At 51.8% G+C, this 56,520-nt stretch overlaps 6 protein-coding genes across 6 annotated transcripts; 3 read left to right on the top strand and 3 right to left on the bottom strand.

Annotated features, from left to right (window-relative positions):
* Nucleotides 1-1,132: 1,132 nt before the first annotated feature.
* On the bottom strand, nucleotides 1,133-6,315 carry eif4a3 (eukaryotic translation initiation factor 4A3). Its single transcript, XM_068750533.1, has 12 exons — nucleotides 6,061-6,315; nucleotides 4,598-4,670; nucleotides 4,459-4,525; nucleotides 4,305-4,367; nucleotides 4,099-4,231; nucleotides 3,651-3,731; nucleotides 3,435-3,576; nucleotides 3,228-3,366; nucleotides 2,316-2,431; nucleotides 2,092-2,199; nucleotides 1,408-1,535; nucleotides 1,133-1,266 (listed from the first exon to the last, which is right to left on the bottom strand). The coding sequence occupies exons 1-12, from the start codon at nucleotides 6,212-6,214 to the stop codon at nucleotides 1,250-1,252; spliced, it is 1,221 nt and encodes a 406-aa protein (XP_068606634.1). The 5' UTR covers nucleotides 6,215-6,315; the 3' UTR covers nucleotides 1,133-1,249.
* Nucleotides 6,316-10,265: 3,950 nt separating this feature from the next.
* On the bottom strand, nucleotides 10,266-20,239 carry alg13 (ALG13 UDP-N-acetylglucosaminyltransferase subunit). Its single transcript, XM_068751256.1, has 25 exons — nucleotides 20,120-20,239; nucleotides 18,788-18,871; nucleotides 18,645-18,695; nucleotides 18,533-18,579; nucleotides 17,870-17,942; nucleotides 17,619-17,700; nucleotides 17,391-17,529; nucleotides 17,195-17,276; nucleotides 17,002-17,119; nucleotides 16,026-16,090; nucleotides 15,835-15,935; nucleotides 15,668-15,753; nucleotides 15,040-15,292; nucleotides 14,792-14,899; nucleotides 14,599-14,722; nucleotides 14,199-14,367; nucleotides 14,090-14,125; nucleotides 13,968-14,023; nucleotides 13,818-13,877; nucleotides 13,627-13,744; nucleotides 13,428-13,547; nucleotides 12,068-12,108; nucleotides 11,511-11,622; nucleotides 11,306-11,401; nucleotides 10,266-10,932 (listed from the first exon to the last, which is right to left on the bottom strand). Exons 1-25 carry the CDS (start codon nucleotides 20,237-20,239, stop codon nucleotides 10,580-10,582), a joined length of 2,694 nt encoding a protein of 897 aa, XP_068607357.1. The 3' UTR covers nucleotides 10,266-10,579.
* Nucleotides 20,240-20,757: 518 nt separating this feature from the next.
* On the top strand, nucleotides 20,758-30,116 carry aars2 (alanyl-tRNA synthetase 2, mitochondrial (putative)). The gene is made up of 22 exons (XM_068751456.1): nucleotides 20,758-21,015; nucleotides 21,295-21,483; nucleotides 21,541-21,686; nucleotides 21,752-21,943; nucleotides 22,740-22,884; nucleotides 22,989-23,146; nucleotides 23,229-23,337; nucleotides 23,400-23,438; nucleotides 23,512-23,626; nucleotides 24,910-25,037; nucleotides 25,110-25,245; nucleotides 26,643-26,812; nucleotides 26,891-27,004; nucleotides 27,071-27,211; nucleotides 27,371-27,508; nucleotides 27,582-27,685; nucleotides 27,758-27,866; nucleotides 27,941-28,066; nucleotides 28,151-28,261; nucleotides 29,322-29,405; nucleotides 29,478-29,591; nucleotides 29,665-30,116. The coding sequence occupies exons 1-22, from the start codon at nucleotides 20,758-20,760 to the stop codon at nucleotides 29,830-29,832; spliced, it is 2,994 nt and encodes a 997-aa protein (XP_068607557.1). The 3' UTR covers nucleotides 29,833-30,116.
* A 2,569-nt stretch (nucleotides 30,117-32,685) lies between these two features.
* On the bottom strand, nucleotides 32,686-34,224 carry LOC137907144 (calpain-2 catalytic subunit-like). The gene is made up of 5 exons (XM_068751455.1): nucleotides 34,157-34,224; nucleotides 33,870-33,963; nucleotides 33,486-33,555; nucleotides 33,277-33,395; nucleotides 32,686-32,823 (listed from the first exon to the last, which is right to left on the bottom strand). Exons 1-5 carry the CDS (start codon nucleotides 34,222-34,224, stop codon nucleotides 32,686-32,688), a joined length of 489 nt encoding a protein of 162 aa, XP_068607556.1.
* Nucleotides 34,225-34,657: 433 nt separating this feature from the next.
* Nucleotides 34,658-45,892, top strand: LOC137906736 (calpain-2 catalytic subunit-like). The gene is made up of 21 exons (XM_068751025.1): nucleotides 34,658-34,947; nucleotides 35,965-36,034; nucleotides 37,069-37,187; nucleotides 38,007-38,140; nucleotides 39,031-39,199; nucleotides 39,269-39,352; nucleotides 39,426-39,511; nucleotides 39,583-39,648; nucleotides 39,724-39,884; nucleotides 40,276-40,445; nucleotides 40,529-40,540; nucleotides 41,028-41,239; nucleotides 41,485-41,521; nucleotides 41,751-41,816; nucleotides 41,888-41,945; nucleotides 42,809-42,873; nucleotides 43,168-43,236; nucleotides 43,318-43,396; nucleotides 43,995-44,111; nucleotides 45,418-45,476; nucleotides 45,555-45,892. Exons 1-21 carry the CDS (start codon nucleotides 34,711-34,713, stop codon nucleotides 45,576-45,578), a joined length of 2,094 nt encoding a protein of 697 aa, XP_068607126.1. The 5' UTR covers nucleotides 34,658-34,710; the 3' UTR covers nucleotides 45,579-45,892.
* A 1,447-nt stretch (nucleotides 45,893-47,339) lies between these two features.
* On the top strand, nucleotides 47,340-56,243 carry LOC137906429 (calpain-1 catalytic subunit-like). Its single transcript, XM_068750691.1, has 21 exons — nucleotides 47,340-47,579; nucleotides 47,660-47,729; nucleotides 48,830-48,948; nucleotides 50,444-50,577; nucleotides 50,817-50,985; nucleotides 51,055-51,138; nucleotides 51,208-51,293; nucleotides 51,371-51,445; nucleotides 51,780-51,940; nucleotides 52,012-52,181; nucleotides 52,282-52,293; nucleotides 52,371-52,582; nucleotides 52,662-52,701; nucleotides 52,791-52,856; nucleotides 53,901-53,958; nucleotides 54,143-54,207; nucleotides 54,289-54,357; nucleotides 54,896-54,974; nucleotides 55,263-55,376; nucleotides 55,454-55,512; nucleotides 56,117-56,243. Exons 1-21 carry the CDS (start codon nucleotides 47,340-47,342, stop codon nucleotides 56,141-56,143), a joined length of 2,109 nt encoding a protein of 702 aa, XP_068606792.1. The 3' UTR covers nucleotides 56,144-56,243.
* Nucleotides 56,244-56,520: the final 277 nt, after the last annotated feature.

Raw genomic sequence — 56,520 nt, 5'->3', positions numbered from 1 at the left:
AAACCGCTCCCCGTATTACAACAACCTGATTGCCTTTGAGCACAGCTCCTATCATTTAGTTATAATCTGGGACGCGTTAGCGCGTAAACGTGAACGTTCAGTAAACGTTCAGTAAACGTTCTGCTTGTGATTGTGTGACTATGATGTCATTTAGTTATAATCTGGGACGCGTTAGCGCGTAAACGTTCAGTAAACGTTCTGCTTGTGATTGTGTGACTATGATGTCATCGTTATTCAGAACGATGGAACAAAACACCTGAACGACCACGCAGTCTTTTCTGGGCTTCGAGTCGCGCTATTGACTGGTTGCTATGGCGACCGTTGGCTCCGACCCTTTCCTGAAAGCCTCTGTGCTTCCTGCGGCTTCACTGTCACCAAATGGGAAACTCGCGTCAGAAATGACATCATGCGTGACATCATGCGTGACATCACGCGTGACGTCACGCCCCCGCCCCACTGTAACCCGAGCAGCCGCTGAAGACGGCCCCTCTCACCGCTGCTTATCACCAGAGGTACGTCTTATGGGTTCTGGCTTGAGGCAGATGGACTCGGCGGTTCTGCTCAGGAAATGGGGTCCGGTTGGGATGGAACGCGAGCAGCACCGTGACCATAGCGACGAGTATCAGAAGAAACGCTTTATTCCGCCGCCTCCGAAGCGATCGCTGGCGTCCGTCCGTCCAGCTGTTAGCGGCGCAACTCAAAACGTTCTGGACGGATCGGGATCAAACGTTCAGGAAATGGTTACCAGGAATGTCCACAAGGGGTCCTGGACTCTGGATCACTTTGACATCTTCGTTAAAACTGTATTCAATGGAGCTTCAAAATGTGTTCAGTATCTCGGTTGATTATTGATTGATGTTTATGGAATTTGAGTCATGTAGGGGGCGGGGTCTATCTCACCACCAAATTTCATCTGGATCAGATCCAGAATAAGGTCAGGGAAAAAAGAAACCCAGATCACCATGTGGACGGTGCAGATCCAGTTCAGAGGGGAGCGAGCAGCTTGGTGGAGGTCTGTGCTCTCTGGGTGATAGGGATCCACGCTTGTAGTCTTTAAAATGTTCGGTTTTAAAGACTACAAATTAGTTACCGTTTAAAAAAGATTGACAAAATTGAAAGGTTGGCCAACAACTGTGGAACCAAAACAACTTTATTTACAAAATCAAATCTGGATATTTTCAGGAACTAAGACACTAAATCTATTTGTAAAAAAGGGGCGGGGCTCAGGTGTGACACCATCCAGGCGGCATCAGATCAGATCAGCCACTGCAGAGAAAACAGGACGTTGTCAGCACTCGACGGAAGGACAGCTGCTCTGCTAGCTTCACACGCAAACTAACGATCAATCATTGATCACATTGATCATTTAGAGCATCAGAACACATCAAGACCGGCTGGGAACGTTACCGTTCATGGGCATCTCGTCGATCTGGGTCGAGTAGTACTGCTCGATGTCCCGCAGGATCCTGATGTCATCATTCTTCACAAAGTTGATGGCCACACCCTTACGACCATAACGACCGGAACGACCAATCCTGAAGGAGATCAGGTCATTGCATCAGTTTAATGAAGACCGATCAGATTAACAGTCAATAGAGGGGCTCGTCCTTTTCCCAGCGGTATCCCACAATGCAACGCCGCCGGCCATATTCGTAGGAGGCTTCTAGAAACGTACGCAATCGCTAATCATAAACCGCATCACACCGGGAACCGGTAGGCTTCAGCCTGGGCGGGGTCTACTTTGTGTGGAGGGATACGTACCTGTGGATGTACAGCTCCCTGTTGTTGGGACTAGTTTGTGTGGAGGGATACGTACCTGTGGATGTACAGCTCCCTGTTGTTGGGACTAGTTTGTGTGGAGGGATACGTACCTGTGGATGTACAGCTCCCTGTTGTTGGGACTAGTTTGTGTGGAGGGATACGTACCTGTGGATGTACAGCTCCCTGTTGTTGGGACTAGTTTGTGTGGAGGGATACGTACCTGTGGATGTACAGCTCCCTGTTGTTGGGACTAGTTTGTGTGGAGGGATACGTACCTGTGGATGTACAGCTCCCTGTTGTTGGGACTAGTTTGCGTGGAGGGATACGTACCTGTGGATGTACAGCTCCCTGTTGTTGGGCAGGTCGTAGTTTATAATCAGAGACACTTGAGGAACGTCGAGGCCTCGAGCCCAAACATCGGTGGAGATCAATACACGACTGAGAACACAGCAAACAGAGCGTGAGCAGGTCAAGCACACGGGCAGCGACCCCACGGGCAGCGACCCCACGACCTCCCGGAGCCGCTGGGTCCGGTTCACCTGGCCCCGGTTTACCTGGCCCCGGATCTGAACTCCTTCATGATGGACTCCCTCTCTTTCTGGGGCATGTCTCCGTGCATGGAGGACACGGTGAAGTTAGCCTCCCTCATCTTCTCCGTCAGCCAGTCCACCTGAGCAGAGAGGGTTATTGATTAGTGATCGGTTAGTGGAGTGAGCCGTCATTGATTAGTGATCGGTTAGTGGAGTGAGCCGTCATTGATTAGTGATCGGTTAGTGGAGTGAGCCGTCACTGATTAGTGATCGGTTAGTGGAGTGAGCCGTCATTGATTAGTGATCGGTTAGTGGATTGAGCCGTCATTGATTAGTGATCGGTTAGTGGAGTGAGCCGTCATTGATTAGTGATCGGTTAGTGGATTGAGCCGTCATTGATTAGTGATCGGTTAGTGGAGTGAGCCGTCATTGATTAGTGATCGGTTAGTGGAGTGAGCCGTCACTGATTAGTGATCGGTTAGTGGAGTGAGCCGTCATTGATTAGTGATCGGTTAGTGGAGTGAGCCGTCATTGATTAGTGATCGGTTAGTGGAGTGAGCCGTCATTGATTAGTGATCGGTTAGTGAAGTGAGCCGTCACTGATTAGTGATCGGTTAGTGGAGTGAGCCGTCACTGATTAGTGATCGGTTAGTGGAGTGAGCCGTCACTGATTAGTGATCGGTTAGTGGAGTGAGCCGTCATTGATTAGTGATCGGTTAGTGGAGTGAGCCGTCATTGATTAGTGATCGGTTAGTGGAGTGAGCCGTCACTGATTAGTGATCGGTTAGTGGAGTGAGCCGTCATTGATTAGTGATCGGTTAGTGGATTGAGCCGTCATTGATTAGTGATCGGTTAGTGGAGTGAGCCGTCACTGATTAGTGATCGGTTAGTGGAGTGAGCCGTCACTGATTAGTGATCGGTTAGTGATCGTCTGACCTTCCTCTTGGTGTTGCAGAAGATGACGGCCTGAGTGATGGTCAGCGTGTCGTAGAGGTCGCACAGAGTGTCAAACTTCCACTCCTCCCTCTCTACCGCCACGAAGAACTGTTTGATCCCCTCCAGGGTCAGCTCGTCACTGAGGGGGGGGAACAAACGTGAGCATGGATCCGGGAGTTCTGGCCTGAAAGCCGACCCGGGACTCACCGTTTGACCAGGATGCGGATCGGGTCCGTCATGAACTTGTTGGTCATCTCCAGGATTTCGTGTGGCAGCGTGGCGCTGATCAGGACCACCTGTGTGGCTGGAGGCAGGTAACGGTACACGTCGTAGATCTGCTCCTTAAAGCCTTACAGAAAGGTAAGCACCGTTAGGCCCCGCCCCATGTGACATCACTGCTGCGTTCAGGCGGTGCCCTCTCACCTTTGTTCAGCATCTCGTCTGCTTCATCCAGAACCAGCATCTTGATGGACCGTGTTCTCAGACTCCGGCGACGGATCATATCTGCAGGAGGAAGACGAACGTCAGCTTCCTACTGGCTGCCTCAGACAATGGACGACCAATCAGCAGCCAGACGCCTGAATATCTGAGATAGAGGAGGAGGAGCTCGAAGGAGACCCGTTTGGACCGCTTGTATCCGGGACCTTGTCCAGAGGCGAGAGGAGGAAGACGCTCGTCCCCGAGGCCGGGCTCCTCCTCTTTTTTATCCAATAACTGATGAATGGACAGAATCATGGTTTTGTGTTCGGGGAACAAGGACCAATCAGCTGCTCCCGATTCCACTGGATGACTCTTCTCAGACATGACATGATCCAGGCCGTGCTAGACCTGGACGGGGAGGGGGGGGGGGGGGGGGGGGTGTCCCACTCACCAAACACTCGCCCGGGTGTCCCTGCCACCACATGCTGCCCGTAGTCCAGCTTCCTGATGTCCTCCCCGACATTAGTCCCCCCGATGCAGGAGTGGCACTGGACATTCATGTAGTCTCCCAGAGCCAGCAGCACCTTAACATAGAACAGCTGGTGAGAACCTCCCACATCAATGATTGGCTGGCTGGCTGGCTGTGGGCGGAGCTACCTTCTGAATCTGTCCAGCCAGCTCTCTGGTGGGGGCGAGGATCAGCGCCTGAGTCTCCCTCACCTGCAGGTAGGGAACACAACCGGATGTTGAATGCCTGCCTAGGTTTGGAACACCTGGTGTGACGTGGGCGTGGCCTAGGCGTGGTCCTCACCTGGATGTCGAGACACTGCAGAACCGACACACAGAAGGTGGCGGTCTTTCCTGTTCCAGACTGAGACCTGAACACACAAGCAGCCGTTAAAGCACGCGATGCGGCCGAGGACGGGGACGGGGACGAGGACGCCGCTTACTGGGCAATGACGTCTCTGCCTTTGATGATCTGTTTGATAGCTCGCTGCTGGATCGCTGATGGCTTCTCAAAACCTGAAAGAACACGAGCACAGCTGGTCACGTGACCAACGCTACCGCTAGCCTCCCGGTTGGTAAGAACGCCGTGTTCCATCTCGCGTCATGCTACGTTCAGGGACGATGAACCACTGTCCACCGCGCAGGCAGGGTGTTGATCTTGTGTTTCCCCAGCGAGTAGCGATTCTTCATTCGCAAATATCGATAAATTCAAATCCCCTGAGTTCCGTGTAGCCCGGGCTTAAAGAGATACTGCGTTCTGATTGGCCGCTCACTGGGCCGAGGGCGTGAACCGCATGAGCTGTTGAGTTCACATCCCCGTTGACATCACAACCATTCGGTGGTGAGTGGAGAAGGCCCGGCTGCTGACGGGAGCGGCACGCTAGCTACGCTAATCATTCTAGCCGTTAATGGTGCTAGCTGCGACGCTAGCAGCAGCAATGGGCGTGTTCCTGTTTGTGTGTGTAAATCCTGACTGTAGAGTCAGAGCGCCGCGTCATGACTGCACGCTAGCTACGCTAATCATTCTAGCCGTTAATGGTGCTAGCTGCGACGCTAGCAGCAGCAATGAGCGTGTTCCTGTTTGTGTGTGTAAATCCTGACTGTAGAGTCAGAGCGCCGCATCATGACTGCACGCTAGCTAGTTAAGGCTTGGGTGGACGTGTGACCTGCTTATCGGTCAGGTTTGGGTCACGGCTGGATCAAATCCTACACTGGAGATTGTTGGTTCTGATTGGTGCTTTCAGTTCAATTAATTAAATCCCAGTCTCTGGAACACTCACAAGACGTCACCAAAACCGCTTTGTCCCCGTAAAATCGTTCAGAAACGATGTAAGCGTATCGCGACCTCCATATGGGCCGGCCTTTCACGCTATATTACGTTTCTACGCCATCATGGTGAGTTTGGGTCCATCCAGTCAATCCTGCGTAGTTTACGTAGGTCTGTAATCACCTCCTGAAACGGGTCTGTGACGAAATATCTCTTATTGTGACGTCACAGTAACAATAACTATATTCATCATCACGTGCCAGGCCTCCATTCGTTCATCTTCTACGTTTCTGCTTGTGATGGGCGAGAGGCAGGGTAAGGAGGACATACGAACTCCGCACAGATGGGATTCGAACCCGCTCCCTTCTTGCTGCGAGGCGACAGCCCTAACCCTAACAGGAGCGAGTACAGCTCTTCGCTTGGTTAGCTTAGCTTCTAGCTTCACGATGATTAGCATCCGCAGGAAACGCGCTCATCTTTATACGTCATCTAAATATAAAGATCACTGTCAAATTACACAATAAACGTTCAGTAAAATCCATTTGACCACATTATTCTATCTTAGTCTGAGCCCGTATATAAATTCTGAATATTGAGCTTTAGCTCTCTCCCTTCAGGCCGTGCAGATCCTCGGCCTACCGTAGGCGTAGATGCCGCGGAGCAGGTCCTCCCGGAGACCCATCGTGTCGAAGGTTGGGGTGACGTCCACTTCCTCGCTGGTCTCAAACTCCACCTTAGTCATGTCCTCTTCTCTCAGGAGCCTCTTCCTTCCTTGCGTTCCGGCAGCAGCCATCTTTCTCCGCGGTCTTAATTCGACTACAACTCACCAAGTATCCGATAAAAAGTCCGTCTTCGTCGGCTCCGCTCAGCTAACGGCTAACGCGGAAAAAGAAAGACACGTGTCGCGCAAATGACGTACATTGCCGGCGCCGGGGTACGCATGTGACGTCATGTCTTTCTGCACACCCCCCCCCCCCTTCTATTTAATTTAACATTTTCAAATATAATATGAATAAACTAATAGAAAAAGGAAGAAAGAAAGAAACGAAAACACATACACATAAATTAACTATCTAATATTAACCCAGTATTAGAAAATAGTAAAGTGTTCTAAAGTAAAAATAAAGAACTAGTTATTTCATACGAGCGATACTGTGAGATTCTCGGTGGGGCTGGACTCTGCGTGGGATTAATTATAGCCTCATTTCTCACTTCCTCCTCTCTGTCTCAACACACTTCTGACCATTCATATAAATGGATCCAACTTGTAAAACATGTATTAATAGATGGCTTTAGCTAGATAAGAATATAACCGTAAACCTGAGCTAACCTCTGGTGGGCTCACTCAGTGCTCCCTTTATTGCTTCTCCATGTTAAAGTTCTCTCAAACCGGGTAAAGTTCACAAAAGTTGAAAATATATGGAGAGCAGTCGAGTAGATTTTATGACAATCTGTAATCTAATGTGTGTATAACGACCTGTTATGGGTTCGGATTAGATATGTTTTAGTGAGTTTCTAGATAGACATTTTAAATACTGTTGATACATTCAAAACCAAAACACAGCTCAGGGCCGATCGTCTTGAGAACCGACACGGAACCAACCGAGTCACTAGAACACGCATGGGCAAACTAAGGCCCGCGGGCCATGAACCCGCCTTCTGAGTGATTATACCTCCAGTTAATCAGTCGATACGCAAGGTCGTCCATCTGAACCAGGATCAGGTGTTTTTATTTATCTCAGATTAAGGACAACCAGGATCAGGTGTTTCTATTTATCCCAGATTAAGGACAGGGTTAGGGTTCATATCATAAGTCCCACCACCATGTCCGTAGTAGCAGTAGCATGTATTACAGTACAAGTACAGTCACACAGTAGCATGTATTACAGTACAAGTACAGTCACACAGTACAAGTACAGTCACACAGTAGCGTGTATTACAGTACAAGTACAGTCAAACAGTAGCATGTATTACAGTACAAGTACAGTCAAACAGTAGCATGTATTACAGTACAAGTACAGTCACACAGTAGCATGTATTACAGTACAAGTACAGTCAAACAGTAGCATGTATTACAGTACAAGTACAGTCACACAGTAGCATGTATTACAGTACAAGTACAGTCACACAGTACAAGTACAGTCACACAGTAGCATGTATTACAGTACAAGTACAGTCAAACAGTAGCATGTATTACAGTACAAGTACAGTCACACAGTACAAGTACAGTCAAACAGTAGCATGTATTACAGTACAAGTACAGTCAAACAGTAGCATGTATTACAGTACAAGTACAGTCACACAGTAGCATGTATTACAGTACAAGTACAGTCAAACAGTAGCATGTATTATAGTACAAGTACAGTCACACAGTAGCATGTATTACAGTACAAGTACAGTCACACAGTAGCATGTATTACAGTACAAGTACAGTCACACAGTAGCATGTATTACAGTACAAGTACAGTCAAACAGTAGCATGTATTACAGTACAAGTACAGTCACACAGTAGCATGTATTACAGTACAAGTACAGTCAAACAGTAGCATGTATTACAGTACAAGTACAGTCACACAGTAGCATGTATTACAGTACAAGTACAGTCACACAGTAGCATGTATTGCAGTACAAGTACAGTCAAACAGTAGCATGTATTATAGTACAAGTACAGTCACACAGTAGCATGTATTACAGTACAAGTACAGTCAAACAGTAGCATGTATTACAGTACAAGTAGTCAACTGTAGCATGTATTACAGTACAAGTACAGTCAAACAGTAGCATGTATTATAGTACAAGTACAGTCACACAGTAGCATGTATTACAGTACAAGTACAGTCAAACAGTAGCATGTATTACAGTACAAGTAGTCAACTGTAGCATGTATTACAGTACAAGTACAGTCACACAGTAGCATGTATTACAGTACAAGTACAGTCACACAGTAGCATGTATTACAGTACAAGTACAGTCACACAGTAGCATGTATTACAGTACAAGTACAGTCACACAGTAGCATGTATTACAGTACAAGTACAGTCACACAGTAGCGTGTATTACAGTACAAGTACAGTCACACAGTAGCGTGTATTACAGTACAAGTACAGTCACACAGTAGCATGTATTACAGTACAAGTAGTCAACTGTAGCGTGTATTACAGTACAAGTACAGTCACACAGTAGCATGTATTACAGTACAAGTACAGTCACACAGTAGCATGTATTACAGTACAAGTACAGTCACACAGTAGTATGTATTACAGTACAAGTACAGTCACACAGTAGCGTGTATTACAGTACAAGTACAGTCAAACAGTAGCATGTATTACAGTACAAGTACAGTCACACAGTAGCGTGTATTACAGTACAAGTACAGTCACACAGTAGCATGTATTACAGTACAAGTACAGTCACACAGTAGCGTGTATTACAGTACAAGTACAGTCACACAGTAGCGTGTATTACAGTACAAGTACAGTCACACAGTAGCATGTATTACAGTACAAGTACAGTCACACAGTAGCATGTATTACAGTACAAGTACAGTCACACAGTAGCATGTATTACAGTACAAGTACAGTCACACAGTAGCATGTATTACAGTACAAGTACAATCACACAGTAGCATGTATTACAGTACAAGTACAGTCACACAGTAGCATGTATTACAGTACAAGTACAGTCACACAGTAGCATGTATTACAGTACAAGTACAGTCAAACAGTAGCATGTATTACAGTACAAGTACAGTCACACATCCTGTCTCAGAGGAGCATTTCTTGCGGTCTTGTTTCCGTTGAAAGTCCTTCGTACATAAATCATTGACATTTAACAATACAAATAAAACTAATATTAAATTACTCAATTGATGCAAAATAACAATAAAATAAAAATAAATTACACCACAGATGCAAAATAACAATACATTAAAAAGACACATATGTACAACGTAGGTGGACAAAAAGGGGGTGGGATCGTCAGAGAGCTGGCTTACAGCCCACCGACTACCTGACCTTTAACCTGGCCATCTCTGATGCCAGCATTTCTGTGTCCGGCTATTCCAGAGGCATCATCGAAACCTTCCATGTCTCCCTGGACAGCGATTACCTCCTCAGAGAAACCCGGGACACGTTTATAGGATCTACCTCCTGATTTCATCAAGACTGCAGTCACTCTTCAAACTATAAGTATATTGTAGGCTTAGGGTTAGGGTGTTAGCATCAGGGTGTTAGCATTAGGGCGTTAGCATCAGGGTTTGTTGTTCCGATAGTTTCAAGTTCAACAGTCTTTATTATCCTCGTAGGGTAATTTGATTTATTTTGATGGTGGGATGAAGCCTGCGTCGGGACACACCTTGTCCTGCTCGTCTCCCCCAGGTGGATGAGTTAGGGTTCGGGTTACATTTAGGGGGCTGGGTTGATGGTGGGATGAAGCCGGACAGACTCATCAAGCTTCTGCTTGTCCGTCCAACACGGCCACCAGGAGAACCTCCTAATCAATCTTGTTTTGCGTCTATGTGGCACCATCCTCGCCCCCCCGACCCAGAGGGCAGGACCCACTCCTTACTGCCTCAGTTGACCTTTCTTTCGGCCTGCTCGGCCAGGGACAGGCGACAGGTGAGGTGACCCCTACAGTCACAGGATTTTAACCCCTTCCATGGGTGAGATAAAAGCCCACCAGCGCTCATAGTTAGCATGCTGCCTTTGTTCTGAATGTTAGCCGCATTAACGAGCCTGCTAGCATGCCAACAACAATACAGGTCATGTGACATTACACCAACAAAACAGGAGAAACCGTCTGCTACTGAACAAACTTTATTCCACAAACAAAAAAACACCAGTGAACAACAAATATATCCCATCATAAACAGGAACTGACTCAGCACACCTGATTGGCTGACAGATGAACAAAGACCTTGTTTTGTCTGTCGACTCCACACTGGACAACGCCGTTGCCATGGAGACAGGTTAAACACCAGGAACAGTCATTCACTGTTAACATGAATGTTACTGCTTTGTTCAATGTGAAGCTAACATGCTAACAGACACCTTGAAGGAAAACTACCAACATTTACTCCTTCAACAACATTCATATTTATATCTTTTCTATTGTGATTGTTTAGCACCTCTATAGCCACCAGCTAATCAGCAAGGTAGTGTTAGATGGTGGGGGGGATGTAGTGTGTTGTCGTGAGGTGGGGTGGCGGGGCTGTAAAATAACTGACCATGTGACCAGGATTGGGGGTGGGGCAGTAAACCCGTTGGGCAGGCTGTAGTCCCCCCCAGTGGGTGGAGGAGGGGGGGACGTAGGGATGGTAGGAAGGGTGATGAGGAAGGTGTGTGGGGTGAGGAAAGGCAGAGGGCAGATAGCTGGATTGGGGCGGAGCTTCATAAGGCACATGCAATACAGGGGGAGGGGCTGTCTGATCTGTGTACATGAGAGTAGGAAAGGAGGTGGAGCTTGCTGGAGCAGGGATGATAGAGGAGGAGCCTTCCATTGAGGAGGTGGGGCCTGACGGGGAGAACACAAATTCATTACCTTTGATTTCAGATCAAATTTTATGTCATCTTTAAATTTAACTCGAGTGATTTTGTTTTCTAGCTGTTCTTATGCCGTCTGCCAAGTTTTAAAATGCTAGCATGCTAATGACGCATCATGTCAAGATAACTGTAAAGGTTAGCCAACATTTGAACGGCATGTTGTCACCCTGCTAAGTCCCCGTCAATACGGTCACGGTGGCGCCATCCTAACGCGACTGAGTGCTAAGTATTAGCTGAAATTAGCTGAAATGTTCACCACGTCCTAAATGTTGCCGACTGAAATGCTAACGATGTTTCATTGTTTCAAGGCCGGAAAGTTTCACCCAAATGTCTTCAGGACTCACAGCTGCTTTGTCCGTCTCCGGTCCTGTTGGACTCCAGGTGGGATGAGGGGGGCTGATGTGGACCTTGGCCCGTCTCAGTGCAAGACAAAGGGGCACCTGAGGGCAGAAGACTCAGGACTCAGTGGGTAAAAACTGATCACAGCAGCATCTGGTGGCAATCAGAAGAACTGCAATGGCCAGCAGCCAATCAGCACGCAGGCCTTACCATGCAAAGGGAGCTCCTGACTCAGGAAGGGTGAGTAGTGCTGGTAGGGGTACGGGGTCTCTGGTGGGGTGGTAGGGTACGTCTGCTGCTGCCAACAGCTCTGATGGTACCACTGTGGAGGTGAGATGGCAGATTGTCAGGTAACAAATTCAGGTGCTGCAGGTGTCCCAGAAGAAGTCCCACCCTGATGGCATGACAACTGAAACCTGACGGATTTCATAGTCTCCAGGTCAGCGATGTCTCCTGTGTTTGTTCAAATAAGGGACTTCCGCGTTACCATAGTTACATTTTCCTGCATAGCTCGCACACCTGATTGGTAATTGTGGCACATAAAAAAAAATCAGCTCGTATAAAAATGGCAATTATGCAAATTCTCATGTAACATTGAAACTAATAAGATAAATATGCAAAATTAGACCAAATAAAAAGTACATCAATCAAATCAGAAACTGGGTGGGGAATAAAAAGAACAATCATCCCCCATCAAAGTGAATTCCAGGGAGGTTTACCCCTAAATAAACTATTAAAGGACAAAAACGAGTAAACTAGGGTCTTACCTGGACCCCCAGGTTGAAGTAATACTGGAGGACACGGCAGTCTGTGCACGCACGCACACGCACGCACACGCACGCACACGCACACACACGCACAGGAAGTTGCAGCACAGGTGACAAAATAACCCCTGGCAAAAATTCTGGAATCAACCGTCTTGAAGGATGTTCATTAATTCAGTTTCATTTTGTCAGAAAATATCACAAAAATAAAGTCACTTATAACGGCAACTTTCTGATAACTGTGTTAGCCAATAGCATTTAGCCAAAACCAAGATCTGCATCAGAATAGAATAGAGTAGAAAGCCTTTATTGTCATGCCATAGTAGCTACACAATGAGATTAGATGAACGCTGCCGTCAAAAAGCAGCGGCCACGCCTCGGAGAACTCTTGCGCCAAGTGGATTGATGTGAATTATGGATCAACAGATAAAGGAGGATTATCATTAAAGAAGGTAACGCATGACAGAACGTTGTAGCAGATGTTCAAGCGGCTGTGTCCAACATCTCCCTGCTACGCAGACGGCCAGTAGAGGGGACGTCTTCGATCAAGCGGCTGTGTCCAACGTCTCCCTGCTACGCAGACGACGGCCAGCAGAGGGGACGTCTTCGATCAAGCGGCTGTGTCCAACGTCTCCCTGCTACGCAGATGACGGCCAGCAGAGGGGACATCTTCGATCAAGCGGCTGTGTCCAACATCTCGGTGCTACGCAGATGACGGCCAGCAGAGGGGACGTCTTCGATCAAGCGGCTGTGTCCAACATCTCGGTGCTCACTAATCACGGCTCGGATGGAAACAGTGACGCACGGTTTGTTTTTACCTGAAGGTTCCAGGTGACACGGTCGGCCCCAGTGCCGTCAGTCTCATCCACATTTCACAGCTAGAAATAAAACGCCGCTCTTTACAGCAGACGCTCTCTCTCTCTCTCTCCGTCGGCATGGCGATGCAGCCAACACAAAGTCACCACCCACAGCGGCCCAATCTCGATTCCTCCCGTCTTCCTCACTGACGTGTGGTTCAAACCGAAAAGGCTGAACAGAGGAGCTGATCGCTGCTACATCCCTCAACGCCGGCGAGCCGGGCGGCACACCCAGAATGCCTTGCGACGGAAACACGCTGAGCCAACATGCCTTTGTAGTCGGGGGCCCCTTCAAGTACAAACTTTTATTCTGGATTTTTTTGAAGCCATTTTAAGTGACTTCACTGCGCTGGTATTTTCTACCCGACTTCCTGAACATCCTTCACGGACCTGATCACATGATCGGTCGGATTGATGGCAGCCAATCAAAGACCGGATAAATCATTCAAACTGACCAACCATGTGATCAGACCGAAGTGTGCTGTGTGTGGTGGGCGACCTCTGACCTCTGGGTAAATCACTGCCGTTAGGGTCATAGGAGTAGGGGGGTGGAGTCACCACGGGGCAGAGCGTCTCACCCAACTCATTAACCAACCAGGGAGAGGCCGATGGAATTGCCATGGCAACTAAGTACAAACACACAGTTCCAGTGTGCGCATGAGCACATGGTTGAAGTGCGTGTGTGCATACATGTGCATGTGTCACCTGAGCGCATCTGTGTGGCTGGGGGCAGGTGAGCAGCTGCAGGTACACGTGATGGAGAGGAGGGAGAGGAGGAAGAAGAGGAGGGTGACGAGCAGATGACGGCCGAGGGCTTCACTACCTGCAAAAGGTGAACACCGTCAGCCCGTCGGCGAGGACGGCGGCGGCCTGTCGGCGAGGGCCGCTGTACCTACCTGAGGTGCGTAGGTGTAACTCATCTCTGGTCTCGCTGTTGATTCTCCTTCCTGCTCATTCTTTCACAATAAGAGCACAGAGAAAATAAAGCATCTTGGTGTGGGTTTGATGATGAAACCTCTGCTCAGGTCCAAGTCCAGCTGACTCACCTGGCTCGTGCACGGCTCAGCAGCGGGGTAAACACCTGAGGACGGGTAGCCCTGATCTGCAGGTACAGGTCGCATTGAGACACCGCCTTCACTCAGGTGTTCAGGAGTCACACGCTACTCACCGGCGGCCATGTAGACGTACTCCTCCGGGAACTCGGCTGAAACACAACCGTTAGTCACATGATCGCTGCCATTTTCTTCTTCTGCATTCATCGAGCGAGCCGTCCTCACCCTGGTCCTCCACGGCGCTCGTGTCCTCCTGCTCCTCCTCAGAGGAACACCCGGGGGTGTTTCCAGGTGGAGCTGCAGGGGGGAGTGGCCCCGAGCCTCTTTGTGCCCTGTAGGAGGTGCCAGATGAGGGGGGTGGAGCTCCCATGGTGGGGGGAGGCAGAGTGGGACCCTGTGGGAGGAGTTTCAGCTTAAATCTGACTTTCGCTCTGCCAATGATCGCATGGCGGTGCAACTTGGGGGCGGAGCCTGCAGCCCATTTACAATGTGTTCTTTCAGATTTAGTTTTCAAATGTTTGTTCACATATACAAGTCAAATTGCCTCCTTGGTTCCATTAAAGAATTAAATATTGTAATGATTTTATTCTGATCGCTGTTCCTGATCAAACGCTTCTTTTCTCACCTGCAGCGGAGGAAACGCCCCGTCGGCGCCGGCGTCCAGCTCGTAGTAGATGTCTGGGTCCAGGTCAGCAGGTTCATCAAACTGACACTCTTTATTCAGCGCCGCCAGCTGACGACGACTACGACTGGACACAAACAGCCCTAATCAATCACTGATAATCAATAACCAATAAGCTGCGCTGCTGATGGTTTACCGTGACCTGACTGCGTAGTTCTCATAGTCATGACAATATCGCCTGCTTGGGTGGTAATAGCTCAACTGTGGGCCAATCAGATGACGGTTCAGGAAACGGGCGGAGCTTCTGACCAAAGTACACACACACACGCACGCACGCACACACACGCACACGCACACACACGCACACGCACGCACACGCACACGCACGTTAAAAATGAACCAGACTCGCATCTCAGAAAAGACGCTCTAAAGGTAAGAACTCACCTGGAGGCTCCATAGCGAGATCTGGCTGTCGGGTGGTGGTGAGGTGGAGCGTAGGGGTCGTAGGTCACGGCTCCAGGGGAAGGTGGGCGGGGGTGCCCAGCTGGCTGGAAGCGGGGGGGTAGGCCAGAGGGGGCCGGGCCACCATAGGAGGATGGCGAGGTAATCAATAGATCCGGCCCCTTCATCCCACCGCTGCCCCGAGACTTCCTGAAGTAGCGATGCCGGTGATGCCGCTGACCACGAGAATCCATGTCTGTGACAGGAGGAGACGGGTCCAGAGCCGGGCCCAGAGCCGGGCCCAGAGCCGGGCCCAGAGCCGGGCCCAGAGCCGGGCCCAGAGCCGGGTCCAGAGCCGGGTCCAGAGCCGGGCCCAGAGCCGGGCCCAGAGCCGGGCCCAGAGCCGGGCCCAGAGCCGGGTCCAGAGCCGGGTCCAGAGCCGGGCCCAGAGCCGGGCCCAGAGCCGGGCCCAGAGCCGGGCCCAGAGCCGGGCCCAGAGCCGGGCCCAGAGCCGGGTCCAGAGCCGGGCCCAGAGCCGGGCCCAGAGCCGGGCCCAGAGCCGGGCCCAGAGCCGGGCCCAGAGCCGGGCCGTAGCCGGGCCGGACACAGTAACGGGTTCTGCTCCACATACCCAGGTCTCCTTTTCTAGCGGGGGCCGCCACGTTCCAGGCAGGGACCGGATTCACGGGTTTCAGGTCCGTCAGCGGAACCAGGTGTCTGACGCAGACGGGGAACATGACAGCGTGTTGCTTTCAGAGTCACCTGGACGCGTTGGGCGGTTCAGGTGCAGCGCCCTACTTCTCTCCCAGCTCCTCGATGAAGACGGTGACGGCTGATGAGTGCGTCCCGACTTCCTGGATGAAGGCGTTGTAGTACTTCCCCTTTGGCTCCAAACGCACCTGAAACAGGTCGACAAGCGTCATCAAGCCTGGACGAGGCTTGACCCCGCCCACACCGAGAGCCAAAGACGGGCTTCAACGCGGTATTACCTGACACTTGTCTCCCAGGAAGTACTGCCTCCCTGCAAACACCATGTACTCTGTCTTCTGCATCTCTGTCAGAGGACACAGTGGACAGGTTAGCACAGCAGGACCTCCAGAGCAGAGGACAGGTTAGCACAGCAGGACCTCCAGAGCGGAGGACACAGAGGACAGGTTAGCACAGCAGGACCTCCAGAGCGGAGGACACAGAGGACAGGTTAGCACAGCAGGACCTCCAGAGCAGAGGACAGGTTAGCACAGCAGGACCTCCAGAGCGGAGGACACAGAGGACAGGTTAGCACAGCAGGACCTCCAGAGCGGAGGACAGGTTAGCACAGCCGGACCTCCAGAGCAGAGGACACAGAGGACAGGTTAGCACAGCAGGACCTCCAGAGCAGAGGACAGGTTAGCAAAGCAGGACCTCCAGAGCGGAGGACACAGAGGACAGGTTAGCACAGCAGGACCTCCAGAGCGGAGGACAGGTTAGCACAGCCGGACCTCCAGAGCAGAGGACACAGAGGACAGGTTAGCACAGCAGGACCTCCAGAGCAGAGGACAGGTTAGCACAGCAGGACCTCCAGAGCAGAGGACAGGTTAGCACAGCAGGACCTCCAGAGCAGAGGACACAGAGGACACAGTGTCGGCGTCTAATTAAGACGAGGTGGTCTCTATGGCCCAGGGTTGAAGCCACGCCTCCACTCGCTCCCTGAGCGCCGGCGTCTTTCTCCTGGACTCTCACAGGACACTTCCTCCCCCCCCCCCCCCCACAACCTGCACAGGTGAGATCACCTTTCCCCCATCGAGAACCCGCCCTCCGATTTAAGCTAACAGTACAGACTCTCAGCCCGGAGGCGTCGCCTGCAGGAAGTTAAAGATGGCTGCCGCGTCCCAGAATGAGGAGTCGACTGATGCTGCTAACCCAAGCCGCAGATCAAAGGTCAGCCCCCTCCGTCCAAGAAGACGACTCAATTCAGGTGAGCTTTACCTTTGCAGGTGTCCTGCCACAACTCAAAGTCCAGGTTCCTGTAAACCTCAACGTCCAGAGACTTCATCACCTTATGTGGAAGAGACAGTCTGAAGGGGGGAGGGGCTTCTGCAGGGGGCTGACCAAAAAAGTCGACAGGACTCATTAATAGCATGAAGACTCCTCCCACCTGACACGACATCAATTCTCTCACCTTTGTGTCGTCTTTTGAGACTCGCAGTTTCTCCTCAGCTCCACCCAACTCTAACTCCTCCCTAAAAACAGTGGCATTAAGACTGGCACCAGCTAGCCAACCTAGCACAGTGCTAGCTAGCGTATAACGAGCTAAGGGCTCATCTCGCGCAGCATAATGCAACAGAATTGATGCTAGAAAAGTTAGCAACATTTACCTGTCGATGTCGATGTCACTGCCCATTGAAGGGCTGTTTCTATAGCGACGACCTCCAACCCTGAAGGACTCCATGGCTTGACAGAGCTCCGCCTCCTCTACCCCAAACACCCGAGTGTAAAGCAGCTCATACAGGATTGCTACACACACACACACACACACACACACACACACACTTCCTTTAAAGCTGTCAATCACTGTGATCTACCAATCAGTGACCAGTACTCACACTGACAGAGGGCAGCGGAGGCGGGGTAACTCCTCGGGTAAACAATGTCATATTGCCCATTGATGGAGCAACAGAGTGTTACCTAGGCAACACAGAAGACTGTCAGTACTGACCAATCACATCCCACTTCACCATCAGTCCTAATCAATTAACTCGCTCTACACCGAAACGTTTATTCACACAATAGATCCATACCCGTACATCGAGACTGGAAATACACGTCCAGAGCGTTTTCGCTCGACCTTCCTCACCTTGTCAGCAAAGTCATCCTCAGAGATCACCGTGGGCGGTTTCCCCGGGAACCGGTAGATCAGGAAACAACGCCTGTAGTCAACGGCAACACAAAGTGTATATAAACTATATAGGATCAATTATTAATGATGCCACACCCGCAAGTCTATCCATCACCATGGCAACCAAAAAGGGGCTCAGCTGGTCCCTGGTGCATCCCACCTCTACACTAAACTCCCGTTACTCCTACTGCTGTCCTACAACTGTCCAACATGTCCTGAACTACTGACATACTTCTCTACCACTCCAGATGTCCTCATGTAGTACTACAGTTCCTCATGCAGTACCACAGTTCCTCTCTGGACCCCCTGTCCTTTCTCTAGATCTACAAAGACACAACGCAGCTCCTTCTGACCTCCCCTGTACGTCTCCATTGCTAGCATCAAAGCTAACATTGCGTCCGTGGTACTCTTCCTCAGCACAAAGCAATACTGCTGCTCACAAATATTACTTCCGTCCTTAGTCTAGTCTCAACCACCTTGTCCCATAACTTCATCGTATGACTCATCAGCATTATCCTCTACAGTTTCTACAACTCTGTCTCCCTTTTTCTTGAAGATGGACACCAGAACACTTCTCCTCCGTTCCTCTGGCATCTCGTCTGATTGGACCAATAAACTCACCTGTAGAGCTGAGACAGAGCCCTGATCTCCACGTGACCCACCGTCTCCTGAAAACAGGCACACACCTTTAGGCACACACCTTTAGGCACACACACGATCAGGACAAACTCACCTTTGGGTCTTCTAGGCGTTCCAGGTATTTCTCAAAGGAACCTTCAACAAACTGACAAGAGAGCACATGATCTACAGGGTCATGCTGGTCCTACTGGTGACAAAGGTCACTTAGTGACGAAGAAGAAGAAGAAGGTCACTTACTGGTTCAAAGGTGGATTTGTTGGCTCTCATGAAGTTGGCACAGTCTTGGCGACTCCTCTGGTGGTAGTTCTGCGAGTAATACAACTAGACACACAACCTCATGGGTAACTGACACCGAGTGATACAACTACAGACACACAACCTCATGGGTAACTGACACCGAGTACTACAACTACAGACACACAACCTCATGGGTAACTGACAATGAGTGATACAACTACAGACACACAACCTCATGGGTAACTGACACCGAGTGATACAACTACAGACACACAACCTCATGGGTAACTGACACCGAGTGATACAACTACAGACACACAACCTCATGGGTAACTGACAATGAGTGATACAACTACAGACACACAACCTCATGGGTAACTGACACCGAGTGATACAACTACAGACACACAACCTCATGGGTAACTGACACCGAGTACTACAACTACAGACACACAACCTCATGGGTAACTGACACCGAGTGATACAACTACAGACACACAACCTCATGGGTAACTGACACCGAGTGATACAACTACAGACACACAACCTCATGGGTAACTGACAATGAGTGATACAACTACAGACACACAACCTCATGGGTAACTGACACCGAGTGATACAACTACAGACACACAACCTCATGGGTAACTGACACCGAGTGATACAACTACAGACACACAACCTCATGGGTAACTGACACCGAGTACTACAACTACAGACACACAACCTCATGGGTAACTGACACCGAGTGATACAACTACAGACACACAACCTCATGGGTAACTGACAATGAGTGATACAACTACAGACACACAACCTCATGGGTAACTGACACCGAGTGATACAACTACAGACACACAACCTCATGGGTAACTGACAATGAGTGATACAACTACAGACACACAACCTCATGGGTAACTGACACCGAGTGATACAACTACAGACACACAACCTCATGGGTAACTGACAATGAGTACTACAACTACAGACACACAACCTCATGGGTAACTGACACCGAGTACTACAACTACAGACACACAACCTCATGGGTAACTGACAATGAGTGATACAACTACAGACACACAACCTCATGGGTAACTGACACCGAGTGATACAACTACAGACACACAACCTCATGGGTAACTGACAATGAGTACTACAACTACAGACACACAACCTCATGGGTAACTGACACCACGTGATGTTCACTGACAGCTTTACACAATTCCCTAAAACTCAAGTTGCTGACGTGCGTTTTGGGTTAGGTCTGCTACCCTTTGATGTTCACTGCCCCCCCCCCTTAGCCACATGCTAACCCTTAACCCGGCTCACCTGTTCGGACACAGCCCTGAAGAGACTGGACGCGTCCCGGGCCACCATCTTCCTGTACAGACCCAGGCTGCACAGATACTCGTCCATGTTGACGAAGTACTTCTTGACGCCTTTCTGCATTCCTTCGCCGGTAAAGTAACGACAAACAATCCGGGAACGTCGGACCGCGGCTCGATTCTAAGCTAGAGCCGCTCCGCCAGTCTGCAGGTGAGTTTAATTAGGTGTGAATCAGCGCGCGAAAACACTGCCGATGCATTCACGGGCTGTCGGAAATGTTAAAGATTAATCAAACATATCACATTTATTTTGGAGACATGTAATTTCTTTTTCCTTAATTTGGATAAAATATAATCTTAGAACATTAACGTTACCTTCCTTCTTTATGCAATAATGTTAATTTTTTTATTCCAGGCATTCTTTTATTTTTAAATATTTTTTCATTTTCAGAAACTGTATTCTAGTACAGAACTTGTGTTTAGAGAATATTAATAATTTGTTCTTATTAGTAAATATGTTCATTTTGTCATTAGACTTGATTTAAAAAAACCGCACAGGTCACGTGCGTTAAGAGAAGAAGAAGCAGCAGCCTGCGCATGCGCATTACGACGAGCCGTCGCCTCAATGCTGGTTTGGTCCGCATGAAGCGACTTCTCCAGCGGGGGCTGCGGCCGCTCGGCGGGCCGCTCGGCGGGCCGTCCGGCGGGCCGCCGCTCCGCGCCTCGCCCCGCTCAGCTCGCTGCTTTAGCGGCTCTGCTCCGGAGCCTTCCTCCGCCCATGTTCGCAGCACCTTCCTGGACTTCTTCCGGCACAAACACGGACACCAGCTGGTTCCGTCCTCGCCGGTCCTGCCCAGAGGAGACCCCAGCCTGCTGTTCGTCAACGCCGGCATGAACCAGGTCAGTTCCGGGACGGTCCGGTATCTTCTCAGAGCTAAGCTAAGCGGCTACAGCGGATGTTAGCTAGCGACTTCAGATTAAATGCAGGATATGAGAGGAACCTGTTGAGGACCAGGAAGTGATGAAGAACGGGAGGACACACCTGTGGAGGTGTCTAGGGGAGCAAGCTGAGGGGTTAGGCTGGCTGGTGGGGGGAGGACCACGCAAAGGACGGGTGAAGTGGGGAACGTCGGGTTGCCGTGGCGACGGGACAGTCCATTCACGGTGATGTGGTTTTAGTTCAAGCCCGTCCTCCTGGGCTCCGCGGACCCCCGCAGCGAGATGTCCTCCTACCGCCGCGTGGTCAACGCTCAGAAGTGCGTCCGCGCCGGCGGGAAGCACAGCGACCTGGAGGACGTGGGTCGCGACCTTCACCACCACACCTTCTTCGAGATGCTGGGGAACTGGTCGTTTGGAGACTACTTCAAGGTGAGGAGGAGGAGCGAGGAAGACGTCCGTGCAGCGCTCTGACCTCTGTCTCTGCAGGAGGAGGCGTGCCGCATGGCCTGGAGCCTCCTCACCGAGCATTATGGGATGCCTGCTGACAGACTCTACGTGTCCTACTTCGCTGGAGACTCGCCGGCGGGTTTGCCGGCGGACGAGGACACTCGTCTCATCTGGTTGGACGTTGGGTACGTGACGTTCCTGCAGGACTCCGGGACGTGTTCCTGTGTCTGACGCCGCGTGTCCTCTTCAGGGTTCCTCCTGGTCGTCTCCTGCCGTTTGGGCTGAGGGACAACTTCTGGGAGATGGGGGACACGGGGCCCTGTGGCCCCTGCACCGAGATCCACTACGACCACGTGGGGGGCCGAGACGCGGCGGCCCTGGTTAATGCTGCCAGTCCGGAGGTGGTGGAGATCTGGAACCTGGTCTTCATGCAGTACAACAGGTTCTCCTGGGTTCTCCTGGGTTCTCCTGGGTTCTCCTGGGTTCTCCTGGGTTCTCCTCGGTTCCCGGAAGCGTCCTGCAACTCATTTGTTGTCCCACTTAATTTAGCTTTCGTCTGATTAAGCACACTTTTTGAACATTTTCTAGGGGTGTCCCGATCAGGTCCCCCCCCCCCCGAGTCCGAGTCGTTTGATTTTGAACCGATACCGAGTCCCGATTCGATACTTCTTCAATACATTAAAAAAATAAAGACGAGTGAAGAGGACCCAGGATGTCCCTCATTAGTTCTTGTTCTTAACGGAGCACTTCTGTGGCGTAGCTTCAGCATTCAAGTAGTAAATAAAGTACTTTATTCACTTTGGACTTGGACTAGTGCAACAGGAAATACTACATACGAGTATTTAAACTAGAATGAACAGCAGCTGATCGCCAGGTTGTCCTCGTCCACTTCAGAATACTTCCACAGCGTGACTATCTTCAAGCTGCTTCCTGTTTAGCAGCTTCAACCAATGGCGTCACAGGAAGTGATGTCATGCTGCACGCGTTACCGTCTCTGTCTGTAGGAGAGAGGTCTCACTCTGTAGCGTAACTCCAGATCTGATCACAATAATAACAATAACGATCGAGTCCGCCAGCTTGTGATCGGGCCCGATTTCTGATCATGAGATCGGATCGGGCCACGTAGTAAATGTAGCATATCAGTTAGCTGCTAAAGCGCTAACAAAGCTGGTCAGGCTGGCTGATGTCACTGGGACCAGTTAAACCAGTTGAGGACTGGTCTCTGTGTCTCCTGACAGGGAGGCGGACCGCAGCCTGCGGCTCCTGCCCCAGTTCAGTGTCGATACTGGGATGGGACTGGAGAGACTGGTCAGTGTCCTGCAGGGCAAAAGGTCAAACTATGACACGGACCTGTTCACGCCGCTGCTCCACGCCATCCAGCAGGTAGGCCGTCAGACCGATGATAGGTACTATAGTCGAGTACTATACTGCAGATGATACTGCAGTGCATGTACCCCCCCCCAGTCATGTTTTTCATTTGACCTCAGAGATCGGGGGCGGGGCCATACACCGGCCCATACACCGGCAGGACGGGGGCAGCAGATGAGACCAGGGTGGACATGGCCTACCGAGTGGTGGCGGACCACATTCGAACTTTATCGGTCTGCATCGCCGACGGCATTCATCCAGGCACGTCGGGAGCAGAGTGAGTCATCGACCAATAGGACGCCAGCACGCCAGAGCAGCCAATGGGCTGCCAGGCTGACGGCCTCTCTGTCTGCTGCCAGGCTGGTTCTGAGGAGGATTCTGCGTAGGGCGGTTCGGTTCTGTGTGGAGGTCCTTCAGGCGCCTCCGGGGACACTGGCCAGCCTGGTTCCCACTGTCAGCCACATAATGGTAAAATACGTTTCCCACAATCCCGCTGACCAAGCAGAGTTTAGAGTGACGTGTGTTTCCAGGGAGACGTTTATCCGGAGCTCCGCAGGGAGGCAGGCAGGGTGAGAACTGAAGCTAAGCTACGTAGCATGTAGCTCCCAAACATCTGGAGGTGACCGGCGGCTCTCCTTCCAGATCGGGGACCTGATCAACGAGAACGAGGCCCAGTTCCTGACGTCCCTGCAGCGGGGCAGCAGGCTGATCCAGAGGACACTCTGCAAAGAGGACTACAAACGTGGAGTCTTTCCTGGTCAGTTCCTCCCATCAGCCACCTGGGCTCAAGGTCGATCACAGACGAGCTGAGCTGAAGATCTCATTGGGTGGGGGCGTGGCCATCCACTGGTCCAGTCCGTCTTCCCAGCCGTCCTCCACACTGTTTCATCTGTTGTCTCTGAATTAGACCCATCAGTTTGGGGGGGGTGAAACCGGACCTGCCGGCTGGTTGGGCCCGACCGAGGTTCTGGGCCCGACCGAGGTTCTGGGCCAGACCCGCGGTTCTGTTCCTCCGCGTCAGTGTAGTCGGCACGAGGGTGGCCGCTCCGGCCCCCAAACAAGAGAGATTTAATATATTCAATAAGAGTGTGTGTGTGTGTGTGTGTGTGTGTGTGTGTGTGTGTGTGTGTGTGTGTGTGTGTGTGTGTGTGTGTGTGTGTGTGTGTGTGTGTGTGTGTGTGTGTGTGTGTGTGTGTGTGTGTGTGTGTGTGTGTGTGTGTGTGTGTGTGTGTGTGTGTGTGTGTGTGTGTGTGTGTGTGTGTGTGTGTGTGTGTGTGTGTGTGTGTCTCTGTGTGTGTGTGTGTGTGTGTGTGTGTGTGTGTGTGTGTCTCTGTGTGTGTCTCTGTGTGTGTGTGTGTGTGTGTCTGTGTCTCTGTGTGTGTGTGTGTGTGTGTGTGTGTGTCTCTGTGTCTCTGTGTGTGTGTGTGTCTCTGTGTCTCTGTGTGTGTGTGTGTGTGTGTGTGTCTCTGTGTGTGTGTGTGTCTCTGTGTCTCTGTGTGTGTGTGTGTCTCTGTGTCTCTGTGTGTGTGTGTGTGTGTGTGTGTCTGTGTCTCTGTGTGTGTGTGTGTGTGTGTGTCTCTGTGTCTCTGTGTGTGTGTGTGTCTCTGTGTCTCTGTGTGTGTGTGTGTGTGTGTGTGTCTCTGTGTGTGTGTGTGTGTGTGTGTGTGTGTGTCTCTGTGTGTGTGTGTGTGTGTGTGTGTGTGTGTGTGTGTGTGTGTGTGTGTGTGTGTGTGTGTGTGTGTGTGTGTGTGTGTGTGTGTGTGTGTGTCTCTGTGTGTGTGTGTGTGTGTGTGTGTGTGTGTGTGTGTGTGTGTGTGTGTGTGTGTGTGTGTGTGTGTGTGTGTGTGTGTGTGTGTGTGTGTGTCTGTGTCTCTGTGTGTGTGTGTGTGTGTGTGTGTGTGTCTCTGTGTCTCTGTGTGTGTGTGTGTCTCTGTGTCTCTGTGTGTGTGTGTGTGTGTGTGTGTCTCTGTGTGTGTGTGTGTCTCTGTGTGTGTGTGTGTGTGTGTGTGTGTGTGTGTGTGTGTGTGTGTGTGTGTCCAGCTGCTGTGGTCTGGTCTCTCCACAGAGACCTGGGTTTTCCTCTGGACCTGGTGGACCTGATGCTGGAGGAAAGGGGGGTCCGGGTGGATCATCAGGAGCTGGACCGCCTGATGTCGGAGAACCAGAAGGTGGAGGTTCTGTTCACACTGGAACCAGGTGTCCACAGGTTCTGTAATCCTAATCAGCTGTTTCTGTCTCAGCTGATGTCTGACCTGCGCTCAGGTGACCGGTCTCAGCTGGCGTTGGACGTCCACAGCCTGGCAGAGCTGCAGGACGCCGTCCCTCACACCGACGACCGCCTGAAGTACGGGTACCGCCTGGACCAGGGGCGCTACGGTACGCGTCCCACCTGGACACACCTGAGGGCTCATAGCGGTTCTGAGAACACAAGGAGAAAATGACATGTCTTCTTGTCCCTTGAGGGGTCGCCACAGCAACCCAACCATCTCCCCCTCACCCCGTCCTTTGCATCGTCCTCCCTCACTACGTCCATGTCTCTTCTCCTGGGTCGTCCTCTAGCCCCGTCCTTTGCGTCGTCCTCCCTCACTACGTCCATGTCTCTTCTCCTGGGTCGTCCTCTAGCCCTGTCCTTTGCATCGTCCTCCCTCACTACGTCCATGTCTCTTCTCCTGGGTCGTCCTCTAACCCCGTCCTTTGCGTCGTCCTCCCTCACTACGTCCATGTCTCTTCTCCTGGGTCGTCCTCTAGCCCTGTCCTTTGCATCGTCCTCCCTCACTACGTCCATGTCTCTTCTCCTGGGTCGTCCTCTAGCCCCGTCCTTTGCGTCGTCCTCCCTCACTACGTCCATGTCTCTTCTCCTGGGTTGTCCTCTAGCCCTGTCCTTTGCATCGTCCTCCCTCACTACGTCCATGTGTCTTCTCCTGGGTCGTCCTCTAGCCCCGTCCTTTGCATCGTCCTCCCTCACTACGTCCATGTCTCTTCTCCTGGGTCGTCCTCTAGCCCCGTCCTTTGCGTCGTCCTCCCTCACTACGTCCATGTCTCTTCTCCTGGGTCGTCCTCTAGCCCCGTCCTTTGCGTCGTCCTCCCTCACTACGTCCATGTCTCTTCTCCTGGGTCGTCCTCTAGCCCCGTCCTTTGCGTCGTCCTCCCTCACTGATAAATGCGATCGGGCCGACCATCAATGATCGATGATGGAATGAAAACTCTCAGCCGTGATCTTTGTGGGTTAACTAGGAGAAGAGTGACCACAGGATTGTCCTGAGTGGACAGTGTTTCAGGTGTGTGCTGGGCGTGTCCCACGCCAACTTCCTGGGCCTCCTGAGTTCGGGTTTCGGCATCGGTACCACGATCCGAAATCAAAACGTCCCAAAGCCAGTTTCCACGTCTTGGCAAAGAGACTCGTCCAAATCCCTGTGAGGCGTCTCTGGGACGGACGGTCCAGGTATGGACTGTTGTTCAACCGCACCTCTTCATGGATGTCTGGTACCGACCAGGTAAAACATCAGGTGGTGGCTAAAACCTGGTTCTGGTCATTCAACCTTGAAACTGGAGAACATCTGGCTAAGTCCTGTGGTGCTACGCAGAAACGCATCCAGGTGTTCTGATCCACCCCGCCCCCCATGCTGGCCCCCCATGCTGGCCCCCCATGCACGGATGCAGGTTCTTTCAGGGGCCCGCTGGACCACGACTTCTTTCTCTCTCCTACCTTTAACCCTGATCAGTTTTTGTCTTAGACGTGATGCTTCCATTCATTGAACCTTCCTGTCCTCCAGTGTTCCCAGCATGCACTGCAACAGTCCTGGCTCTGTATGACGGTCAGACTCTGGTGTCGGAGGTCACTGAAGGTCAGCGCTGTGGCGTCATCCTGGACCGAACCTCCTTCTACTCCGAGCAGGGGGGGCAGTCATATGACCAGGGCTACTTCACCCGGGACGGGCTGCAGGTCAGCGGTACACCCAGAGGATCATGAAATGAAATGCATCATGGGAAGTTGTGTCCTAGTGCGTGGCGTCTTTCTCAGCATGTCCCGTGTGCTGTGGAGGCCGTCGTCATGTCGGGGGGGTACGTGGTTCATCAGGTGACTGCGGTGGACAGCCTGAGGACTGGAGAGCAGCTGGTGCTACACCTGGACCAGGTGAACACACGATGGAAGCAGGACGACGTACGGTGTGGGACAGAACCAACGCGCTGTCTGTCTCAGGTCCACAGGTTGTCCTGTATGGTCAAACACACGGCGACTCACATCGTCAGCTTCGCTCTCAGGGAGGTTCTGGGTCCGTCGGTCCAGCAGCGAGGGTCTCACCTGTCGGCGGATCGCCTCCGCTTCGACTTCACCGCCAAGGTAGGTCCACGCCCCCACGGTGCTTCTGTCAGTGCCCCAGGGGCAGATCCTGGTGCCCCGGGGCAGCTGGGATTAATTATTATTATTATTAATCATTAACGAGCAGCATGACTGTCGGGCAGTGACATCACAAACTCGCATGCTGTTTCATCCAATCAGGGCTCACTGAGCATCCAACAGCTGCAACAGGTGGACAGGTGTGTCAGTGGCATTATCGCAGCCAATCACAACGTCCACAGCCAAGAGCTTCCTCTGGAGACCGCCAAGCGTATCGCCGGGCTGAGGATGGTGGACGAGGTTAGTGTCTTTCTCCCGCTTCATTGACCTACCTGTTCACCTGTCCGTTTGCTTACCTGCCTACCTGTCTCAGGTGTACCCAGATCCTGTGCGGGTGGTGTCGGTGGGGGTCCCGGTCTCTGACCTGCTGAACACCCAGACAGAGAGAAAGATATCTGTGGAGCTTTGCTGTGGAACGTGAGGATGCGTACTTTAATGTCTCCACCTGTCCTCTCCGTCTCTCACCTGTCCTCTACTTCCTGTGTTCAGTCACTTGCTGCAGACCGGATCAATCGAGGATCTGGTGATCGTCTCTGAGAAACAGATTGTGAAGGGAATCAGTCGCATCGTCGCGGTGACGGGACGTGAAGCCACCAAGGTCAGAGACTGTCATGTGCTAGCTTAGCAGCCTAGCTCCATCAGAGGACAAACACCTGCGATGTCGTCTTTCAGGCTCGACAGGAGGCTCAGGTGTTGACTCGGGAGGTCGACGCCCTGTCTGCCAGACTCACAGGCTCCGCCCTCCTATGCCTGGACTCCGCCCAGCGTCTCTCCAAGGATGTCGGCATCCTCTCTGATGTACATGTGCTACCCATGATGCACTGCAGCCCCATACAGAAGTTGTGGCATGTGGTTCAGTTAACCCTTTGCTGTGTCTGTCAGGCGGTGGACAAAACGCCACTCCCCCAATGGCGGCGTCGAGACCTGCAGAGTCGCCTCAGAGCACTGCAAAGGTCCAGTAACACCAGTGTGAGGAAGCAGGAGGCCAGACAGGTGAGACGGGTTCAGGGAAGACACTTCTGCTGCTCAAACGTCCTGCAGGTGAAACAGGTGAGCCTCAGACGATGTGTCCAACAGTAGCCGCAAACTGTCCTGAAGACTGAAGCGTCCTCACTGGACAGGTGAGCTTCAGTTTCCATGTTACAGCCTGGACTTCAATCCATCATCAATCAGGGGGCTGTTCAATCTGTTCAATCGCTCCCAGAGCCTCCGATCAGGCCATCGGCTCGCTCCCAGAGCCTCCGATCAGGCCATCGGCTCGCTCCCAGAGCCTCCGATCAGACCATCGGCTCGCTCCCGGAGCCTCCGATCAGGCCATTGGCTCGCTCCCAGAGCCTCCGATCAGACCATCGGCTCGCTCCCGGAGCCTCCGATCAGGCCATCGGCTCGCTCCCAGAGCCTCCGATCAGGCCATCGGCTCGCTCCCAGAGCCTCCGATCAGACCATCGGCTCGCTCCCAGAGCCTCCGATCAGACCATCGGCTCGCTCCCAGAGCCTCCGATCAGGCCATCGGCTCGCTCCCAGAGCCTCCGATCAGGCCATTGGCTCGCTCCCAGAGCCTCCGATCAGACCATCGGCTCGCTCCCAGAGCCTCCGATCAGACCATCGGCTCGCTCCCAGAGCCTCCGATCAGACCATCGGCTCGCTCCCAGAGCCTCCGATCAGACCATCGGCTCGCTCCCAGAGCCTCCGATCAGGCCATCGGCTCGCTCCCAGAGCCTCCGATCAGACCATCGGCTCGCTCCCAGAGCCTCCGATCAGACCATCGGCTCGCTCCCAGAGCCTCCGATCAGACCATCGGCTCGCTCCCAGAGCCTCCGATCAGACCATCGGCTCGCTCCCAGAGCCTCCGATCAGGCCATCGGCTCGCTCCCAGAGCCTCCGATCAGGCCATCGGCTCGCTCCCAGAGCCTCCGATCAGGCCATCGGCTCGCTCCCAGAGCCTCCGATCAGGCCATCGGCTCGCTCCCAGAGCCTCCGATCAGGCCATCGGCTCGCTCCCAGAGCTGTGATGATGATGATTTGTTCTTCTTTCCCATCATGCTTTGCTCAGGCTGCAGTCAGAGCTCAGGTTCTGCTAGAGAAGAATGGCGAGAAGGAACTGCTGGTGGACTCCGTCGAGACGGACTCGCTGTCGGTGAGGTCACTGCCCACGATGCACAACTTCCTGTATGTGATGACATCACTGTGACATCACCTGTCCTGTCAGATTGTAATGAAGACAGTGAACCAGCTGAGCACCGCTGCTCCTCAAAGCCACGTGATGCTGCTCGCCCACCAAAGGCATTCTGGGAAAATCCTCTGTGCTTGTCAGGTTCCCAAGGTAACACCTTTCTGTGACATCATGGTGGGTGGAGTCTTGTGGCCTCTCTTCAGTCTGTGATTTGCCCCCTCAGGATTCGCCATCCCTCTCTGCTTCTGCCTGGGCGGTGGCAGTGTGTCATCACCTTGGGGGGGGGAGTGCCGGTGGCTCGGCGCTCGTTGCCAGGGGAACAGGAAGCTGCAGTGACATCACTGAAGCTCTGAGGTGGGCGGAGGTTGCATTCCAGAAGACCAAACGATGATGTCATAAAGGAAGAACTGACATCACAGTGCCTCCTGCTGGTGCCTGTCATACTGACAAACTACTTCCTGTCTGGACAGGAAGTGTGCGGCCAGATGTCAGACGATCAGAAATGAGCTGCTGTCCTCTGTTAGCATGCTAGCGATAGCTTGACTTATACCTGATTTTTGTAATATGCACAAAAATAACTATAAAGATAAGCTCCACCCACAGCTCCTCTTGGGCTCCTGTGATTGGACATGTTGTACATCACGTCTCGTAACGTTTTAAGTTCTAAAATAAAAATGTCACATTTGATTTGTCTTTATTATGACTTGGAACAAATATAGATAATTAATAAGTGACCCGGTTCCATGCGGACCAGCAGCAGATAGTGGGTGGTTCTGGTTCTTCAGAACATGGACACGTTCAGCCACTGCAGGAGAACAGGTTAGTCCTGGTTCTGGTTCTGGATCGCATGGCTGATGGTGCCGATGCCCTGGTCCTTCTCCCGCAGGTGCTGCTGGTGGGCCGCGATGCCCGACCTGGTCTTCAGGTGCTGGAAGGTTTGCAGAGCTGTGGAGTGTTTTGCTTCAGGTGAGTGATGCCAGAAAGGGCGTGTCATTTATTCAGTGCGGGGACATCCTCTTGTCTCCTTCAAAATAAAAGTATCGCCTAGTAATGCTACGCGTCCAGAGATTGGCGGCTCCCTTCACACACGTCTCACACCAGTCGTTAGTTCTAACTGGTTTTTCCTCTTTATTATTATTTTTGTTTTATTCAGCTGAATTAGTTTTGCTTTAAATGTATTTAAAGAATTCGACGGTTTGATGTTTCTGACAATGATCAAAATGATCACAAATCTTTATTTGAATTGTTATCATTAACAAACATCAATGTGTCCGGCATCCAGATCCCAGCATGCACCTGGAGCGGCCATTAGTTGATGCAGAGACAGAGCCACTGCAGGAAGAGAGAAAGAATAGTTCAGTAATGATGTCGCGGGTAAACTGGGTCATGTGACCGGCTTGACCAATGAGAAGACTCCACGTTGGTCCGTGTTCTGGTTCAGCACTGGGACGGTACCTGCTGAAGGTCCAGCTGGATCTTCTTCTGGTTGTTCTTGTCCAGAATCCTGAACATCTCTGGAAGCAAAGGAATCGTGAATGAGCTGTAAGGAGTGGATCCACTGGGATCATAGTGGATCCGCTGGGATCATAGTGGATCCACTGGGATCATAGTGGATCCACTGGGATCATAGTGGGCGGACTGGACACTGACTGAAGAGGGTCTCCAGGCGGATCACACGGCCCACGAAACGATCAAAGTCCATGGCAAAGCTGTTGTCGGCATAACGACTGACAATCTCCAGAATGACGGCGCTGTTCACCTGGAAACCTGAAACACAGAACCGTGGTTCCTCACAGAACCTCGGGACGCACTCATGCAACCTTTTCTGGACCTCCTCTAAGAACACACCTTTAGATCAAACTGACCTGACCTGAAGGTCTGCTAACTTAGAACACCTAGAACTCTCACCTGCTTCAGCCAGTGCTGCTCTCATCTCATGACTGCTCATCGTTCCAGAAGCATCGGAGTCATGACTCTTAAAGATGAGGAGGAGCAGGAGGAGTTAGCTGTTAGCTCCTGTTCCCCCTGCAGGAGGAGTTAGCTGTTAGCTCCTGTTCCCCCTGCAGGAGGAGTTAGCTGTTAGCTTTGAGCTCCTGTTCCCCCTGCAGGAGGAGTTAGCTGTTAGCTCCTGTTCCCCCTGCAGGAGGAGTTAGCTGTTAGCTCCTGTTCCCCCTGCAGGAGGAGTTAGCTGTTAGCTCCTGTTCACCCTGCAGGAGGAGTTAGCTGTTAGCTTTGAGCTCCTGTTCCCCCTGCAGGAGGCGTTAGCTGTTAGCTCCTGTTCCCCCTGCAGGAGGAGTTAGCTGTTAGCTCCTGTTCACCCTGCAGGAGGAGTTAGCTGTTAGCTTTGAGCTCCTGTTCCCCCTGCAGGAGGCGTTAGCTGTTAGCTTTGAGCTCCTGTTCCCCCTGCAGGAGGCGTTAGCTGTTAGCTCCTGTTCAGTTAGCTGTTAGCTTTGAGCTCTTCGTGGACATGGCGTGATGCTCGGGGTTGGCAGAATGAGTCAGAATACAGGTGTGTTGGTTTGTTTGGTTTCCAGGTCAGTGCTGAGTAAACGTCTCCACCCTGATGCAGCATTCAGACTGACCTATGGACAGAACCGAGACACCCGATAGGTCTACAGTGCTACTGCTGCTAATACACGTCTGTGTATCCACTGTTCTTGTGTGTTCTGTACTCGTATGTGTTTTGTAACTTGGTCTATCTTAGGGCGTACGCTACATCATAGCGCTGTAGCTAGCATATATTATTGTCATTACTGTTACATGTTGCACGCCTTCACCGAGGAAAACTCCGAGTCTGTGACCCTTATTGACAATAAACTGATTCTGATCAAATAATTTACTGATACTATTTCAATGGCGGCTTGTCCAGGGTGTGCCCCGCCTCTCGCCTGTTGACTGCTGGGATATACTCCAGCGCCACCCGGTACCAGGCCCGGTTCTTACTTGGCGTAGGTTAGGGTACCGGGCCCGGTTCTTACTTGGGTTAGGGTACCAGGCCCGGTTCTTACTTGGGTTAGGGTACCAGGCCCGGTTCTTACTTGGGTTAGGGTACCAGGCCCGGTTCTTACTTGGGTTAGGGTACCAGGCCCGGTTCTTACTTGGGTTAGGGTACCAGGCCCGGTTCTTACTTGGTGTAGGGTACCAGGCCCGGTTTTTACTTGGGTTAGGGTACCAGGCCCGGTTCTTACTTGGGTTAGGGTACCAGGCCCGGTTCTTACTTGGGTTAGGGTACCAGGCCCGGTTCTTACTTGGCGTAGGCCTTCTCCAGCAGAGCGCTCCAGAACTCCCTCCCCTCCGCCGAGTGGACGAACAGCAGCTCGCCGTCTTTGACCGGCAGGCGGTCGTCCACCACCACGTCCACCCACTCACCAAACTGCCAGAACTGCAGGTTAAACACATGATGTCACGGACGGAGGCTCCACCCACTCACAGAACTGCAGGTTAAACACATGATGTCACGGACGGAGGCTCCACCCACTCACAGAACTGCAGGTTAAACACATGATGTCACGGACGGAGGCTCCACCCACTCACAGAACTGCAGGTTAAACACATGATGTCACGGACGGAGGCTCCACCCACTCACAGAACTGCAGGTTAAACACATGATGTCACGGACGGAGGCTCCACCCACTCACAGAACTGCAGGTTAAACACATGATGTCACGGACGGAGGCTCCACCCACTCACAGAACTACAGGTTAAACACATGATGTCACGGACGGAGGCTCCACCCACTCACAGAACTGCAGGTTAAACACATGATGTCACGGACGGAGGCTCCACCCACCTCCGTACGATTGGCTGGTGTTCTGCGTGCCTGTACTGGCGCTACCTGGAAGTGGAAGATGCCGGCGTACTGGGCGGTGAAGTTCTGTCCAGGAGGTACCACTCTGTTCAGGATCTGCGGGTCCAGTGTCAGCGAGGCGATGCCCGCCAGCAACCAGCAGTCACCTGACAGCAGGCCGCATGATCACACCTGCATGACATCACCGGGCCGTGTGTGTGTGTGTGTGTGTGTGTGTGTGTGTGTGTGTGTCTCACCCAGTGCTCCCTGACAGATGTCTGTCCTGTTAGCTTCATCAATAATGAACTGAGGATCAGAACACAGCTCCTGATTGGACAAGACAACAGGTGAGTCACCGCTGACATCAGCATCACCTTCAGAGTGTTGTTGCTCTTTAGTATTCACTAGTGTACAAATACTGTTACAGTAAACCAATCAGCTGCCTCCTGTGTTCTGATTGGTCCATTCATGTTCAGCTATGTAGCTACGCTACATAGCGAACCGAGAGCGACCTGAGCCTGACAGGAAACGTGATTTTTATTGGCTCTGGCGTGCCAGGGGGCGGAGTTTGTTGTTCCGATGGACGTCGGGGTCAGGGCCTCATTCTGTGTTGGATATTAATCAATAAGGAGATTGATCACTCTGATGGTTTTGGATGAGTGGCGTCCCAGCTGGTTGTATCCCAGGAAGGCGGGGTCACAGAACAGCGAGCCGTTCTGCAGACACTCCCTCTGCCTGCCGGTTGAAGGCCACGGCGTTGACCCGGCTGCCGACGCCCTCCTCCTCCCGGGCCTTCCTCCTCGCCAGCTGTGCTCGCCATCACGACGCTCTCAACCTGCTGAGGCTCTGACAGATGTGGAACAGGTATGAAGAGGTTAGGTGTAAGGGGCGGGGCTGTGGACCAAGGGAGCATTGATATGACACAGACTCCACCCCCGTCTGAACCAGAACCAGGGAGGACCAGCTAAGGGCACAAAGCGCCTCTGCTGCCCCCATGAGGCTCCAGACAATCATCATCATCATCATCATCATCACACTCTGAGTCCCAGAGAAGGTTCTGTTGTGGTCCAGATCTCCACCTGGGATGTTCACTAGTGTTGATCCAGAAGACCCAGAAAAGACCCAGGAGCTCAGAACCCTCTGGATCAGACCCAGGAGGTCTGGGATTCATGAAACCAAACTGGACCCTCTGGGCCCTGTGGATCAGCTGATCCAGAACCGGGTCAATGTGTCCCGGACCCTCTGGGCCCTGTGGATCAGCTGATCCAGAACCGGGTCAGGGAAGCAGGAAGGGGCGAGGCAGATACGCCGACAGAGCGCAGGAGGCCGCGGCTCCGCCCCCTCCGCGGGTGGAGCGCAGGAGGCCGCGGCCCCGCCCCCTCCGCGGTGGAGGGCGGGTCTATTTCTTTGGGCGGAGGTCTGTCTCGGTAAACTTTTCAGCGGATCGTGTGAACTTGAACTTTCTGCTTCTTCTCCTGCATCATGTCCGGCGTGGCGAGCTCTCTGGCCAAGAAGCGGGCCCTGGCTGCGGGCTTCGGAACCAACGCCAACGCGGTCCGGTACCTGAACCAGGACTTCCAGGCCCTGCGAGCTCAGTGTCTCTCTGCGGGGAAACTGTTCTGCGATCCGGCCTTCGGTGCCGCGCCCGAGGCCCTGGGCTTCAAGGATCTGGGCCGGAACTCCTACAAGGTCCGCGGAGTCACCTGGAAGAGGCCCACGGTAAGACCCGGACCCGGGGCGCTTGTTGGCAAGATGCCTGGTGCTCCGCCCTGATTGGACAAAACAACACAAACATCTATCGATCGTCGATTTTTTTCTGATTGGGTGGAGCACTTGTTGATCACAGAGCAGCAGACGTCAATCAAAGTGATTGGTGACGTTTATCTGCCAATACTGGGTTCGTCTCCTGCCCAGGTGTGCGGATCCATGCTGGTCCTGGATGCATTGATCACTGTTCCCCACCTGAGCCAATGATTTTCTCCTATTCGAAGAGCCACGCCCTGAAGAGCGCTGAACGTCACAAGACCAGTCTGAACTTTTGATCAGGTCGATATTGATTAAGAGAGATAGAATAGAAAGTAATGACACAAGCTTGTTATTGTTGATCGGATTGATCTGTTAGCTTCAGTCAGACTAGCAGCGCTCCAGAACAAGGCGGTTCTGTTTGTGGACGGGGGCCCTGGAGCCGGGGGCCCTGGAGCCGGGGGCCCTGGAGCCGGGGGCCGCGTCGGACCAAGCGTTAAAGCAGAGCGGATACAAAGGATCAATAAGAAGGAACGTCGGGAAGCCTCTGAGCTTCACAGACTTGAAGTATTCCCGAGTACACAGAGTATTTGAACGCAGTGACTCAGAGATCCTACATGCCCGGGCGATGAGTCACTCGGTACTCGTAAACAAAGACGCTTCCTGGTTGGAGTGAGAGAGAAACACCCTTTAGCTTCCTGTGGTTCTGGTTCTGGTCCCGACTGGAGCTCGGTCAGAACCAGAACCGGGAAGTACTGGAACCATGAAGTTACTGCACAGTGTGTACTTAGTTACTTCTGGTCCTCCAGAGTTTTTGGAGATGTGGACCGGACCACGAGATTAACCGTTCGGGTTCCAGGAATCCCGGCTACGTCGTTAGCATAATTACTGTTATTGATCGCAGACATGATGGTGACGGGACGGAGGATTTCACACGTGAATTGTTGCTTAGAAACAACCAATCAGAGCTCAGCTGTCTGCGTCCTCCACCAGGAACTGGTCTCCGATCCGGAGTTCATCGTGGGTGGAGCCACCAGAACCGACATCTGCCAGGGGGCGCTGGGTGAGTTCAGTTCACTGCTCCGGGCCAGAGACGGGTCGGATGATCCGGGTCTGATGATCAACCCGAACTGCAGTCTCAGAAGTTCTCCGGGGGGGGGGGGGGGGGGGGGGGTTGCCACGCTGTGATGTCCCTACATGAAACGCATTAAAACATTTGCATTAGTCAGGATGGGTTGAACGACTGACGACTTAAGACATGATCAATGGATCTCTGATACAATAATTCGTCACGGCAACTAGACAGAAGCAACTGATGCTCAGGTTTCAACCCAGGACGTTTTAGGGTTCGTGAGTGGGCGGGGCTCTGATCTGACGGCGGGGATATTATGGCTGTCATAGTGATGTCACTCTGTGGGTTTAGCCACGGTTAGTTAACCGAGGCACTGGAACCTGCAGACAACCAGATGCTGTTGTGCACCTGGCTCAGGGTCAAGGGTCATGAGACAGGGGTGGGGTACCCTCTGTATCCCAGAGACCTCCTGCTCTCCGCTGTAGGAGGAGCAGCGACGGGAGGTTCCGCAGTTCTCCTTCATCGCCTGATTCTATTTATGGATGTCATTCAAGTTCCTGACCAATCAGACGTAAAGTCACCTGGAGCCGGACCCTGTAACTCAGGGGCCCCCAAACTCTTCCCTTCTGATGGGGGGTCGGTTCGTACTGGAAAAGTGTGACGATGGCAGGGGGGCCTAAACGTTTACTGTTTTCCAGACAGCCACCAAATAACGCTTTCTTCACAGAATATTCAGAATATTAATATATTCTCTACTATCAATATTACTTTTAATATTGATAGTAGAATGCAGCCCCCATACCATTATTGATCCCCCACCGGCTACTCGTGTTGTATGGAAAGGAAAATAATAATATATATATATATTTTTTGTCTCTGGTATTGTTCAGGGGGCCGGGCCAAATGGGGAGGTGGGCCATATCCGGCCCGCGGGCCGTAGTTTGGGGACCACTGCTGTGACTCGTACCTGTGTTGTAATGAGCTGGCAGCCTGCAGGGTGCAGTAGTGAACACCTGTCTTTTCAGGTGACTGCTGGCTGTTGGCGGCCATCGCCTCTCTGACGCTCAACGAGTACGTGATGGCGAGAGTCGTTCCCTCCGACCAGAGCTTTAGCGACGACTACGCCGGTATCTTCCACTTCCAGGTAAGCATGACATCACTGCTGTTAGCACCGGTACCTGAGCTAACGGTACCTGAGCTAACGGTACTACGGCTAACGGTACTACTGCTAACGCTACCAGTGCTAACGCTACCAGTGCTAACGCTACCAGTGCTAACGCTACCAGTGCTAACGCTACCAGTGCTAACGCTACCAGTGCTGTAATAAGGAGAATCCTTTATTGTTGATGCATGCAACACACACAAATTATGAAATGGCATTTACACTCTACTATGGGCCCCTTAAAACCATCTACAACATGCATATGTATGTAGGGGCCCCTGGCCATAGTAGGGTGAGGGCGCCGCCAGGGGGGGGGTGTTGTAGGACTTTTAGTGTAGATTCAGGAAACTTGAGTGGATCAGATGACGAGAAGAAGTACTCCCAGTTCTGTGAGTGGGTGGAGCCTCCGTCCGTGACATCATGTGTTTATCCTGTAGTTCTGTGAGTGGGTGGAGCCTCCGTCCGTGACATCATGTGTTTAACCTGTAGTTCTGTGAGTGGGTGGAGCCTCCGTCCGTGACATCATGTGTTTAACCTGTAGTTCTGTGAGTGGGTGGAGCCTCCGTCCGTGACATCATGTGTTTAACCTGTAGTTCTGTGAGTGGGTGGAGCCTCCGTCCGTGACATCATGTGTTTAACCTGTAGTTCTGTGAGTGGGTGGAGCCTCCGTCCGTGACATCATGTGTTTAACCTGTAGTTCTGTGAGTGGGTGGAGCCTCCGTCCGTGACATCATGTGTTTAACCTGCAGTTCTGTGAGTGGGTGGAGCCTCCGTCCGTGACATCATGTGTTTAACCTGCAGTTCTGGCAGTTTGGTGAGTGGGTGGACGTGGTGGTGGACGACCGCCTGCCGGTCAAAGACGGCGAGCTGCTGTTCGTCCACTCGGCGGAGGGGAGGGAGTTCTGGAGCGCTCTGCTGGAGAAGGCCTACGCCAAGTAAGAACCGGGCCTGGTACCCTAACCCAAGTAAGAACCGGGCCTGGTACCCTACACCAAGTAAGAACCGGGCCTGGTACCCTAACCCAAGTAAGAACCGGGCCTGGTACCCTACGCCAAGTAAGAACCGGGCCTGGTACCCTACGCCAAGTAAGAACCGGGCCTGGTACCCTAACCAAAGTAAGAACCGGGCCTGGTACCCTAACCCAAGTAAGAACCGGGCCTGGTACCCTAACCCAAGTAAGAACCGGGCCTGGTACCCTACGCCAAGTAAGAACCGGGCCTGGTACCCTAACCCAAGTAAGAACCGGGCCTGGTACCCTAACCCAAGTAAGAACCGGGCCTGGTACCCTAACCCAAGTAAGAACCGGGCCTGGTACCCTAACCCAAGTAAGAACCGGGCCTGGTACCCTAACCCAAGTAAGAACCGGGCCTGGTACCCTAACCCAAGTAAGAACCGGGCCTGGTACCCTAACCCAAGTAAGAACCGGGCCTGGTACCCTAACCCAAGTAAGAACCGGGCCTGGTACCCTAACCCAAGTAAGAACCGGGCCTGGTACCCTAACCTACGCCAAGTAAGAACCGGGCCTGGTACCCTAACCCAAGTAAGAACCGGGCCTGGTACCCTAACCCAAGTAAGAACCGGGCCTGGTACCCTAACCTACGCCAAGTAGGTCCTGCATCGCTGTTAGCGCTTCAGCTAGCAACCGTTCATCCATGTTCTCTACAGACGGCCCACATTAGCAATGATGACTGATGCTAGCTAACTTTAGCTAGGATAACTGATACTGTGTGTTCGCGGTTCGCGTCCAGACCGGGTTCGTCCCCCCCGGTTTGGGGGGGACGTATCGTCTGCAGAACATGAAGTCTGGTGTCGACGGTCTTCTCAGGGTCAACGGCAGCTACGAAGCTTTGTCCGGAGGCTCCACCACCGAGGGCTTCGAGGACTTCACCGGGGGAATCGCAGAGAACTACGACCTCCGCCGACCCCCCAGCAACCTTTTCCAGATCATCAAGAAGGCCCTGGACGCCGGCTCGCTGCTGGGCTGCTCCATCGACGTGAGTCCTGAGCTGGAGTAGAACCCGATGATGATGATGACGAAGATGACTAAACGGTCCTTGTTTCAGATCACCAGTGCCGCAGACTCTGAGGCTGTCACCCGTCAGAAGCTGGTGAAAGGCCACGCCTACTCGCTAACGGGCGCTGTGGAGGTGATGTCACTTCCTTACGAGGAAACAAGAGATGAGAATTGAGCAGAAGATGAGCCGTCGTGTGTTCACGCAGGTGGACTACCGGGGTAGGCAGGAGAAACTGGTGAGGATGAGGAACCCCTGGGGGCAGGTGGAGTGGACCGGGGCGTGGAGCGATGGGTAACCAATCACGTCACAGGGAGGGGGAGGGGGAGAGAGAGAGAGAGAGACTACTAATGGTGTGCTCGCAGGTCGTCTGAATGGAGCTCTGTCCAGGGCGACTGTCCGCATGCTAACGCCGAGGACGGCGAGTTCTGGTAGGTTCTGTCTTGGATGTTAGCAGACCATGCTAGCACCTTAGCAGCAGGTCCTGACACGCCCTTCTCTTGCAGGATGTCCTTCAACGACTTCCAGCGTCATTACTCTCGGATCGAGGTGTGCACCCTGACACCCGACACCATCGAAGACGACTCGGTCAAACATTGGAGCGTCAGCAAGTTTGACGGCACCTGGAGGAGGGGCTCCACCGCCGGAGGCTGCAGGAACAACCCCTGTGAGTGTGTGTGTGTGTGCGTGTGTGAGCGTGTGTGTGTGTGTGTGTGCGTGTGTGTGAGTGTGTGTGAGCGTGTGTGTGTGTGTGTGTGTGTGTGTGTGCGTGTGTGTGAGTGTGTGTGTGTGTGTGTGTGTGTGTGTGTGTGTGTGTGTGTGTGTGTGTGTGTGTGTGTGTGTGAGTGAGAGAGAGAGAGAGAGAGAGAGAGACCTGGAGGAGGGGCTCCACCGCCGGAGGCTGCAGGAACAACCCCTGTGAGTGTGTGTGTGTGTGTGTGTGTGTGTGTGTGTGTGTGTGTGTGTGTGTGTGTGTGTGTGTGTGTGTGTGAGAGAGAGATAGTGCGCTTTGCTTTTGCTGGGCAGTGATGTCACTGGACGCCGTTTTGCTTCTGCAGACACGTTCTGGATGAATCCTCAGTTTGTGATCACGCTGGAGGAGGAAGATGACGACCCAGATGATGGCGAGGAAGGCTGCAGCTTTGTGGTTGGTCTGATCCAGAAGAACCGCAGGAAACTCCGGAAACAGGGCGAGGACATGCACACCATCGGGTTCGCCATTTACGAGGTGAGGACAGCTCGCCGTCAGATTTAAGGCCAGATCAAGCGGTAAAACTGATAAACCTTCTCTGCTCCTCTGCTGTTCTTCAGGTTCCAGAACAGGTGAGCTCCGGAGGTCTCAACAGCGACAGGTCAAAGGTCAAGCCATCAGTGACGTCATGTCTGTTGGTTTTGGTTTCATGAACGCGTTGGACCGTGGGAGGCTAGCAGTTTCCCCTTAGCAGCTGTAATGCTATGCTAATTAAGCCCTGTGATGCACTGGCGACGCATCCGGGGTGTACCCCGCCTCTCGCCCATAGGCTAGCCTGCAAAGGCAGGCGAGATGATTGTGTGTGATAAGCTAATCAAACACCTGTAGCTGAGGTTAACCCATGAAGGTCCTTAATCAGCTGTTGATGACATCATTACAGACAGGTGTCGTAGAAATGTCTTCCCTGCATCCGATTGGTCACTGTAATCATGTGATGGACAGGAAGTGGAACATGAAACGGGAACATCTCGGAAACACATTCCTTCATAACTCCTGAAACCGCGCCTGATTGGCTGAAGCGCTGGTACGGCTGTCCTGATTGGCTGTTTCCCTCTCCAGTTCCGAGGACAGAGGGAGGTGCACCTGGATAAGAACTTCTTCCTGAGCCACGCCCAGACGGCCAAGTCAGAAACCTTCATCAACCTGCGTGAGGTGTGTTCTCGCTTCAAGCTGCCGCCCGGAGAGTACCTCATCGTCCCGTCCACCTTTGAACCGCACCTGAACGGAGACTTCTGCATCCGGGTGTTCTCCGAGAAGCAGACGGAGACCCAGTAAGGTTCTGAACCCGGTCTGTCTGGGGGGGGAGGGGAGCCGTGATGAATGGGGGCCTTCTCTCTGGGCGTACCTGTGTGAATGGGGGCCTTCTCTCTGGGCGTACCTGTGTGAATGGGGGCGTTCCTGGGCGTACCTGTGTGAATGGGGGCGTACCTGGGCGTACCTGTGTGAATGGGGGCGTACCTGGGCGTACCTGTGGGACTGTTGGTCTTAAGATGTCTTAACCGTGTCTCTCTGTCAGACCCTGCGACGATCCGGTCAGCGCCGAACTGGATGACGTAAATAAAACTCTTCTTGATGAACGCGGCTTGATGCTAACATGCTAGCCTGTTATAAACGACCTTTGGAGTGGTCACATTGACCTCAGATATTTTGACTATTATTTTTGAAAGTATAAAAGAATAATTTAAGTCATTAAAAGATCAATAAATCAATTACAAAAACTCCATAAATCTGTTGGAGGCTTTACCAACTAACTGATGTTGATTTTGTTGCCATGGTGATCAGGAGCTTGTGGCTGACGAGGATGTGGATGCCGGCTTCAGAGTCCTCTTCGAGAAACTCGCTGGATCTGTACGTTTTCTTTTTTACCTTGTGAATGTCACATGATCTGCAGGTGTGACGCGTTTCGTTTTGTATTTCAGGATATGCAAATCTCTGCGGTGGAGCTGAGGACCATCTTGAATAAGATCGTTAGTAAACGTAAGTTAGGGCAAAAAATTCACCTTCGCCTGTCTACCTGTTCGCCTGTCTGCCTGTTCGCCTGTCTACCTGTTCGCCTGTCTGCCTGTTCGCCTGTCTGCCTGTTCGCCTGTCTGCCTGTTCGCCTGTCTGCCTGTCTACCTGTTCACCTGTCTGCCTGTTCGCCTGTCTGCCTGTTCGCCTGTCTGCCTGTTCGCCTGTCTACCTGTCTACATGTTCGTCTGCCTGTCTACCTGTTTGTCTGTCTGCCTGTCTACCTGTTCGCCTGTCTGCCTGTCTACCTGGTCGCCTGTCTACCTGGTCGCCTGTCTACCTGGTCGCCTGTTCGCCTGTCTACCTGTTCGCCTGTCTGCCTGTCTACATGTTCGTCTGCCTGTCTACCTGTTTGTCTGTCTGCCTGTCTACCTGTTCGCCTGTCTACCTGTTCGCCTGTCTACCTGTTCGCCTGTCTGCCTGTCTACCTGGTCGCCTGTCTACCTGGTCGCCTGTTCGCCTGTCTACCTGTTCGCCTGTCTGCCTGTCTACATGTTCGTCTGCCTGTCTACCTGTTTGTCTGTCTGCCTGTCTACCTGTTCGCCAGTCTACATGTTCGCCTGTCTGCCTGTCTACCTGTTCGCCTGTCTGCCTGTTCGCCTGTCTACCTGTTCGCCTGTCTGCCTGTCTACCTGTTCATCTGTCTGCCTGTTCGTCTGTCTGCCTGTCTACATGTTCGCCTGTCTACATGTTCGTCTGCCTGTCTACCTGTTTGTCTGTCTGCCTGTCTACCTGTTCGCCTGTCTGCCTGTCTACCTGTTCTCCTGTCTGCCTGTCTACCTGTCTACCTGTTCACCTGTCTACCCGCTAACATTAATCTTCCTGTGCAGGAACTGACATCAAGACGGACGGCTTCAGCATGGAGACCTCCCGGGTCATGGTCAACCTGATGGACGTATCCACGAGTCACCGCTGTGCTATGCTAGCGTTAGCTTTATCTGTAAATAAAGCTAACGCTAGCAGCTTAGTTTCAGTACGAGTCTGTAGAAAAGACGAGCACTAAATCTCCAATGTCCGGGATGGTGTTGGGTCGCGACTCTAAGACACTGAGACACGCTGAGACTAAACCAAATGCCCTCTGTGGAGACTTGAGCGCCGCTCCTTAGGGGGCGCTAGCGAGCCTTTAGTCAGCTCCCAAAGTCGAGCAGAGATTCCAGGTTTAAATAATGAACGCTTAACCCCGGAGCAGGACAGCGGGAACGGGAAGCTCGGCATTGGAGAGTTTGCCACCATGTGGAAGAAGATCCAGAAGTATCTGGTGAGAACTTTGAGAACTTTGAGAACATGACCTGAGGTTCTGCTGACCCGCTTCACTACAGCTGCTGCTTTTCCCACGCAGTCCATCTACAAGAAGAACGACTCGGATAACTCGGGAACGATGAGCACGCCGGAGATGAGAGTCGCCTTCAGGGATGCAGGTCGGAGCTCCTGTTTCTGCTTTGAAAGTTGCCTGGTCCTCCAGTGATCTGATTGGTTGAGGAGACCTCGTGGGTGGAGATTAAATGATGACTTATCAAGTTTTTAATTTCTACTGGTATTCCCTGGCCTTGAGCCCCGCCCCATCCACTGCTAGCTCTAGCGCCAGAACCACTAGTTTGAGCCATAGATAGCATTAGCATTGCTACGATGTGCTGCCGAGTTAGCATCTGTACCGTGACGCTACGCTACATCCATACGCTCCGTCTCAGGAGTCAGAGGTCGTTTCACAATAAAAGTTTGAAGAGACACTTTATCTCGTTTATTATTTATTCATCCTTTCAGAGAATCCTGTCTGACTCAGCAGCCTTCCTCCTCCTCTTCGTCTCATCCCTCCATTCTACATTAATAATGTTCCTGTTTGAACTGGCTAAGTCCTGTTAAATGGGACTCGGCATGTTTATCTATAATCTGAGTTCTTTGTGTATATAAAACTGTTTTTGTAAATATTCTATTCGCTGCAGATTCATTGATGATGATGGAGATTTTCCAGTGTTGTTAGCGTTAGCATGCTAACAACAGCTTGGTTTGTTCCTCCAGGTTTCACCCTCAACAACGCCATCTACCAGCTGCTGGTAGCGCGATACTCCGACCCTGACATGACCATCGACTTCGACAACTTTGTTGGGTGTCTCATCCGTCTGGAGACGATGTTCAGTGAGTCGGACGCAAGCTAGCGCTCAATAACCGCGAGCCAATCACAGGGCTTCATTGCATTTGGTGTTGCTGGCAGAAAAGATCTAAAGCAGCCGAACAAGGAGGAATGTGAAGTCCCGTTTGACTTGCTGCATGTTGCGGCGTGCCCTGCAGCGTAGCGCTCTACGTTAGCATACGTTAGCATTGTGTTTGTTATTTGTCGTTACCTTGTGTTGCACGTCGCACCGAAACAAATCCCTAGTCTGTGAACCCTCGTTGACGACTGACTCTGATTCTGATGTGAATCTGTTGTTAACTGCCTTCTGTGGCTTTTAATGGAATAGAACGGAACGGAATACAAGATTCAAGATACGTTGTTATCATTATGCGAACATAATAAAATCGTGTGAAGGCCCACGGCTTAAGGCACACATCGGAACAAAAAACCAGGAGACAGATGAGGTGGCTCGGGCTTCTATTCAGGATGCCTCCTGGACGCCTCCTGGATGCCTCCTGGTGAGGTGTTCAGGGCACGTCCCACCGGGGGGAGACCACGGGGAAGACCCAGGACACGCTGGAGAGACTATGTCTCTCGGCTGGCCTGGGAACGCCTCGGGATCCCCCCGGAAGAGCTAGAGGAAGTGGCCGGGGAGAGGGAAGTCTGGGCTTCCCTGCTTGGGCTGCTGCCCCCGCGACCCCCCCGGATAAGCGGAAGAAGATGAGATGAGATGAGATGAGAATAGCACTTTATTGTCATTACAATGAAAGTAAGCAGCAAAAATCAAGTACAATACTAGAAAGACAATCGGAGATTGCAGACTCCGCCTCCAATCGACTATTGGATCTTGTGAGACAGTAAACAGGGCTTCCGGATCAGAGGGGCCAAACCTGCTCTAGCTTGCTGCTCCGGAATGTACTACAAGACTCCTTCTGGACTCTTTTTCCCATCATGCCATTCGTGTCCCTCCCTCTTAAAGGGACGGTTTACAGCACAGGCACAATTCCAGATGTAAAAATAATTCTAGAATCTGGATCCAGATCCGGATCAATGCCATTCTCGGGGAGGACCGAGCCACGGACAGAACCTTGCTTGTGTAAAAATTTCAAGTCGATTGGGTTACTCGTTTTTGAGTTATGCGCTCAGACAGACAGACAAACAAACAAACAGACCCAATTGCAATACCCCCACCTCCCCTTCGGCGAGTAACAAAGGACAGACCAAGTATAACAATTTATACATTTGAACGAGCTAGTTGCATAGCTATTGCTAGCTGGTGTGCTAACATTGTATGCTAACTGCTAACATGCTATTGATTGTCCTCCTCAGGGCTCTTCAACAAGCTCGACAAGCAGGCCAGCGGAACCGTCGAGCTGAACTTCCAGCAGGTGAGACGTTCTCCAGAAGAACTGAACAGGTGTGTGTTTGCATTCAGGTGTTGACCCGCCTCTCTTCTTCTTCTGCAGTGGTTAAACTTTGCTATGCTTTGAGCCATCACTCTGTGGAGCTTCAGCGTTGCTGCAAGACACCATCTTGTTTCCAGCTGCAGTTCTTCATGTATCACATTAACTCCTGACCCACAGAACCGATGTGAAATCAATAAATTTATCCACAGATCGTTTCCTGGTCGAGTCGGTCACCTGTTCGGAGCAAAATAAACTGAGAACAGGGTTCCTTCAATGACTGATGTGTTACTACCATGGCAACGCAGGTGGAAGGTTAACTATGAATTAATCACGGATTATAGAATCAAAATTATATATCCTGAAACTAATAAAATATGGATGAAATATCAAAGAAATTACGATTAGAAGCACATTTGTCTTCCTTTCTCCAGAATGACGTCATAGTAAACTGAGTGGTTGTCTCTTTAAAACGTCCCGATGCCGATTAGAGAGCCCGCCCCCTCGCGCGCACACACACGCACACACACGCACGCACACACACGCACACCGGGCGGGGTCGACACTGCAGCAGAACCTCCAGCGGCGTCCAGCATCACTTCAGAGCTGCTTCCGGAGCGGGACGGGCCGAGGCTACCGGTGAGTGTCGGTACCGGTCTGTGCTGGGATGAGTGTGCAGGTAAACCGGAGGTCATCATTTACCTGGCCGAACGGCGGGAATTAGTTTAATCCGTTCTCTGTAGAAGTGATCAAACGTTCAATAAGCGTAATCAGAATCCAGCCGCAGAAGAAGCTCAGAATTTACATTCTGTAACTTTTAATGTTTTTAAAGAAATATCCCAAATCTGCCGTGAAAGTAAGAGCTGTGTAAATAAAGTTTATTGAATTCAAGTAAAGTTAGTCAATAATGGTGAATAAAAATCTAAACTAGAAAACGACAATCAGAGATTGCAGACTCCGCCTCCAAAAGACTATTGATCTTGTGAGACAGTAAACAGGGCTTCCGGATCAGAGGGGCCAAACCTGCTCTAGCTTGCTGCTCCGGAACGTACTACAAGACTCCTTCTGGACTCTTTTTCCCATCATGCCATTCGTGTCCCTCCCTCTTAAAGGGACGGTTTACAGCACAGGCACAATTCCAGATGTAAAAATAATTCTAGAATCTGGATCCAGATCCGGATCAACGCCATTCTCGGGGAGGACCGAGCCACGGACAGAACCTTGCTTGTGTAAAGATTTCGAGTCGATTGGGTTACTAGTTTTTGAGTTGTGCGCTCGGACGAGGGTAATGAAGATTATCGCAGCGTCCTGCGCTGGCGACGCGTCCGGGGTGTGCCTCGCCTCTCACCTATGGTCTAGGATAGGAAGACGATGGCTGGATAAATCCGGCTGGGTGGTTCCGGGCCGTTTGGACTTCAGCATAAACCGGTACCGAGTCTCTGATCAGGGCTTCCTCATCCGGACAGGTAACCCAAGTACAGGTAACCAGTTACCTGGCAACTGGTCGAGTGGAACAGTCTCCTCTTGCTTGGTTCTGTTCCAGAACCCTCCATAATTTCATCCTGGAGTGTTCTGATGGTTCTTGGTTCAGATCCCACACTCATTTAAACCTTTGTGCTAACCGGGTCGTTAGTTTGTCGCAGTAGAGCCCGGTAGTGGGTTAGTTAGCTAGTTAGTTAGCTAGTTAGCTGAGCATTCATGGTTCACAGGAAGGATGGATGGATTATTATAGGAACCAGGGAGCAGACTGATGACATCATCACGAGATCCATATCTGATTGGTTGTTTGTTTCCTCTCAGGTACGACATTTGTATTATCCTCTAATCGGTTCGTCAGATCGGTCCAGGATGATCGGGGGCGTGTCTGAACGGATCCAGAAGGACCGCCTTAAGGCTGACGGCCTGGGCTCGGTCCACACAGCCATACAGTACCAGAACCAGGACTTCCAGGCACTGAGACTGGAATGTCTGCAGAACGGATCCTTGTTTGAGGACCCCATGTTCCCAGCAGAACCAGATTCACTGGGCTTCAAGGAACTCGGGGCGGGTTCTGCCAAAACCCGGGGGGTGGAGTGGACGAGACCGGCGGTAGGATGTAGCGACAGCAGCCAGCCAGGTTCATGATTCCTCTGTGACATCACCAAACTGTCCCTGATTGGCTGTTTCAGGAGATGACAGCGAGCCCGCAGTTCATCGTGGGCGGAGCTACCAGGACAGACATCTGCCAAGGAGCACTGGGTGAGTGCTGTTAGCGGTCATGTGACCTGTCTGTCTGTGTAAGGTCCCTCATACAGGTGGAGGTGAGTCAAGAAGACATAATGAACAGGAGGGGAGGACGAACGGAAACCCGTCGTCCCCGACAACGCTGCTGTTTCAGTAAAGACAAGATTCCCACACACTCTGGCAAGAGACAGATGAGACAGACGCCGGTCCATCAGAGACACAAGACGCCCTGAGACAGACGCCGGTCCACCAGAGAGACAAGACGCCCTGAGACAGACGCCGGTCCACCAGAGAGACAAGACGCCCTGAGACAGACGCCCTGAGACAGACGCCGGTCCATCAGAGACACAAGACGCCCTGAGACAGACGCCGGTCCATCAGAGACACAAGACGCCCTGAGACAGACGCCGGTCCACCAGAGAGACAAGACGCCCTGAGACAGACGCCCTGAGACAGACGCCGGTCCATCAGAGACACAAGACGCCCTGAGACAGACGCCCTGAGACAGACGCCGGTCCACCAGAGAGACAAGACGCCCTGAGACAGACGCCCTGAGACAGACGCCGGTTCACCAGAGACACAAGACGCCCTGAGACAGACGCCGGTCCACCAGAGAGACAAGATGCCCTGAGACAGACGCCGGTTCACCAGAGACACAAGACGCCCTGAGACAGACGCCGGTTCACCAGAGACACAAGACGCCCTGAGACAGACGCCGGTCCACCAGAGAGACAAGACGCCCTGAGACAGACGCCGGTCCACCAGAGACACAAGACGCCCTGAGACAGTGTTCACTAGCTAGCACACACCTTTAGTTTGTATGAATTAAAGTAGTCAAGGTAACAGGTTACCTGGAAATCCAAACTTGGACTATGGCTGCTCTTCGGTTTTGTAGTTTTGCCCCCTGACAAAACACACCCAAATGCAGCTAGCGTAGCGTAGCGTAGCGTGTGGGTACTTCAGGACAGAGTTGTTTCTAAAAAGGGAGACTAACGTGGGCCTAAAGTTGACCCTTGTGGGACACCTTTGTCGAGACTGTTGCTGTTTGATATCTGATGCTTGGAGACGTGCTGTTCACCTGTGTGCTGCTGGACTGAAATGGAAGCTTCCTCCAGGTGACTGCTGGCTGCTGGCTGCTATTGGCTCTCTGACGCTGAACGAACACCTGTTGCATCGCGTGGTTCCTCACAGTCAGAGCTTCAACCACCAATACGCTGGCATTTTCCACTTCCAGGTGAGACTCCACCTCCCGTTTGTCCTGATAATTAATCATTCGTCAACTCCACAGAACCGGAGACGCAGCTTTGATCTCTTTATATCCACCTGTTGTATCTTAACCGCTGTTAACTACCCGACTCTCAGACGCTGGGCTAGCCCCCCCGCCGTGTCCCTACGAGGAACCCCTACCCGACTCTCAGACGCTGGGCTAGCCCCCCCGCCGTGTCCCTACGAGGAACCCCTACCCGACTCTCAGACGCTGGGCTAGCCCCCCCGCCGTGTCCCTACGAGGAACCCCTACCCGACTCTCAGACGCTGGGCTAGCCCCCCCGCCGTGTCCCTACGAGGAACCCCTACCCGACTCTCAGACGCTGGGCTAGCCCCCCCGCCGTGTCCCTACGAGGAACCATCATTTTCTCTAGAGACACTGAATAGACGGTTTCTCCACTTCCAATTACAGAATTGATACAGACAAGATTCTGTGGTGACATCACTCTTTGGATCGGGCTTGAGGTTCTAGCAGTTTGGTGGGTGGGTGGAGCCTCCGTCCGTGACATCATGTGTTTAACCTGTAGTTCTGTGAGTGGGTGGAGCCTCCGTCCGTGACATCATGTGTTTAACCTGTAGTTCTGTGAGTGGGTGGAGCCTCCGTCCGTGACATCATGTGTTTAACCTGCAGTTCTGTGAGTGGGTGGAGCCTCCGTCCGTGACATCATGTGTTTAACCTGTAGTTCTGTGAGTGGGTGGAGCCTCCGTCCGTGACATCATGTGTTTAACCTGTAGTTCTGTGAGTGGGTGGAGCCTCCGTCCGTGACATCATGTGTTTAACCTGTAGTTCTGTGAGTGGGTGGAGCCTCCGTCCGTGACATCATGTGTTTAACCTGTAGTTCTGTGAGTGGGTGGAGCCTCCGTCCGTGACATCATGTGTTTAACCTGTAGTTCTGTGAGTGGGTGGAGCCTCCGTCCGTGACATCATGTGTTTAACCTGTAGTTCTGTGAGTGGGTGGAGCCTCCGTCCGTGACATCATGTGTTTAACCTGCAGTTCTGTGAGTGGGTGGAGCCTCCGTCCGTGACATCATGTGTTTAACCTGCAGTTCTGTGAGTGGGTGGAGCCTCCGTCCGTGACATCATGTGTTTAACCTGCAGTTCTGTGAGTGGGTGGAGCCTCCGTCCGTGACATCATGTGTTTAACCTGTAGTTCTGTGAGTGGGTGGAGCCTCCGTCCGTGACATCATGTGTTTAACCTGTAGTTCTGTGAGTGGGTGGAGCCTCCGTCCGTGACATCATGTGTTTAACCTGTAGTTCTGTGAGTGGGTGGAGCCTCCGTCCGTGACATCATGTGTTTAACCTGTAGTTCTGTGAGTGGGTGGAGCCTCCGTCCGTGACATCATGTGTTTAACCTGTAGTTCTGTGAGTGGGTGGAGCCTCCGTCCGTGACATCATGTGTTTAACCTGCAGTTCTGTGAGTGGGTGGAGCCTCCGTCCGTGACATCATGTGTTTAACCTGCAGTTCTGGCAGTTTGGTGAGTGGGTGGACGTGGTGGTGGACGACCGCCTGCCGGTCAAAGACGGCGAGCTGCTGTTCGTCCACTCGGCGGAGGGGAGGGAGTTCTGGAGCGCTCTGCTGGAGAAGGCCTACGCCAAGTAAGAACCGGGCCTGGTACCCTAACCCAAGTAAGAACCGGGCCTGGTACCCTAACCAAAGTAAGAACCGGGCCTGGTACCCTAACCCAAGTAAGAACCGGGCCTGGTACCCTAACCCAAGTAAGAACCGGGCCTGGTACCCTAACCCAAGTAAGAACCGGGCCTGGTACCCTAACCTACGCCAAGTAGGTCACAGACCATCGCTATGGAAACAGGGTGTGCTGTTTGTGTGCTTTGAGGCTGAACGGCTCGTACGAGGCGTTGTCTGGTGGCAGCACCACCGAAGGCTTCGAGGACTTCACCGGTGGCGTGGCAGAGATGTACGAACTGAAGAACGCGCCCCGAGGTCTCTACGGCGTCGTCCGCAAAGCCCTGGAGAGAGGGTCGCTGCTGGGCTGCTCCATCGACGTCAGTCTCACGCACGCCGAGTGACACGTCAAGAGGAACGCCATCAGCAGGTGTGTTTTCTGTCTGCAGATCACCGGAGCCTTTGACATGGAGGCGGTGACCTTTAAGAAGCTGGTTAAGGGCCACGCCTACTCTGTGACAGGTGTCAGACAGGTGAGTTAGTGGTGATGTCACATCATGTGACAGATTAGCTGCATTTCTGGCTTCTGCTGTCCTGGGCAGGTGGACCGCCGCGGCCAGCAGGAGCGTCTGATCCGGATCAGGAACCCATGGGGGCAGGTGGAGTGGACCGGTGCCTGGAGCGACAAGTCAGTGCACGGCTGACTCTGAGCGTCCAATCAGACGCGTTGTTGATGAGCATGTGATTGATGAGTGTCCTGTGTAGCTCGTCAGAGTGGAGCGCCGTGGACTCTGCAGACAAAGACCAGCTGCTCTGTGGCATGGAGGATGGGGAGTTCTGGTGGGTTGCTATGGTTACACTAAACTTGGAGGATGACGATGTTAACTGTGTGCTGGACTGTTGTACTGTCCCTACTGTCTGTGGTTCCGTCTGTGGCTCCGTCCGTGATCCTGTCTGTGGTTCCGTCTGTGATCCTGTCTGTGGTTCCGTCTGTGGCTCCGTCCGTGATCCTGTCTGTGGTTTCGTCTGTGATCCTGTCTGTGGTTTCGTCTGTGATCCTGTCTGTGGTTCCGTCTGTGATCCTGTCTGTGGCTCCGTCTGTGATCCTGTCTGTGGTTCCGTCTGTGGCTCCGTCTGTGATCCTGTCTTTTCTCTGTCTGTGGTTCCGTCCCAGGATGTCTTTCCAGGAGTTCCTGCATCAGTTCTCCAGGCTGGAAATCTGTAATCTGACACCGGATGCTCTGAGCCAAGACACCACCGGGTTCTGGAACACGGCCATGTTTGAGGGCGGATGGAGGAGAGGAAGCACCGCCGGAGGCTGCAGGAACCATCCCAGTAAGGCCCGATGGATTGATTCAGAACCAGAGGAATGTATCCCATGATGCTTTGTTGCTGCTTCCCTGCAGACACGTTCTGGATCAACCCTCAGTACAGAATCTGCCTGCTGGAGGAGGACGATGACCCCGAGGATGACGATGCTGCCTGCAGCTTCCTGGTGGCTCTGATGCAGAAAGACCGCCGCCGCCACCGCCGCCATGGCCAGGAGGCGCACACCATTGGCTTCGCCATCTATGAGGTAACTTTAATAGAGAAATAATCAATCACTATGATCGGAGCCATCATGAGGACGAGTTGGGAAACATCCTGAATGCGCCTTCTTTCCTGTTTTCTCTCAGATACCTGAGGAGGTGGGTCTCCGTCCACCAGGAACCAATCAGCTGTGTTCTTTAACGTTTAAAATCTGACACCAGCGTCTGTCTGCCAGGACCGAGGTGGTCCCAGCGTCCACCTGAAGAAAGACTTCTTCCTCCGTCGTTCCTCCTGCGCTCGCTCGGAAACCTTCATCAACCTGCGAGAGGTGAGTGCCAGGCTCCGCCTCCCACCGGGCGAGTACCTGGTTGTCCCGTCAACCTTTGAACCTGCCAAGGAAGCTGACTTCGTGCTGAGAGTGTTCACAGAGAAGCAGTCCGAGACAGGGTGAGTGTGTGTGTGTGTGGGGGGGGGGGTGATTGAGTAGAACGAGTGACGTCACATGACTGTTTGTGAATTTCTGCAGTGAGATGGATGACATCATCGAGGCCTGCTTTGATCAAGAGGTAAGATCCCCCCACCATGATGTACCCCCCCCACCATGATGTACCCCCCCCCACCATGATGTAACCCCCCCACCCCGTCTTTTCTGCAGGAGGACATCTCAGAGGAAGACATTGACGACTCCTTCAAGTCCATGTTCGCTCAACTGTCAGGAAACGTGAGTCAAGTACCAGTTGTAGTACCAGTACTAGTTGTAGCTGAAAGCTGTAAATAATTAATCGGGTTTGGGTTAGTTAATATGGTTTTGGTTGGTTAATCAGGTTTGGGTTGGTTAATAGGGTTTGGGTTGGTTAATTGGGTTTGGGTTGGTTAATAGGGTTTGGGTTGGTTAATCGGGTTTGGGTTGGTTAATCGGGTTTTGGTTGGTTAATCGGGTTTGGGTTGGTTAATAGGGTTTGGGTTGGTTAATCGGGTTTGGGTTGGTTAATCGGGTTTGGGTTGGTTAATAGGGTTAGGGTTTGTTAATAGGGTTTGGGTTGGTTAATTGGGTTTGGGTTAGTTAATCGGGTTTGGGTTGGTTAATTGGGTTTGGGTTGGTTAATAGGGTTTGGGTTAGTTAATCGGGTTTGGGTTGGTTAATTGGGTTTGGGTTAGTTAATCGGGTTTGGGTTAGTTAATCGGGTTTGGGTTAATTAATTGGGTTTGGGTTAGTTAACAGGGTTTGGGTTAATTAATTGGGTTTGGGTTAGTTAATAGGGTTTGGGTTAGTTAATCGGGTTTGGGTTGGTTAATCGGGTTTGGGTTAGTTAATCGGGTTTGGGTTAGTTAATCGGGTTTGGGTTAATTAATCGGGTTTGGGTTGGTTAATCGGGTTTGGGTTGGTTAATCGGGTTTTGGTTGGTTAATCGGGTTTGGGTTGGTTAATAGGGTTTGGGTTGGTTAATCGGGTTTGGGTTAGTTAATCGGGTTTGGGTTAATTAATTGGGTTTGGGTTGGTTAATCGGGTTTGGGTTGGTTAATTGGGTTTGGGTTGGTTAATCGGATTTGGGTTAATTAATCGGGTTTGGGTTAGTTAATCGGATTTGGGTTAATTAATCGGGTTTGGGTTGGTTAATCGGATTTGGGTTAATTAATAGGGTTAGTTAACATGGTTTGGGTTGGTTAATCGGGTTTGGGTTAGCATTAGTTAAAGCTCATGCCTGTGAATATATTTTCCGTGTGGATAATCAGAATATTGATCGTTTTCGTAATCTGGCTTCAGGACCAGCAGATCTCAGGACGAGAACTCAGGACTGTCCTCAACCGAGTCGTGTCCAAACGTAAGACGTCCTTCAAACCAACAACAACAATTGCTGTCGTTGCTCCTTTGTCAGCCAATCACAGTCCTGGGTTCAGTTACTGTTCTTCAGTCCGGCCTTTAAAGGGAATAAACCGACAACATGGTGAAATCAATATAACGCCTCTGATTGATGACACGACTTCTTCTTCTGTGGTTATTTCCAGACAGAGACCTGCAGACTGATGGTTTCAGTATGGAGTCCTGCAGATCCATGGTCAGCCTGATGGACGTATCCTCCTGCTGCGTGCTGGTTCTGTTCATTGAATTGAAAGCCTATTGGTGGAACCCTTTGACCTTGACTTGACCTCAGAAGGACGGCAGCGCTCGCCTCGGTCTGCTGGAGTTTCAGGTTCTCTGGAACAAGATCCGGAAGTGGCTGGTAAGATCCAGAGCGCTCGTCCAGCGCTAACTTAGCTAGCAGAAAGTCAGCTGTGAATTGACCTTTCTGTGACACGCCCTGTCCCTCCCCCTCAGACAAACATGGACCAACAGGAAGTTGGCAGATCTCCGTGGTGATGTCTCATTTACATTTTTCAAGGATACTGATATTTCACTGAGGAGCATACGGAAGGGATTTAAATATTTCTGCTTTTCTTTTTACCAAAGAACCGAGGAAATTAGCATCAGTGCTGTGTGACTTGGGAGGGTAATGCTAGCTGTAGCTATCAGTAGCCATTAGCTATAAATGCTATGACAGGTTGGTGGCCTAGTTGGCGACTTAGCGGTCTACTAAGTCTTGTGGGCGTGTTTTACAGAAAGGTCAATTAGCACTGAATTATGTTCAGCAGCTGAGGCTCATGGGAGCTGTAGTCCTTACAGTGCAACTAATGAGGACATTGTGAGTGTCTCAGAACCAGGACATTACCTTGTGTGAGTATTTGTAAATTGATTGATCAGTGTATTGATGACCGCTGCAGGGGATCTTCAGAGAGTTCGACCTTGATAAGTCAGGATGTATGAGCTCCTACGAGATGCGCCTGGCGTTGGAGAACGGCGGTAAATCCTGTGATGATGATGATGAATATATTTATTAGAGACTGCTAGAGTAGTACAAGTACAGCAGTGTGTATTACAGTACAAGTACAGTCAAACATCCTCGCAGGCTTGTTTCCATTGAAAGCCCTTCGTACATAAATCATCGACATTTAACAATAAAATGAAAATAAATTACTCCATTGATGCAAAATAACAATAAATTAAAAAGACACATTGAAAAGGACTGTCTGTCTCAAGTATCTGATGCTGATTGGTTCTCCAGATTAAGGTGTGATATTCTGTCGTCAGGGTTCAAACTGAACAACAAACTGCACCAGATGCTGGTCGCTCGATACGCCGACAGCGAGACCATCGACTTCGACAACTTCACCTGCTGTCTGCTCAAGCTGGAGGCCATGTTCAGTGCGTAGCGGCGCTCGCCGTGGGCCCTGAAGGCATCGCCGAGGCTTTAAACTGCTTCTCACTTTGCTCTTTCTCAGAGATCTTCTACGAACTGGACCGAAACCGGGCCGGGACTGTGGAGATGAACATCATCGAGGTACGAAGCACACTGCAACATCGAAAATAAAAATGTACTTTATCGTAATTATCATATTTATATAAACACTAAATCCGGTTAAGCTTCAGACAAAAGTGTTTGTCGTGTCATAGCAGCACCAGAACCAGACGGCCTGGTCCAGAACCTGTAGGAGGTTCTGTTACCATGAACACACCGTCAGCATCTTAAGAACCTGCTGAACATGGAGATCAAGTATCCGATTGGATAAAGTTAAACATGTGACCATGATGAGACCGTGGTGTGTGGTTGTCTGTCTCTGTCTCTGTCTGGCCCCGTGATGGGCTGGCGACGCGTCCGGGGTGTGCCCCGCCTCTCGCCCATAGTCTGTTGGGATAGACGTGACCCACAAAGCGACTGCAGACGACGCGATTGAGGTCGACTTCAGGAAGAGTGATGATGTCACTACTGATGATGATGTCACACTCATTAATAAATCTGAAACATCCAACAAGGTCCCAGTCCTAAACTGTGATTGGTCCAGTCTGGAGACCAGTTCAAACTGGTCGTGTCGTTTCACATCGTTCACGTTGCTTTGTTCGTAGTTTGAATATGAATTCATGCTCTTCGTCCTCCTCTTCCTCAGTGGCTCTGCATGAGCATGTGTGGCTAAAGAAGAGTCTGAACTGGAAGAAGAGAGCAGACCTGAACGGTGACACCGCCCCCCCCCCCCCCCATCACTCCCGCCAGAACCGGACGCCCGTGGACCAGTTGTTATTTAGATCCAGTAAATGCCAGGATGTACCTAAATATGGCAAAAAGCATTCTGAATACAGATGTTAGCTTGCAGCTTAATTTACATGTGCTTAGCGGTGAAAGAGACGCTAATGATCAAGCTAATGATTACGATCGATGATCAATGTGGTTCTAAATGCTTCCAGTGGGAGGTGTGGATACTTGTTAGCATAGCATTAAAGCTGCTGTGTGGAGTTTTAGTTTTACAAGCTAACAAGCGCTGAATGTTTTCATGTTGATTGTCTTTGATTCATT

The sequence above is a fragment of the Brachionichthys hirsutus genome, chromosome 17 (assembly GCF_040956055.1).
Source record: "Brachionichthys hirsutus isolate HB-005 chromosome 17, CSIRO-AGI_Bhir_v1, whole genome shotgun sequence".
Lineage (NCBI taxonomy): Eukaryota > Metazoa > Chordata > Actinopteri > Lophiiformes > Brachionichthyidae > Brachionichthys > Brachionichthys hirsutus.
This window is presented reverse-complemented; position numbering and strand designations above follow the sequence as displayed.

Bases quoted from the DNA above. Each gene is read 5' to 3' on its own strand.
- eif4a3 (XM_068750533.1), bottom strand. From the start codon at position 6,214: ATGGCTGCTGCCGGAACGCAAGGAAGGAAGAGGCTCCTGAGAGAAGAG. The intron at 2,432-3,227 runs GTCAGACGATCA...CTCTCTGCTCAG, and splicing joins TCTGCAACACCAAGAGGAAG to GTGGACTGGCTGACGGAGAA. The intron at 2,200-2,315 runs GTAAACCGGGGC...CTGTGTTCTCAG, and splicing joins GAGTTCAGATCCGGGGCCAG to TCGTGTATTGATCTCCACCG.
- alg13 (XM_068751256.1), bottom strand. From the start codon at position 20,239: ATGCAGAAAGGCGTCAAGAAGTACTTCGTCAACATGGACGAGTATCTG. The intron at 18,580-18,644 runs GTGAGTTTGTCC...GCCTGTTTTCAG, and splicing joins AACGCCTAGAAGACCCAAAG to GAGACGGTGGGTCACGTGGA. The intron at 11,623-12,067 runs GTAAGACCCTAG...TCACCTCCACAG, and splicing joins ACTTCAACCTGGGGGTCCAG to TGGTACCATCAGAGCTGTTG.
- aars2 (XM_068751456.1), top strand. From the start codon at position 20,758: ATGAAGCGACTTCTCCAGCGGGGGCTGCGGCCGCTCGGCGGGCCGCTC. The intron at 23,627-24,909 runs GTCAGTTCCTCC...GTGTGTGTCCAG, and splicing joins CAAACGTGGAGTCTTTCCTG to CTGCTGTGGTCTGGTCTCTC. The intron at 27,867-27,940 runs GTCAGAGACTGT...GTCGTCTTTCAG, and splicing joins CGGGACGTGAAGCCACCAAG to GCTCGACAGGAGGCTCAGGT.
- LOC137907144 (XM_068751455.1), bottom strand. From the start codon at position 34,224: ATGGGGGCAGCAGAGGCGCTTTGTGCCCTTAGCTGGTCCTCCCTGGTT. The intron at 33,964-34,156 runs GTCTGTGTCATA...TTCAACCGGCAG, and splicing joins CTGGTTCAGACGGGGGTGGA to GCAGAGGGAGTGTCTGCAGA. The intron at 33,396-33,485 runs GTGAGACACACA...GCCTGCTGTCAG, and splicing joins CATCTGTCAGGGAGCACTGG to GTGACTGCTGGTTGCTGGCG.
- LOC137906736 (XM_068751025.1), top strand. From the start codon at position 34,711: ATGTCCGGCGTGGCGAGCTCTCTGGCCAAGAAGCGGGCCCTGGCTGCG. The intron at 39,200-39,268 runs GTGAGTCCTGAG...TCCTTGTTTCAG, and splicing joins TGCTGGGCTGCTCCATCGAC to ATCACCAGTGCCGCAGACTC. The intron at 41,817-41,887 runs GTACGTTTTCTT...TTTGTATTTCAG, and splicing joins TCGAGAAACTCGCTGGATCT to GATATGCAAATCTCTGCGGT.
- LOC137906429 (XM_068750691.1), top strand. From the start codon at position 47,340: ATGATCGGGGGCGTGTCTGAACGGATCCAGAAGGACCGCCTTAAGGCT. The intron at 48,949-50,443 runs GTGAGACTCCAC...TTTAACCTGCAG, and splicing joins CTGGCATTTTCCACTTCCAG to TTCTGGCAGTTTGGTGAGTG. The intron at 54,975-55,262 runs GTAAATCCTGTG...TTCTGTCGTCAG, and splicing joins CCTGGCGTTGGAGAACGGCG to GGTTCAAACTGAACAACAAA.